The sequence below is a fragment of the Podarcis filfolensis genome (genome assembly GCF_964270895.1).
Source record: "Podarcis filfolensis genome assembly, chromosome: 2".
Taxonomy (NCBI): domain Eukaryota; kingdom Metazoa; phylum Chordata; class Lepidosauria; order Squamata; family Lacertidae; genus Podarcis; species Podarcis filfolensis.
Window position 1 is genome coordinate 69,618,338 of NC_139605.1, and position 72,089 is coordinate 69,690,426.

General features: G+C 43.3%; 1 protein-coding gene across 5 annotated transcripts; it reads right to left on the reverse strand.

The window, feature by feature from the left end:
- Positions 1 to 2,768: 2,768 nt before the first annotated feature.
- Positions 2,769 to 58,159, reverse strand: FGF1 (fibroblast growth factor 1). 5 transcript variants are annotated; one of them, XM_083600255.1, is made up of 5 exons: positions 57,639 to 58,159; positions 51,533 to 51,705; positions 17,073 to 17,274; positions 8,806 to 8,909; positions 2,769 to 7,280 (listed from the first exon to the last, which is right to left on the reverse strand). In XM_083600255.1, exons 3-5 carry the CDS (start codon positions 17,239 to 17,241, stop codon positions 7,086 to 7,088), a joined length of 468 nt encoding a protein of 155 aa, XP_083456381.1. In that variant the 5' UTR covers positions 17,242 to 17,274; positions 51,533 to 51,705; positions 57,639 to 58,159; the 3' UTR covers positions 2,769 to 7,085. The 5 variants fall into 5 exon arrangements, with proteins under 5 accessions (XP_083456381.1, XP_083456385.1, XP_083456382.1 ...); XM_083600259.1 differs by having other exon boundaries at positions 2,769 to 7,277; positions 57,639 to 57,729; XM_083600256.1 differs by lacking the exon at positions 57,639 to 58,159 and having other exon boundaries at positions 51,533 to 51,998.
- Positions 58,160 to 72,089: the final 13,930 nt, after the last annotated feature.

Sequence of the window (72,089 nt, forward strand, 5' to 3'; positions counted from 1 at the left end):
CTGTCATCGGCTGAGATGCAGCTATTATAATTGTACTTTATCGTGGCAAAATATGCGCTTAAAGGCATAAACTAGTTGGTAACCTGCTTGTGAAACCACAATTAGTTCAATATATGTTTACACATGTAAGGGATGAGCACACTCATGGATTGCCCCTTCATTATGAATGCACCCACCCATTCATGCTTTTTTACTCGTGTGAAAAGGGGCTTACGCATGTACACATGTTAGGCACTTTCACAAGAGCAGGAAGACCCATTACACATCCACATCAGTTCAAATACTTGGCTACCTAGGCATAGCATGTGAACGTAATTTAATTTTCCCATGTGCACATTCACTGAGTAGCCCTAGAGAGGTCACTCTGTGAGTTGCCAGCTGTTTTCTAAAATGGCTCCTGTGCCTTTAACAGGTACATGAGACACAGAACAATTCAGCTGCTACAGTCTCTAGTGCAGGGTGGGGGTGGGGGTGGCCGGGGAAGGGGGGTTCCGGTATTGGTTTTCTGTTTGCCAAGCAACTGCTAAAGGCATGGGAGCCCTGAAAGGAAAAAGTCAGCAACCCGTATCTTTCATTGCAACTGGTCCTCAAGGTAAGGTTACCAGATTTCTTTCAATTAATCTGGAAACACTTCATTGAAATAAGTTGGAATGATACGATTTTGTCAGCGGACTGATTTGTAAATCTGAGGACTGTGCCCGGGAAACAGGGACGTCTGGTAACCTTACCTCAAGGGCAGGTAAGGGAAACACACCCATTCCAAGCTTAGGGTTAATTTAACTCCTAAGGCTTAGCGGGAGAAAGAGAGGCCTCTTTTTTAATTGCCCCTAGATAGCCTCCCATATATAGGCTGAACAGCTATCTGGACCAGCTCCATTTATGTGGATGTTTTGTGTGCATCCAACTGCAGAAAGCTGACGTGTAAGAAACCCCACTCCCCCCATGCCAATCCGCTTGAAGTTCTCTGAGTATAGGACCCAGTAATTCTGTCTCTGTGTTCCTTTTCTACAGATTGTTTCTTCATCCTCATTATTCAGTTACCAGCTTGTCATGGGCTTTAGAGCTGCAATTTATATGTCCAGCCAGCGTTTTCTTTATTACACTGAGGGGCCCTCTCTATCCTGGGGCTGTGGGAGGATGTGTTAACCTCTCTGCAAGAGCTTTTACATTCCAAACATCCTGTGCTGCTGCAGCCTTGTTCAGTTTTTTCCCTTCAGGTGCTTGAAGATCCTCTACTCTCCAACACCCTCCTCCTGTGCCCCATTCATACAAAATATACTCACTTTCTTACTTTCCCCTTCAGCCCAGCAGCTAGAGAACTATCCTGCCCACCCCATCCCCATTTTCCATCATTAACAGATATTTAGTTCCGATAATCTATTAAATCAATTTTTTAAAAGGAAGATTTTGTCATCTTTCATCTCTTCATCTGAGCTGGAGGAGGGATAAACTCCTTAAAACCGTGTATGGCCATATTCCAGCGCAGATTTAAGCAGCCTTAAACCCATTGAAATTGATGGGCTTAGCCAGGCTTAAGTCCGTTTTGGATAATTTGTGGCCTATAGCTTTAGCTGGCAGCGCTGTTCTCTCCTGTTCATCCATCTGGAGCAATTACTGGGGATTATTTTTCAGGCAGGAGTGTTGACATTTCCCCCCAGTTGGGTGTCAAGTATACACGTGAGGTTAGCAATAGCCAGGCTTCAGATGTCTAATGAAAGGAATGCCCTGAGGTTAATGAGGTGCTGGGAAACAGCAGAACTAAATCCGATATTACCGTTTTCCAGCTTTCGGATTTAATTAGAAGTTCCAATCACCTGTGCACACAGACATTTCTGTTTGCACCCAATTGGCAACCTGGTTCTTTGAAAGAGGTGTGTGTGTGTGTGTGTGTGTGTGTGTGTGTGTGTGTGTGTGTGATGGTAGCAAAACCTGACTATATATGGTGGTTAGCTGTAGATGGCCCATAAACTAGTTCTAGCAGTTTCTCGTGCCATGTTCCAAATCTGTTAACCTCTGTACTACTACTGGATCTCCCTTTCATAAAGACTTCCTTGCACTTGCCTTTGCCTTTTCCCTGTGGCACCAAGAGTTCCATTTGCATTTTAGTGCACAGTTTTGGTCCTTTGCGAAAGTTGCTGCTGCTGTGTCCTTGCACTTCTTTTAATCCCATGGCTTCCAGCTATTATCCATCAAAATTAAGCTGTTCCGGCATCAGGTTAATGGACATGAACCTTACCAAGGTGAATGAATTATGGAGTTAAATGCTAAGTCGTTTATGTGAAGGTTGGCTCATATCCAAGAGGGCTAAGATATTTGGATACTTGCTTTCTAACTGCACTGCAGAACCGACAGGTGCATATTCATACAATCACAAGTGTCCTGATGTAAGTCTTCTAGCCAAAAAATAACTGCACTGTTGAATGAAGTGATCCATGTTTTTGCTGCTTAAGCATTTTCAAAACATGCCTAGAGTCTGCATACATGTATTGCTTTGATCTACTCAGAATAAAGTCTCAGCTCACGGAAGACACAGATCAGGTTGTAGGATGGATTCTGCACCATTTCAAACCTTGGGTTTTATTGACTATTCCTCTAAATAAACAAAGCAAAACTGGGCATACAGAAAAGTAGAGGTCAGGGGCAAGGGTTCTTATCCTGACAAACCATTTTCTTTGTTTAAGGATGTATTGTCACAGGGAAGTTTTCATCTGTGGCCAGAGGTTCCCCATCCTTTTATTGTATAATTATTGTATATATTTTTTGTATAATTATAGTACAACACTGTTTTATTGTATAATTATAGTACAACACTGTTGATTTGGGATTGCCATTTGTTCCAATCTATCGCAAAAGAGCAGGTTTTCCCGCGGAAAGGAGCAGGACAAGGAGAAAATGGCTCAGATCCGTGTTTTCTAGGCAGGCCACAAGTAGAAGCACGGACAAGCTCATGGTCAGTTCCTGTCCCAGCAGTTTGTATAAGACTGTATGGAGGAGCATAAACAGAGCAGAGAAGCTCCTCTTGGTTGGATTACATCAGATGAGAGTCTCCAGCAGGCCAGGTGGAGCAAATGCACATAGATAGAAAAGACAGCTGGGCATTTCAACAGAAACGCTTAATCCCCAGAGAGGATGATGACTGGGAACAGGGAGGGGGTCTTATAGAGAAGGAGTAAGCGAGAAGAAAATTTGGCAGGACTTTACAAACAGAAGAAAAACAGAATGGTGGGAAAGAAACACTGATCTCATTTGACAAACGAAGTGCTTGCTGCAATGTAGTACTGTTGAATTGTATCTTACAGCAGTAAAAAGAAAAGAAACCCTGCACGCACACACTGGAGAAAAGAAGTTTCCAGCAAATAAGAAAAGTGCCTTGTGAATCAGAGGCATATTTCTTGCAGACTCTGGTTCTGTGGAACTCTGTTCCTTTGCTGAGGAAAAGTTTCTATCTTGGGACAGGAACGGATTTCCTGAATTGTCCTCTGTCCAAGAAATAACAACATACCCTTCCTTTAGCTGCTATCCTGGAAATACCTCCCACATGCTAGGACTAGAGACAGGATGTTAGGTAAACTGGACTTGCACCCTGACACGTTTTGTTTTTTTCCTTTTGGAAATACTTGGTAGGTAGGCTTTGCTCAAGCTCAGGATAGGAACACAGGAACTGCCTTATGCTCAGTCAGACCCCTGACCCATCTTGTTCAGGGCTGTCTAAACCAGCCTTTCTCAACCTGTGGGTCCCCAGATGTTGTTGAACTACAACTCCCATCACCCCTAGCCAGCAAGGCCAGAGCTCAGGGATGATGGGAGTTGTAGTCCAACAACATCTGGGGACCCACAGGTTGAGAACTGGACTGGCAGAAGCTCTCCAGGGTTTAGGGCAGGGAATCTCTCCCAGCCCTACCTGGGGATTGAGCCTGGGACTTTCTGCATGCAGAGCAGATCACCACTGAGCCACGGCCCAGACTATGATCACCGTAGTCTGATCTGAAACCCTTCCTGTTCACAAATACCAGGCTAGTGATGCTGGGAAGCTTTTCCTTGTCGCATGCAGCTTAGCTCACAGCCTTGCGACATCTGGAGCTAGTGCTTGGAATGCGAGGGGCCCAGGACTGGGGCAATTATTCCAAGTTGTTTTGGGTGGGCTTATTGGCACAGGTGGCTGTCACTTTCCTCCCATTAAAAATGTGAGTATTGCAATGGAAGACGGTTCTCTGTTTTTTCTCCAACACCTTGGCACTGAATGTAGTGGTACCACTGAGGGCACAAGGAGAAGGGGACGACAGAGGACAAGATGGTTGGACAGTGTTCTCGAAGCTACCAGCATGAGTTTGACCAAACTGCGGGAGGCAGTGGAAGACAGAAGTGCCTGGCGTGCTCTGGTCCATGTGATCACGAAGAGTCGGACACAACTAAACGACTAAACAACAGCAAGCTGCTGAGGGATAGACCTGCCCTCTATGCATTTGCCTAAGCCAAATCTGCCTATCTCTCGCCACCCCTTGCACCTATGGTTGTTATAGGATCCCAGGCCTGTCCCAAACCAAAGCAAGAAAATAATGAGACACAAGAACGCATCCCTGCAAAAAGGCCACTATTTCATCTATTGAGGAATGTTATTAGCAAATGGGCCTAAAGGATTTCAGAAACCTGCAGTGATGGTTTAGGAGCAATGGTCCAATGGGTAACACAGCGTGCCTTATGTTTGGGTTTGTTCTGGAACCAAGTGTGACTTTTTGGAAACACTCAAGTAATGACATGAATAACCCTTACTGGTGTGAGATGTAGGAACTGACAGTGGGGAAGCACTGAGGGTGTCCTTTGGTAGTGCCAGATATGTTGAGGTACAACAGAAAACAGATTGCCAGCAAATTAGTGTATCACAAAAGCTTTGATCTGAGCACTTTTAGCCAATTGATTTTTGTTTTTTGATACACTTTAAATTTTCTATTGTATGCTTTTATAACTGCATGCCACTTTGAGATATGTTTGTAGTAAGCGACAATTAATGTAATTAGTAATGATAAAATAAAACTCGGGAAAGGCAGAATGTTTAATCAGAAGTTAATCTGCATGCTTTGCTGCTGTGGAAAACACACTGGGAAATCCGGAAATAAGAACAGCAAGATAGCATAGTTTACCTCCCTTGGAACTAAAAACTGTGGCATGCCAAATATATGGCTGATCAAGCAACTTTTGAAATTCAGTAAAATAATACAGATTACAGTACTAATACCTAGGGAAGAAAGTGATTCATCTGTCATTTTGCAACTGGTCAATTTGCAATTGTATTGCACTCTAGAATGTGCAGATGTTACATTCAGATGTTATGTTTATTAGTCTTGTCCTCTCCTTCAGCATAGAGCTTATGCCTGTATTGTAGGCAGATAAATAGGCTCTTTTGAGAAATGATGCTGAATGCATGTAGCTGGGAATGGGGGGGGGTTAGGTCAGGGCCAAAGTGCATTATTTTGCTCCCACTTTTGTGTGTTTAGTCAACATTGAATGCAGCATCTCTGCAGCCCCTATAATGATCTAGATTCTAGAGTAATGGCACGCAAACAGGCCAACCCTCCTTCAAAATCGTGGAAATCAATGGAATTTAAAGAGGTCGCGAAACCTGGGATATGACCTGCAAATCACAACAAGGTTCCATGTATCTTGCAAGGATAGAGAAAAGTGCAAGTTCTCTTAGAAGGTTATTGGAAATTCGGTTATTTAACCACACAGTCATTGTATACAGTTAAGCTGGTTGTTTTTATGTCTGCGGCAAGTAAATGAAATATGAAATATGTGGCAAAATATGACTACAGATGAACAATGAATTCCTATCACACTTCTCTAAGTCTGTTCCCTAGGGAAATCTGCTTTCTACCAGAGCTCCTTGCCCCCACCACTCCCCAAAAACATCAGGCAACCAGAGAGCACGTTGTTCATTGGCTCTGACATAGCTGATCATGTAACGGTGACTGGTGGAATAAAGCCCCATCAGCCTGGAGCACCAAGCCCAGCTGCAACACTCATCCTAACTGGGGCTCTTATGATGGCTGCACCTACCCATAAGCAGTGCTGGCCTTTATCACATGGCCTGTGGGCCTTGCCAGCTCCAGATCTCTGGTTTGCCTGGGGTTTTCTGGGGCTCAACAGACTGCACTGGTCTTGAGGGGTGGGGCTAAGTGTCACATCAGCACAGTGCAGATCACATCTTTAATGCCACATTGAAATCAGCAGGATTTTGGCTCATGGTTAAACTTTCATTGCTTCCAACTGGAGTTACATTTGTATATAAATGCTCCACTGTGTTTTTATATTTGTTCTGTGTTTGCTGATTTTCCTTGCCAAAGTATTCAAGATCTTGTCTTATGCAGTGCTTTTTTTCTAAAAAAAATGTTTAGGGGTATTTTCATTTTCTTACTCATATTGAAATACTGCCCCTCAACGAGGCCAAACTTAGATTCACAAAATGTTTAGGGGTATGCGTACCCCTGCGTCCTCCCCCAGAAAAAAAGCACTGGTCTTATGTAATATACACAATATTGATTGTCTACAGTTAAAATGGCCTAACAATGTAGATTGTATACAGTCTTATTAATAAATAAATATATATTACAGAAATATTACCAAGAACCAGAGCAATGTTACTTTTTAAGAAGCAAGGATCCTGGTACTATAAGCACACAGTTAAATTTGTTTTAAATAATAGGATAGCTTTAGCATTGTTGGTTATGATTCCATGTGATACACAAGGATTATGAAAAAGCTGTCTGGAAGTTAGATCATATTGTTTAAATGCGGGTTTCAGAAAAAGGGGAGCTTTGCTACATATATGACTGTAGAAGCTGAACACCAAGGTACGCTCTGTTGTATGACTATTAAGTGACCTGGTTCATTTTGGAGGCAGTGCGTCTGAGATGCCTGTGCACTCTGCTTGTATACATGCATGTTTTATGGAATTGCTTTGCATTTTTCCCCATCTCCCACATCTTTTTCATGTTCCCCAGCAGGAGGGAGAATCGAAGGAAAGGAAAGGGAAAAGTCTACTGGCTGCTTCAGTCTAAGGAACATATTTTGCTACGTGGGGAAACTATCTAATCGGGTGAAACTGGCAGGGGGAGGAAGAGGATTGCCTTTTGGCCATAATGAGTCCGCGGTCCCAGTTTGCTTTTCCCATTCTTCTTCAAGCCGACGAACCAGTTTTTATCTGCGTGCATCTTTGATGTGTAGGTATTGTAATGGTTTTCTTCCATTCTCTCCAGGAACAAACACTCTTCCGTTGGCAACTGCTGAAGAAAAGAGAAAGAGAGGGGTGCATTCATAATGGGAAGCAAATGAAGCAGCTGAGTTCTCCATCAGCAGTGAAGGATGGTGCTGGCTTCTGTATCAAGCAAGTGCTATCTCACACTTTTCGGTGCATTTCCCCATCACTTTTTTCAATGGGAAAAGTCTGGTCTTTGGGGGAAACAGGTGTGTTAATTGTGCAGCCTACATTTGCTGCAGTGTGACTGAATCCCACCCAGAGATAGTGATAGTCTGGAAGTGCCCTTCTGAGTCAACAGTGTGGTGCAGCAGCAAAAGAAGCTAATGCTATTCTAGGCTGCATCAACAGAAGTATAGTGTCCTAATCAAGGGAAGTAATAGTACCGCTCTATTCTGTCTTGGTCAGATCACACCTGGAATACTGTGTCCAGTTCTGGGCACTGCAATTTAATAAGGAAGTTGACAAGCTGGAACATGTGCAGAGGAGGGCAACCAAGATAATCAAGGGTCTGGAAACTAAGCCTTATGAGGCGAGCTTGAAGGAGCTGGGAATGTTTCTCCTGGAAAAGAGGAGACTGAGAGGAGGCATGACAGCCATATTCAGATATCTAACGGGTTGTCATATGGAAGAGGGAACAAGCTTGTTTTCTCCTGCTCCAGAGGGTAGCATCCAAACCAGTCACTTCAAGTTGCAAGAAAGGAGATTCCAACTAAACTTTCTGATGGTAAGAGCAGTCCAACAGCAGGACAGACTCCCTCAGAATGTTGCAGACTCTCCTTCCTTTGAGGTTTCTAAGCATAGATTGGATGGCCATCTGTCATGGATGCTTTAGCTGAGATTCCTGCATCGCAGGGGGTTGGACTAGATGACCCTCAGGGTCCCTTCCAACTCTACAATTCTCTGATTCTGTGTTGATCCATGTGATTGGGAAACCTGGATGGAACATATGAAGCTGCCTTATAGGAAGTCAGACCATTGGTCCATCTAGCTCAGCGTTGGTCCATCTACGCTGACTGGCAGTGGTGCTCCAAGATTTTGTCAGCCTAGCCCTAACTGGAGATGCTGAGATTGAACCTTGAACCTTCTGCCTGCCACTATGATGCTCTGCCACTGAGCAACAGCCAAGATGGCAGCACTAACTTTTTGGCTCCACCTGTCTGTTGTTCTGCAGGGTTGTTTCTTTTCAGCCCCTTCTCTATCCTTCCACCACTCCAGCCTGCTGAGTGAACAGCACATACAGCATCTCTGACGCTTGTTTATCCTAGGGTTAAATTTGGCTCAGTGTCCCTAATGGCATCACCCTCTGTGATTTGGCAGCTGGCGGAAGAAGAAGCATTGCTCCTTCCAAATACGAAATCCAATATCTGGAAGTATTTTGGAACATCGCTTCTCATTATTTTATTTATTTTTCCAGAAATAAAGCTGGGCAAAATGTGGCAACCCAGCTGCAAAAACAACAAACAATGTCTATTTGCTGCTCGTGGGCTACAATATATCTGCAAACCTCAAAACCTCCCCCAGTCCCAGACCCACAGAAACCTCATACTTACCGAGCCATATAAACGGCCATTGGCATCCATGGCCAAGTAGTGCCCAGACTCTGTGCTCTTTATGTACACCTCACCCAAATTTTCCGCACTTAGCAGCAGTTGAACTGCAATAGAAAATAATAATAAGAACAGCAGCAGTAAGGTAAAACAGTGGTCCAAAGATGTAGGAAAGGATGTGCTAGCTTCTCTAAGCTCCTTGGAGGAAAAAAAGAATGTGGCATGGGTGTAGCAATTGAGACCGGCAGCAAAATATTGCAGTGTGTGGACTGTTCCTTGCTCAGCTTTCCAGTCTTTTGTAAAGTCATTCATTACAAATATCTCTGTTTCCTTCTTCTCCATGGTTGCATAAAATCCAAATCTGAGGGGATCATTTAGTCTTTTGGTATGACTCCTTTCACATTTCTGGAGCAGTCATCAGCATTTAATGCCTCCCCTTAAATATGAACCATCTCACAGAAAAAAGTAAGTTAGAATGGCTAGCCCAATGTGCCAGGACAAAAGTTATGAAGGGGAATATGCATCTATGCCAGAGGTTCTTCCAGTGGCAGGGAATTATTTTGTTAAGTCACATTCAGATGACTCAATCAGATGAACCATTCCCTGGTGAAGGAGAACTTGACAACCCTCCAGGATCACTTGGGCTGCGCAGTAGCTCTGAATGCACAGCTACAAGTAGATGTGAAAATTGCAGCCAACAGCCATTTATGAAAACAAGAACTGCTTCCTATGGGAGGTTGGGGCAACGATTCTTAATTCATATTCATGTTGCTGTTGTTGTTTTAAGAAATGTGATCTTGCAAGATAAAAGATGGTGCTGAATCCTCTAATGACTTTGTCTTTGAGAAAAAGTTGGCTGCTCATGGACAACTCATAACAAACACCAAACAGAGAAAGAGAGAGGAAATTACATAATATAGTCAGGGGAAAACTGACTTTATTTATATTAAAATTATTAAACCAATCCTTTATTTTATATAATAAACTCCAGTGGGTAATTTGGGGTCAGTAACAATGAGGTGTGGTTTTTTTGCCATAGATATCCATTTGCCACCTTCTCTCTCTGTCTCCCACGATCTTCTTGCTTCCTTTCTCTTTCTCATTTTTTCTTTATTTTGCTTTAGAAGGGACACTTAGCAACAATCTGGCAGTGGTGCCACTGGTTCCAATCCACCACCCTGTACAGCAGCCCTGTTCATGTCTGCTCATTCAATTCAGCATGACTTTTTCTGAGGTAAGTGTGTTCAGGATTTGCATGTGTGCAAACACAGACATACAGAGGGAGAGAGAGAGAGTGCATGAGAGGAAGGGGTGAAAGAGAAGATTATATTTCCCCTAGAAGCAGCCCATGCCTCATTAAAGAAGACCTCTTCCTACTTTTGTGACTGTTTTGTGGTGTGAGTGAGAGGATGGACTGCTTATCACTAAAAGAAACGAGATTTCTGTTTGTACACATCCTTCCATGTAAATGGGCTCTGTTCACTTCAACAGAGTCAGGGCTCTGGCCCTGTACAAATGTCATTACAAAGATTAGTTCAATAGGTTGTGGAAAGAGAGGGCACCACCCAAGTTTACTTACGTCGTCAGCCCAAGACTTGTCCTCTGTAACTAGGGTTATTCCGCTGGCACATACCCGTTTAAGGAGTTTCCTCTGTAAATATTTTTTCATCAGGATGTCCAAGTTTAATAGCTCATTTACGCTAAGCTCATTTCTGGCACAGGCTAGCAAACATACACCCTTTAGAAAGCAACACTGGCTACACGCAACATTTTTCCGAGGGGGGGGGGAGAAATCATTGAGAAGGCTATAGTGCGCCAGTGATGCATGGAGGGAGGGGTGTGTGTGTGTGTGTTTTCACATGGAGCTAATGCTTTTCCTAGCTCATAGCTGTTCTTCCTCTTACAGCTTGCTGACCTATTAGGGAGTAGGAATCCATCCTTGTTACAACACAGCTGGACACTGGGAAGGCCTGGAAAATCTTTTGCTACCACAAAAATGAAGCAATGGCTACTGTGTTATATGGCCTTTTCAAAAGGATTAGACAAATTCATGGAGGAGAGGACCTCCAGCATCTGGTGGTGGTGGCTAACTGGGACCTCTGTGTACATAAGCAGCATCCCCCTCAATACCAGATGATCAGAATACACAATAGAGCAGGGAACCTTTGGCCCTCCAGATGTTGCGGAACTCCAGCTCCCATCAGCCCCAGCCAGCATGGCCAATGGTCAGAGCTGATTGGAGCTGAACATCTGTAGGACCACAAGTTTCTCACCACTGTAATAGAATAAGGCCCCACTTTTCTCCCCACTCCATTTTTAAAACAAAAAAAAATATTTGCCAATATAATAGAAAGCAAGAGAAAAATAAACACTGCTAGCTGACTCTATCTTCAGGGTCAGTTTCAGAGAACAGCATTGGGTGGTTGACTTTTGGCCCACCGGCAGTTGTGCTGTGAGGTATCATAGGGTATCTTCTGGTCCCCAATGCTGTTTAACATCTATATGAAGTTGGGAACAGTCATCAGGAGATTTAGAGCAAGGTGTTACGAGTATGCTGATGATACCCAACTCTCCTTCTCTTTAACATCTGAATCAGGAGAGGCTGTGCACGATTTAGTCTTGGCGGTGTGCTAGATGAGGACCAATAAACTGACTCTGAATCATGGCAAGACAGAGGCACTGTGGGTGGGTGGTTCCCAAGTCCAGATTATTTACCAATTGCTTGCTTTTCATAGGGTTGTATTTCCTCTGAAAAACAAAGTTTGTTGACTGGGGGTGCCTCTATATCCATCTTTGTTGCTAGAGACCCAAGTGATCTCAGTGGCTAGGAATGCCTTCTACCAGCTAGGGTACATAAGATAGGTAAAGCCATTTCTGGACCACAGTAGACTGACTATGGGCTGGTAGCTAATTGGACTACTGCAATGCACTCCATGTGTGGCTGCCCTTGTGGTTAGGTCAGGAAGCTCTAGCTAGTGGAAAATGCGGCGGCTGTACTACTCACTGGGACAGAATATTGTCAGCACCATGTTCTTAAAATCTAAGTGCAGGTCTTTTGCACCTGCTTCCACGGCAACTCTTGGAGTTCTTGTAAAACACATAAGCCTGGAGTGGATTCTGTTTTTCTTTGTTCTGAACAATGTTCTCTACACACACACACCAATCTGTGAAATCAATGCATCATGAGTGTGTGTTCCAGTGTATAAAAACAATATTGTTGTGAAGTGGGGAAGATCTCAGCTTAAAATATTTATCTATCTATGTGTGTATACTTGCCAACTCAGGATGGCATTCAATGCATCTGATGAAGTGAACTCTCAACATAAGAAATTTGACTAGCACTGCATCCCCTGTGGAGCCTGTTCTTGATATCTCTGCAATTAATGGTAGAGGAGTTCCTGCCAGATTCTTTATGTTCTGCTGTGAAAAGCAAACCTTTTCTGAGGTCCACAGAACTCCCTGAAGGCAGTGGGACTGACTGATGGCTTTACTTTGAACAACAAAACATATTTCCCCTGTGCCATGTAACTGCTTCTGAGTGCTAAGTTTGGAAGACATTATGCCCTTATGAAGACCATGTTCTGAGCAGGGAGTTGGAACTGGTTGACCTCAAGGATTCCCTGTGGGATGAGGGGGCTCTCTTTTCAAACAGTGCAAGCCCAGACCCCATACTGCATGCTGAGCTAGCTACACAGGGCTGACACCAAAGGTCAGCATCAGTGGACACCAGGCAGGGGCCGTTCAGTGATGATGGCAGTGCAGTGGGGCCACTCAGAAAGGGCATCTTGCCTGACGCCCCCTCCCAAAAAACATAGCTCTAGAGCTGGTGCTGCCTATGTATTACAGAAGAGAGAGGTGTTAGCAAATACACTTGTCGGTAGGGGTGGGCCTCTGTGTTTCAGAGCATGTCTCTCCTCCTGCATCTTGCCCAGCTTGTTCCTTGCAAACGGCAGGCAGGCTTGTGTGCCTTCTGCAGATTTCCCTCCTTGTTTGCTTTCCTACCTCCGTTGCTTGAACAGGGTTTCTGAAAGGTTGCATGCCAGTTTACTCTGGGTTAGAGACTTCCCGTCTGTCCTTTGCTATGTTTACTCAGGATGAGATCATCTTCGCTCAGTCCACTGTTGAGCGTGTGTGTGAGAGTGTGAGTGTGTAAATGGCATTTATAATTAAACCTCTGCCATAAACTGACTTCAGAAACAAACCAGAGAGCAAAGTTGGGGCAGGGGAGGGAAACCACATATTCCTGTGGCTTTCCTTTAAAAAAGAGGAAAAAAGAAGAAGGTGCTTTTCTTAGAATTTGGAGAGCGCGTCTGACTGCCTCCTGTCAGCACATCCTGCAGCAGGGAGCCCAGCTGTATTCCAGTAAGTGCACAGCAGCACAGAGTACACACACAGGGCAGGAAGAGGCTCCTCCTGTGAAATCAGTGCGTTGCAAGTGTGTGTTCCAGTGCACAGTGGAGCACGATGCATGTCAGAGCTGCTGGGCCATCACAACAGTTGAGCTTATTGTCCTGTCTCATCTTCCAGTATCAAGCTGCCAATCTCACCTGCCAGTTTCCTGGGACAAAGGAGTTCCACAAGCCTCCCAAGCATTTTGTGACTGTAATAGCATTGGAACTTCAAAGCACAGATTTGCATGGGTGGAGCCGTAAGCTATACATCTGTATGTATGATTTTGTAAAGAAAAGAGCCATAGATACAGGTAGAGTTCCACAGCTGCCTTAGATCGTAGAATTGTAGAGTTGGAAGGGACCCTGAGGGTCATCTAGTCCCGTGGTTCCCAACGTGGGGCACACGCCCCATAGGAGGGCAATTTGATTTTTAAGGGGGGCAATTCGAGAATGAGTCAGACCTTTTAGGCTTCCTCCATGTGAAAAGGATTTCACTTTTTGAGTAATAGGAATTATATGTCACGGAGTGGGGTGGGGCATCAGGATTTTAGAGATGCTTAGGTGGGGCATGGCCAAAAAAAGGTTGGGAACCACTGATCTAGTCCAACCCCATACAATGCAGGAATATGCAGCTGTCCCATACAGGGATTGTACCTGCAAATCACACTCTGAGCTACCCACACACACCTCTTCCCCAACCTGGCATCTGCCAGAGGATTTGGACTACAACTTCCATCAGTCCCAACCAGCACAGTGAGTGGTTGGCGGCTTTATTCATTCATTTATTACATTTCTATCCCATTTCTCCTCTGAGCAGCACAAGATGATGTACACAGTTCTCACCCCTCCCCAATTTTTATCCTCACAACAACCCTGTGAAGTAGCTTAAGCTGAGAGACTGTGACTGTCCCAAGGTCACCCAGTGACTCTGGAAGGATTTGAATCCTGGTCTGGCAGGTCCTAGTCCAGCATCTTCACCATGACAGACACACGTCTGAAGGGCGTTGTAGGTCAAAAGATCTGAAAGGCATCATGTTGAGCAGGGGTGCCCAACTAAGGCCCGCGGGCTGGATAAGGCCAGAGGGACTCGTTTATCTGGCCTGTGCTGCCTCCCACTGCGCTGCGCTGTGCGGCTGCCCACTTCCGGGTTGGAGGAGCACTGGAAATAGCTTGCGCGCATGCGCAAGTGTTATTTCCAGTGCACATCCGGGTCAGAGGAGGCCTGTGCACATGCACACAAGCTATTTCTGGTGCTCCTCCAACCCGGAAGTGCACCAGAAATAGCGTGTGTGCACGCGTATGGGCACGCGCTCCCCTGCCCTCTGGCCCACCGTGCAATCGGTGCTGGAGACACTGGTCCGAGGCGCAGTAAGTTTGCTGACCCCTGAAGCAGAGGAAGGATGCTAAACACCAGGCCATATTCATCAGGCAGCATGGGAAAACTGATTCACATTACAGGGCAACACCCAGTGCTTTTCTTCTAGGAAAAAAATGGTGCTGGCACTGTGTACCCTTGAGTACCCCCAGAAAAAAAAGCACTGGCAAGACCCATTTTTTTCCTGCTTTGCAGTGTTATGGGTAGGAAACAAGTACTTTATGAAATAGTCATGTGACACCATCCACGACGAAACTGGAAGCAATGCATTTGCTCCTAACGTTGTAGTTTGGACATGCATGAAAGGCAAAAGTTTGGGAAACTGCTGCTCTTAACTGATCAAGGATAAAGTCTCTCTTAAAGCCCCGTTTAGGACATTCTTCAGAACACACGGCGCAAGGAGCAAGCATTGAATCCCAGTAAGGGAATAAAGTGTTCTTGTCCTAAGGAGGAAACTATTGGCTCCCATGCATTCTTCGTCCTTCCCACTTCCTCTCTCCATCATGTTAAAGCACAGAATAAGCATTTCAGCAGATTCTGTTCCCTCAGGAATCCATTATGAAGTGCTGTGTAGGGGGAGAGGAAAATGGATCTTGTGTTGAGAACACATCCTATACAAAACAGCGATAAAACACATTCCTTATCCATAGGACCTTCAGTTACTGTAGGGTACTGCATACGGTCCCCAAACATGGAAAGTAAATTGATATGGTCAAGTAGGAAATATGGGCAGGTAGGATTTAAGTGTTTTATAATATTGTTGGCACCAGTGCCACGACTGCTGCTTTTCATCACTGTGCTTGACCCATCCTGAAGGTCATCAAATCATAGAATTGTAGAGTTGGAAGGGACCACAAGGAGTCACGTAATTGAACCTCTTGCAAAGCCAGTCAGCTGAAAACTGGGCAAGGGTGCTGGCTTCTATGCGTAAAGTAAAAGGTAAAGGTAAAGGACCCCTGACAGTTACGTCCAGTTGTGAACGACTCTAAAGTACTCCTCCGTAATTCTAAGAGTGTATATATTTAGTTTTGGGGGCTGGGGGAGAACGGGTTGAAGGCAGTCTGTACATGATCAGAGACACTTTTATTTATTCTTTCCCATATTCCATCACTCATGCTAATTAATGATTTTGAGCCTGATTTCCTCGGTGTTCTGGGATACAGGGCATCATTTTTTCCGAGGTTTAGAGCACCATATTCCCTGTGCTTTGGAATTTATATGTAATAATATACACAGGGCCAATGAGGGCAATTATTCAAAAGGTTTGATTAAAATGAGCAGGGATAAGGCTATACAATCAAGACCAACAGTACATGCAGGAGATTGCTATGGTAATGCTGCCGGCTGAAGCAGGCTAAGGGCTGAGCTCGACTTTATAAGGGACATATCGCTGCCATAGATCTGCACCTCGCCTAGTAAAATTTCTTGTAAAAGGCATGTTCAGTGTAACAGTATCCCGTCAAATTTTCTCCACTTGCAGTGGGTTGGGAAATGCTGAACAAGGAGATCTCACTCCACACATTTCTCTGACTAGATACTGTCTGGGAGAATGGAGGGGAGAGATGCTGAATGGTTGTTACAGAGCAACATGCAGGACACTAGCTTCTGACTGAGGTCTATGGAAAGAGCCAGGGGATGCCCTACAGACTGTGATGCACAATGCAGACATCCTCCTAACCAGCTGCAGTCTTTATCTTGTTGAATCTCAGGCATTCAGGCTGTGGGATCAGTGAACACACGTAAGGGAAATGCAGCAGGATGAAGCCTCTGCATATGTGGCTGGACCCACAGCGGCCTCTGTCTCCAAGTGCAAGATTCCCAATCGCCTGGAAGGGTCATTCTTTGCATTGCAGTGACTCTGTTCAGACGTCCTGCACACATGTCCGTTGATCACACAAATCGAACCATTATCTCCTGGCTTGCAGTTCCTTTTGGTTTTCAGCTACCTGTGTCTGTGGTTGCGGCTATGATTTGTGTTTTAGGGGTGGTGGTTTATATTTAACGGTTTAACTTACACATGCGTACATATTTAATGTTGAATTATCATAGACACACACATTAAAAAGACACGCATATAGATGGGAAGCCTTTGGTATGCTTTAAACATCAGTGCTTGCTACATTGTCATGTAGAGGAGAATGAGATTTGGTGTTCGGCATGTCCTAGGCTACACTCAGCTCTCATTGGTCAAGAAGAAACCCCCCACAACAGTGCACTCTAGAATGTGCCACCAGGATCCTTTGCCAAACAGCCAAGTTCCATGGCAAATGATCAAAGGTTCCATAGTGGAGAGGTCCAGTGCTGGATTTAGGGTGGTGTGAGTGGTTCCCCTGCACAGGGAACAAAGTCCAGGGGGTGCAAAACAGAGAAGATTCATAATTGAGAAGATACGTTTGGGGGCCTCGCTCAGGGCACCATATTACCAAAGACCACCCTAATAGGCCACCACAATAAGGGTTTCTTTCAGTTTGAGACCCACTGATAAAAAGCAAGTAAAAGCTTACTGTGTTGGTCATTTCGATCCATTGTACCATCCACTTTGCCATCAGGAAGTATCCTCAAGAAATGGCCCCCGTTGCTGCAGTAAAGGAGTTTGGGCTTCTTGTAATTCCCCATCGGGAGATCAAACTTCTCTGTCAGAGCTGTGAATGTCGTGATTTCCCCTTCAGCCATTTCTTGCACGGTCTGAGTGTCTGGGTTTCAGTCCTGAAAGAGAATTTCAACAGGCCCATAGATAATAGCAATAGTCCCTCCCCCCCCATTTTCTCCCTCTCCCTCTCAGCATTCCTCCATTGCTTCCACCCACCTTGCTCACCTGCATGAAATGAGAGACCAAGGGTCACAGGTTGCCCACCCCTGCCTTATGAGAAGATACCAGAAGCAGAGGGGACACGGGGAAATGTTTTCATTGCTGCTTCTGAGATACGCAGCAATGGTGGCCGGGGTGTGTGTGTGTGCGCTCTGCTGCCTGCTGTTTTGATGAGGTTTTTGAATAGCAGCACCTACTGCCAAAGCAATCACAAATCAAGGGGATGGTTAAAAGAAAGTGAGGGATGGGAATCCTTTTCATCTCTGAAGAATGAGCTGGGTTAGACACAAAGCTGTTTCTAAACAGAAGTTCTACTTTCAAGGTATAGGAAATGAACAGCTTGAGACAACCCAGAGGGTGTTCCTCAAGCCAAGCTCTGCTGAAAAACTACTCTGAATTTTTTTTGGGGGGGGAGGGGCACATGGAAGAGCAGCAGCCAGCGCTGCAGCCAACACTGGGTTTCAGTCTCCTTCTCACCCAGTGGATGAGATAGCCTCTTATGCTGCTGGGCTGGAGGCAGCTATCCAGCCGAAAGCCCACAATTCAACTGAGTAGCAAAACTGTTTAGTTTCTTTTTATTTATTTTCTTTCTGTCCCGAACCGCCTGATCTTAGGGACCTCTGCTGAATGGAGAGACACAAAAATATAAAACAAAAAGTAGGACAGATATTGACAGGTCCAGTTCCAGCTCTTGTATGACCCGTTTAAACTCTTGTGTCAAAGCAGACGGTCTACTGACTGCAGGTCATAGAAGATAACCTAGGAGGTGTCTCTCCAAGCACCTTGCAGCTTCTTTTCTAATATGCCATCGTCTAGTACAAATAAAATAGAAAACCAGCTCAGACCCATTTGTTTTATTTGTTAAAACAAGGAGGGCTTGACCATGATGCTTCCTTCCTGTATATACAGTGGTCTAAGGACCCAAGTGCTTCTCCAGATTGTTTTAGCAGAACAGCTCTATGAGACATTTGGAAATGATTTAGTTAATTCCACGTTGCTTCTCTCCTTTTAAGATTCGGCACTATTTTTAGAACCCATCCTTGCTTGCCAGCAGCCTTTGACTCCACAAGAGAAGTTGAATGAATACTATTTTCCACCCCCATTGTCCCGCTGTGCTAGACGTGAACGCTGTTCTCATACTTTTATGACCGTGTCGTTGGTATTCTGCACACAGCTCTCCTCATGGGCTCGCTATTATACTTTTGGCAGGGAGAGGTTGGGTTTTACGGGAATGAAAGTGTGTGTGTGCGCGCGCGCACGCAAGAGGGAGAGGAGACAAACCAAAGACAACATAAGGGGCCTGATTTTTCTGGTTAGAGGCCTAACCCGCTTAATGATTAAAAAGCTTGGAGAGGGCCAGGAGGCTTCGTCCAAGATGACATCTCCCTTCAGCACTTTGCAGCAAAGGGGGAATAGTCCAGACTAAGACACCCTGTAAGGAACAGCTTTTGGCCTTGGCTTGGCCAGGGAAGTAATGAATGGCAACACAAAAGCACATGCATCTCAGGCAATTTGGGAAGCAGTTTTGTCTACTGATTTTAGTCACTTGCACCCAGCTTCAGTTTTATTTATTTACTTGAAAAATAATTATATACTGTTATATCATTAAAAGAAAAAAGAAAAACCATCCAAGAGCTTTACAGCAATAATACATAAAACATGCCATAAAGCCATATAAAAAGTTTAAAGACAGACATCAATGAACCATTGTGGACTGTCTCATTTGTAGGTAGGCATTCAGCACAATGTTTACCTGGAAATAAATTGCACTGAGCTCAGTAGCCTTCAGTAGCTCAGTTCCACTGGAACTCTCCTTGGTTGGTTGACATCCCTTTGTCTTGGGAGACAATGGAAGGGTGTGCCTTTGGTGAACTCTCTACATGCCCTGAAATGATGCGCTTGTTTTCTCCTTGCTTCAAACAATGAGTGTGATGCCTTTGCACAGGAGTCAATGCTGTGTATTTAGAGGTAATTAGACTTGGGTATACCCCCATCAAGAGAAGCTGAGGTCTTCCAGCCAAAAAGATAGGGGAATTTCCCCATGGTGACTGATATGCATAATGAACTATGTAAATACAGGCCTAGTCCCCCGGAATCTCTGCCATATCTAGTGCAAATAGAAATCCTTATTTAGCATTAATTAATTCTTGACAGTTATCAAGGAGCAGTTTCCATCAAGCAACTTCTATCAACCCCAGGTAATTAGATTAAACCGAAATTTACATTTCCTGCAAAAGTCCTCCACCTTTTCCTGACTGACTAATCATTGCCTTCCATGGCAATGTCTTTCACGTGATAATCCTTCACATGATAAATGTCCTTTGCGTGATAATCCTTTGTTTCTGAGCCCAGGCCAGTCAGGAAGTCTCCTTCCTATAACTAGGCACCTGTCCCCAAAATGTTCATTCTCTTGGGTCTGACACTCACCAGCCTGATCCACATAACTTATTTCAAAGTTTGCCTCTACCTCATGGATACAGACAGGAGTAGGACATCTTTTTCTGAGCTGGCCGCTGTAACTTTGACTCCTGTTCCCATTTCCTTGCTTCTGTTTTTCTCTCTCTTTCTTTCAGGTTATTCAGGACCTTTGCAGGAAAGCCCTAGTCGATTCCCACAAGGAGAGCTCTTTCTATTTTCAGACTTTATTGGAGGTTTCTGGCCCTGGATGTGGCTAGCTGAATAAGCCTGAACCTCTAGGCAGAACTTGTCAGATTACAAAGAAGACCCCTTGTAGAAGGCATAGCTGAATTAATGTGCAGACTTAGGGCTTCTCCATACTAGGGAGAACCGCTCTTTAGTACTCAGTCAGAGCAAACAGCATACTTTGGATCTGACCCCCAATTTAATTTCAGTCCTTTGCTTTTGATTATTTAAATTACACGAATATAATTTATTATACAAGTGGATTATTTGTAACCATCTCAACATGCTGTACAGTAGTACCTCGGGTTACATATGCTTCAGGTTACATACGCTTCAGGTTACAGACTCCGCTAACCCAGAAATAGTGCTTCAGGTTAAGAACTTTTGCTTCAGGATGAGAATAGAAATCGTGCAGCGGCGGCACAGCAGGAGCCCCATTAGCTAAAGTGGTGCTTCAGGTTAAGAACAGTTTCAGGTTAAGAACGGACCTCCGGAATGAATTAAGTTCTTAACCCGAGGTACCACTGTACTGTGGATTTAAATATGTGTTTTTCTTGTTTGTTAGTTAAATAAATAGTATTTTAAAAACCACTGAGACTTGTTTCCTCATATTTATCTACAGTGAATTTCACTCTTCATCTGTTTTAAATCTTCTTTCGGGGGGGGGGGTGAGGTATAAACCTGAGGGAACTTTTAAAGCAATATTTTTCTTGTTCTTCCTTAAAAACAACGCCACCCCCTCACTCTCCCCCACTTTCAGTTGTCTTGTAAAAACAATACTTTTGCGTCTATCCTGCCCGTTACAGTAACATTTAAGTAATTGCTTATGTACAGACCCCTTGGTTTATGTGGTTGAGCGATTCCTCTTGCCAAGCAGAGAGCTGCCTCAGACATTCTGTCAGGTTATCAATATTTAATACAAAGGGATCATAAAATCTGATGGATTTCTTTGTACTCATCTCATTCTGCATCAAGAGAACACATCGGACAGAAATGAAAAGTACATTGTAAATCTAGTGGGCTGGAAGAACAAGCTAGGGACGGGGAGAAAATTTTGTCTATATGCTTTAATAGCAAATTATTTCATGCGCTTTAAATATATTGTAGTGCCTGTTTGGGAGGCTTGTCTGAGTTTCTTGCCCATATTTGTCTATTCCTTTTTTTTATAAGATTTTTATTAAGATTTTTACATTACAAAAAATAAAAACAAGCAGAAAAAGAAAAAAAAATCTTTCCATCACATTATTTTTCATTCACTTGTTTCTTGGACCTCCTCATACCTCTCTTTTTTGTATTCCAATTCAATTTATTAACTCAGCAATTTGTTTCCCTCTTTATTCTACCCAAATCTTTATTCTTAAATTGTTTTGTTCTTAATATTTTGCTTTTATAAACCCATTTTTTTCATATTCTTTTAACCCATTACAGCTAGAAACCTCTTAATTTTAATCCAACATTATTCTAAAATTCATTAATTTTACAATATCTCTGTAAATACTCTAAATTTCTTCCAATCTTCTTCCACTGACTCTTCCCCCTGGTCTCGGATCCTGCCGGTCATTTCCGCCAGTTCCATGTAGTCCATCACCTTCATCTGCCATTCTTCCAAAGTGGGTAAATCTTGTGTCTTCCAATATTTTGCAATAAGTATTCTTGCTGCTGTTGTGGCATACATAAAGAAAGTTCTGTCCTTCTTTAACACCAATTGGTCAACTATGCCCAGAAGAAAGGCCTCTGGTTTCTTCAAGACTTCCACCTAACTTGCTTCTTCTAGATCAGTGTTTCCCAACCTTTTTCCAACCATGGCCCCCTTCTGACCTCATTTCCTTCCTGTGGCCCTGCCCATAGGTGTAGCTGGGGGGGCAGGGGGGCAACTGCCCCCCCATAAGTAAAACTCAATACAAATCAATACAAATCAGAGCTTATGCCCCCTAACAAAAAGCCTGCCTACATCCATGCTCCCCGCCCCCCGTCCTACCAGTAGAAAGGTAGCTATTTAAGTGTTTTGTTTGTAAATGTTTTATTTATATTTTGTATAATTTGTACAAAATACATGGTTGGCCACTAGAGAGTCCAAGTTAACTCTCTCCCTTGCCTTGGGCCCAAACCAGATGTGAAGTGAATTAAACACTTTTAGAAAATGTAAATAGCAGCTGTAACCAGTAGTGGCACTACTACTGGCTTAAAAGAAAGGCCCAACTAGCTTTTCAGAAACCCTTCAATTGGATAACATTTTGAGGAAACACTTGAAGTAACTGATATTATGGTTTGACGTCTTGTTTATTCTGTTATATTTTACTCCAGGAAGACCCATTCATCCTAAATAGAACCCAATAAGGTTAACATGTATGTACAATTTTTTTTTAAGTGATCCCATTGAGATCCCAAGATGAAAAATTGCAGGAAGCTCTTAGAAATATAAAATAATCAATACATTTTTTTTTTGGAATTTTTAAAGCATATTAGTTTTTTTTAATCACTTATTTTTTTAAAAAAAATGTAAATTAACTTTAAGATTTAAAGTAAGTCCATCATGTGCCATATCATATTAGAGCCCATGAAGTTCTGAAGAGATTGGGGTTTTTTTAGTTCTGAAATATATTAATTCTGGTCTGAGCTTTTAAGGTTTTTGTGTAGTCTGTCAAGGGCAAAATTGTCAATTTTTTAAAATTTCAAACCTTCATAACTCAAAAACTGGATGAGATAAAAAATTAAAAACTGAGATTTGGGACCTTCTCTTACACTGAAGATGAAAGCAATATAAAATAGTAAGATAAAAGTCCCTGGATCACTTGACATGGAATTACCCTATCACAATATCTGTCTATAGTGCCCAGCTATACAACCAATGGCTTCCTTTGTAGTAAAATAGTTGACAGTAAGAACTTAAAACCACCTTCACCTTCCAGCTAAAAATGGGTGAGGGAGCACAGCCATCATCATTTATCTTGCAGCTTTTTATCTTTCTGCCTATTTAGTTTATGTTGTGATGCTTAGTCCCTCTTGGGGTGGAGTTAGGGGCAACAAAAATGAACCTAAGTATAATTGAAAAATAAATGGGCTTTCTGCCTGTTTGGTGATATCTTTGCAACAACTTGGTGAGCCAGTTCCATATGTTATTTGAATTCAGCTTCACGGTATTTACCTACAACTGGTTCGCTTAGTTTTGGCATGTCCCTTGAATACAACTGAAAATTGGCTTGCAAGAGTGACACCTGGTGGATACGTTTGGTGTGGCTGCACTCTCTTCCCTTGAAAAAACCTCCTACTTACTAAAGTGCCGCCCTTCAGATATTGCAAGACTCAATATCAACCCCAGGAGCCAGTTTGGCCCATGTCCAGGGGTAATCGGAGGTGTAGTATAGCAATGTCTGGAGGGTCAGAAGTTCCCCATCCCTGTGTTGAGGCCATGCCCTCCCTATTGAACAAAAGTGTCATAGGCCTTGGAGTTAAATTTTGATTTTGCCACATCTGGCTTTGAGGACAAAAAATAATTCTGAACAAGCTCATCATTGCACCACTTGGATTTAAGAAAATACCAAAGTTATATTTTTATGGGGGGGGGATTAAAAACTTCATTGCAGTGTCTTCTACTATTTATTATCATCTCAGATGCAATTTGAGGAAAAGTGCAACTTTTTAAAGGGCTGGAGCATCTCCCCTCAGAGGAAAAGCTACAATATTTGAGGCTTTTTCGTTTACAAAGAAAGGCAAAAAGAAGAGGCATGATAGAGGTGTTTGAAATTATGCGAGATATGGAGAAAGCTGGTAGAGAGGGATTACCCGCCCCCTCATAATATGAAAACTCAATGAAGCTGAATTTTGAAAGATTCTGGACAGACATAAGAAAGTATTTCTTCACATAGCACGTGACCCTTTGAAATCTGTGGACATAAGCAACTCCAGTTCATTGATTTTAACAGCTCTGCTCTGACTGTGTCTTGGATAACAATGGATATCGTTCATATCTCACAGCTATCACAAATATCAAACCATCACAAATGCAAAATCCCAGTACCAGAAACATCCCCTTCCCTATTAATAATTCCAAACTAAATTAAGTTCATCATAACACACTATATTATATATATAAAATCTCCTCTTCATGAACTTAGAAGAGAAAGCCATGTTTCAGCAACCTGTCGCACTTTTGCCCCAAAACACTATGAATTGCAAGTAAGGAAGAGAACTTTATTCAGGCTCATAACAGCATGAGCTCAGTACATGAGCAAGGCAAGAGATCAGGGGTGCCAACTTGAATAAAATATTGTGGAGGCCCAGGTAAGCCCTGCCCCACATAATCAATCACATGACACAACACACCATTTGAATAGGAATGCCCATCAACTTTGTGGGGTCCTGGCCCCCTCAAATATCTTATTGTGGGGGCCGAAGCCCCCACAGCCCCTAGGAGTTGGCTCCTCTGCAAGAGATGCAGGATTGAGTGCAAGCATCAGAGATGTCCCAACTGCCCCCGCTCCCAAGCTTTTAAAGATGAGCTGTGATGAGATTCTCTCAACATGCAAGATCGCTACGTATTCAAATGTGCACTGTGCTTGGGTAGGTGTGTCTGATCCCACCTACAGAAGTGACACCTGGTTCCTGGTGATGAGCCTGGGTCCTGCCCCTTTGATCCCTCCTCTCCCTGCTTAGCCCCTCCTACTATTGACTTGAAGTCTCTCCCCCCCCCACTCCCCAATGGACAAGGCTGGCCAAAGACATTTTGGTGCCTGAGGCAAACCACAAAATGACATCCTCCCTCAGTCAGGGAGGAAGGGATGAGGGAAGAGTTACATCAGGAAGAAGGGGGTGGGGAGGGGGATAAAGCTCTACATCAGGATGGCTTTAAAAGAGGATGAGACAAATTCATGGAGAATAAGGCTATCAGTGGCTACTAGTGGTTCCCTCACTGTAAAAGTGAAGCTACAGGGAACCAGGCAGAGGTCCTTCTTGGTAGTGGCGCTTGCCCTGTGGAATGCCCTCCCATCAGATGTCAAGGAAATAAACAACTATCCAACTTTTAGAAGACATCTGAAGGCAGCCCTGTTTAGGGAAGTTTTTAATGTTTAATGTTTTATTCTGTTTTTAATGTTCTGTTGAAAGCCGCCCAGAGTGGCTGGGGAAACCCAGCCAGATGGGCAGGGTAGAAATAATAAATTATTATTATAATATTATTATTATTATTACTAGTCCAATGCCTATGATCTACCTCCACTGTTAGAGTCATCAAGCGTCTGAATATCATTTGCTGGGAATCACAGGCCAATTGCTGCTGCACCCATGTCCAGCTTCCAGGCTTCCCACAGCATAGCTGTCAACTTTCAGATTTGAAAATAAGAGATCAGCAGCCTCACCTGTCCCAGGGACAGTCTATGGGATATCTAACAATCTGGGATAGCAGCGGGAAGCAGTGCTGGAATAAGGGAATTTCCCGCAAAAAAAGGGAAGGTTGACAGCTATGTCCCACAGGCATCTGGTTGGCCACTGTGAGAACAGGGTGCTGGATGAGATGGGCTTGTGGCCTGATCCAGCCAGGTTCTCCTTATGTTCTGAATTTCTTTTGCATGCATATTCAAATAAGAAAATTGTTCATTGCAGAGAGACAGTTCTGACATCTATACAGAGGAGAAATGTTTTGCATTAAAAACATACTTCTTGTTTTCTCTGCCTAAGGTGCTTTTCTAGCATTGCCAACATAGAATCATAGACTTGCAGAGCTGGAAGGGACAACGAGGTTTATCTAGCACAGCTCCCTGCAATGCAGGAATCTTTTGCCCACGGTGGGGCTCGAACCCTGACCCTGAGATTAAGAGTCTCATGACATAATCTATTTTGTTCATAGAAGAGGATATGAAATATTTCTTTTTTGCAATTAAAAATGTGTAATCTAACTACAATTACTGTTCTCTGATTAATCCCCAAACGGCTAGAAAGACTCTCATGATTAGAGGCAAAAATGCAAACCAATCCGTATTCAAACTATGTTTGAATTATACTCAAAAGGAAATCACAATACTTATGCCAAATACAGAGCGATTCTAAAACATCTGCATTAATGTTGCTTGCTCTTTATTGCAGTGCCAATACTCATCAAGTTAAAAATTTACTTATATTTCAAGCATGTAAAGGCTTCTTTCTTTCTTTTTTCCTGGACCGATCTTAAACCTTATATCAAGTGATGCAAATTGAATTGCCCCCCCAAGCCACATTTTCATAGCAGTGACTGTATCCTGGATCTTTTATTCAGGTTTATTAAGCATTTAACTTTTCAATAAAGTTTTGAAAATTAAAAATCTTTCCTTTTTTAGGTGAAATTGTTGCACTAGGGCAACGGAGTGCTTTAATCCACTTTAATTGTACAAATGCAATTTTCCAATATGCATCTGAAGTCCTCACACAGAATACTGACAATCTGAAGGCATCCTCCTTGGCACTGCTTCTGACAGCATCCTAAAGACCCCTCTGCTTGCTTTAGGATTTTGGCTGTAATATGTTGGCATTAACTGTCTGTGATAAACTAAGAAGGCCCTCAAGTTCTGCAGTGTCCTTGCTGACTTCCTTTATGTGTAAAATCAAAATAGATCAAACTGGATTACTTATGGCGTAAAGAGATGCAAAGAAGTGATGCGAGGTGACTAGTGTTTGGGTCTGAATAACCTAAGACATAAAAATAAAAAAATGACCAATGTATTTCCAGTGAAGGGATTTTTATAATAACCATCTTAAGAAACACTCCTTTAAAAAAAAAGTATCTAAGTTTAAAACAATTACAGAAGCTTTAAGATTACAAAGGAATTGTTGCCTAAAATGTATTCTCTATTATTGGAACCAGAATAGCATACTGGAAATAAATAAAAGGGAGGAAAGGGAAAGTGTTTCCACCCTTTGAAGCCTACCATTGTATCAGTCTTAAAGAAAACATTATAAAATTTTATATTGTTAGAATTTTATCCCATGGAAGATAAACAAGATTGCAAAAGTGAGACTGAGACATTTTACTGCTATGGTAGACAGGGGTTTCAGAATATTTGCTGCTCCTATCCTAAACTCCATCTATATTGGAAAATAAGAGTGCATGCACATTAAACTATTGATGGACAAGGAAGTTCTCTGCAACCCAACCAACATGGGATATGTAGATAGCTCTATGACAAAAGAACACAATACTTTGCATGTACCCCAAACTCTGAGAGGCAAGAGGGGTGCCAGAGTTTACCTAGGGTTCAGTTTCCTTGGAATGAAGGTCAAGGGAGACTTGGGTATCTTTAGGCTATATGGTTTTATTTACACTTCTATACAACTTGAACAGATGATGTAGAGCCTCAAAGCATCACCATCCCAACAGACCTTGTTTCCCCATTAAGGTTCCAGGGAAGCCCCAAGTCACAGCTTTGGGACCAGGTCAGAGCAGAGATGCCTTTGTCCTCCAGCTTCCAGCATCAGCCAAACTTCACTCTGACACACAGCTCCTTTCTTGGCCTATTGTTCACTATCCTAGGATGAGGTGGCATCTAGCCAGGTGAGGTGGTAAAAGACCCACCCATTTGTCTCTATGGAAATCTCTTTGGGCATGTAAATGGAAGTACTTAATTGGACAGCTGAGGCCATTACCTTAACAGAAAGGCTAGTCTGACTGGTTCAGCAAGCTTTCTTTCAGGGACTCTAGCCTCACATATACAGGATCACAGGTTTGGAAGGGATCCATAGGTATCATGTATCATCCAGACTGACCCCCGTGACCCATGTATGTGTGTGTGTGTGTGTGTGTGTGTGTGTGTGTATCCCTGCCTATTTAGAACAGGAATTGATGAATTTGTGTCCCTCCAGATATTGTTTAACTACAACTCCCATAATCCCAGGCCATTAGCCATGCTGACTAGGGCTGATGGGAGTCGGAATCCACAGGTTAGCCATCCCTGATTTAGAGCTAAGCAAAAGTACTTTGAAACAGTTTGCACATCTGTCTGCTTCAGGAATAATTCATATATCCCTAGCTTATTCCTTCCTTTGTTCCTAATGCTACCTTAAGAGAGTGCAGTCAAGAGAGCAGTTAATTCCATGTGCTTCTCTTCCTCTCTGCTATAAAAAGATGCAAATCTGTACAGGTAATTCATGCTGTGTTAATGATAATTGAGAACTAGCTTCTGTATTAGGAGTTAACTAAAATGTTCTTAGCCTTTGTTAGGTGAAAACATGTTATGAGTATTTCATCCACTATGATCTCCTTCTGTGGAATCAAACCAAAGAATCTATCCCACAAATCATGAAAAAATATTTGCTCACCTGGTGACAATGGTGTCCCAGAAAGAAATTGTCTGCTGGAGTTTAGCATTTTACAGGTGAGGCTCTCACAATCAACCTGCTGAGCTAGCAACCGTCATATGAATCTATTGATTCATTTGTTGATCAAGAGAAAACATCAGACCCAGCTACACCTTTTGCTCCAGAGTTCTGTCCGTATGCATCAGTGGGGCGTAACCATAAAGCTGCCTGACCATTTCCTTCTACGTGGACAACAAAAAGAAATCCTAAGGCAGGCCAACTGGTCTCTGTGGTGTTTGTGTTTGGTGAGTAACTTAATCATGATACAGTAACTGGGAACATTTAGTAGTTCTAGTGGAGAGAAGTTTACATTATCTGTAGACTCCAGAAGAAAAATAAATTACGGCTTATTAAGCAGAGGCAAAAGAATGTTGGCTTCGTTTCACTGTTTTCTGAGTAATCATGTGTCCACATCAAACAATATAATCTTTGCTTGAGTCTCTTTGGTTTAAAATGGAAAGTGTCATTAGTCATCGTGGTCAACAGAAGGCATCAAGCATGCAGGCAGAGGCCATATACCACAACAAAATTAATCACCCCATTCTTCTAACACCCACAAATACACACAAACACACACACTCAGCTTCTGCACCTGAGAACATGAAAAAGGTGTCACTTGGATTGTTATTGATCACTTTTGATCGTTCCAAAGAAAATTCAGAAATGTTGACACTCAAAGGAGCCAGCTTAAGCCAGCTCAAAGAGATAGTGCTTAGAAGGCTGGACTTAAATTGGGGAGAAAGAAAAGTGGGTGACTGTGACCTTAGGTTCATCACTATCCCTTAGACTTGCAGGGTTGTTGTGAGGAGACACACAATATATGCCATGCTGAGTTCTTTGGAGAAAGGGTGGGGAAGAAACCAAATAATTGGTTTCAACCATCCCACAACCTCAACCAACCACTACTGAAACAACACCCAAGTATGCATGGCTATATTATTTGCTCACATTCATCCCTTGTTCTCCATGCCACTTCTGTGCCTCTCCAGTCTTTGCAATGTGGTACCCTTGTATTGTATCTCCCCTGTAAAGTGTCCAGGGTATCTTCAACCACAGTCACAAAATGATCCCACTCAACCCCAATCAATGTAAAAATAATTAACATATCTTGCTTATCCTATGAATTCACCTGAGGGGATTGCGGCTGCTGAGGTGTGGTAATATCAGTTTACAGAATGCAGCCTCAAGTTGCCTCACATCACTGAATAGAGTTTGGCTAGGACTTCAGCTGTTTGTGTTGAGATTCACTGATCTTCCCAGCCAATGTGGTGTAATGGTTAAGAGCGGTAGATTTGTAATCTGGTGAACCGGGTTCGCGTCTCCGCTCCTCCACATGCAGCTGCTGGGTGACCTTGGGCTAGTCACACTTCTCTGAAGTCTCTCAGCCCCACTCACCTCACAGAGTGTTTGTTGTGGGGGAGGAAGGGAAAGGAGAATGTTAGCTGCTTTGAGACTCCTTAGGGTAGTGATAAAGCAGGATATCAAATCCAAACTCCTTCTCCTCCTCTTCTTCTTCTCTTTACTGCTTTGGTAGCAGAATAATGCATAATAACCTTCTCTTGCTAGGTTGTTTTTTTTTTAATGATACAGCAAATGCCACACAGAAGCTGTGTTAAAGTGATTTGGATACATTTTGAGATCCAGGTTTAACCATTGAGAAAGGTTGATATTTTTGAATAAAAACCATTGTAGAAAAACAAAATACTTTATTCCTTATTGACAACCTTGTGAGGTTAAATGGGGCCAGATATTCACCCCACCTTCCCCTTCCCCTTCTCCACCTCCTCATTCTTTTTTCTGTATGACACAGGCCTAAATGTCAGACCACAAAAACAATACAGCTGAGGTTTGTTTGGTGTCTTGCTGCAGGTGTGGCTTCCTTAGCAGAAAGATCCTGTCCCGAACCGCCTCCTACAGAGGTAGTTAGCCATTTCCTCCTCTGCATTTCAGAAAAACAGAGCAATCTCCCCTGGACTAAGGCGAGGCCTTTAATACGTTTATTTCACCATGCCATTTATAGACACCATTCTATCCCTTTTCCTCTGTCTCTTTATTTGTGTCTTTGGGGTCCGAAAATATAAATGGCCAGTTGTTTGTGGTCAGCAGGCCGGCCACTCACAGCTAGGCCCTGTCCGCTGACCCCAGGAGTTGACGTAATATGGGACATGCTCCGTCTTGTGGATTTTGCTGTCATGCGTGCACATATAGGCTCCATCCAAGGAGAAGGCGTTATGTTTCGTTTATTTATGGCATTTCTTTATCATAGAGTCCACTATGTCAGTTTATGGCATTAATGCCACAAAAACCAATCGATTCCAAAAAAGAAGAACAAAGAGAAAAACAGAAACAGACCAGCACAAAAAGCAGCATAAAGCCACCATAAAAACAACCTGAGAGATGACGCTATTTGTGTAATAGTCCAGATTTAGGCAACTGAAAACAATCGGTTTCCCTTGAACACTACCATGAGAGGCAAAGTCAAACTAATGCAGCATCCAGCGCTGGAGTCCATTTCTGACACAGATTTAGAAAAAAAGGGGGGGTCCTGGTACTGCATACCCTTGAATACCCCCAGAAAAAATGTGCTGGTTTTCACTGTAACCAGCAGGTCCACCTAATGGCTAGGGCCAGGCTTAGAGGCAGTGCCAACCCAAGACATTTTGCTGTTTGAGGCAAAGGACAAGACTGTATACACACACACCCAATTCTACATACAGAAGGCAATTGGACAGATAGTTGAATCTCACTTATATCCTCCACAGCACCTGAGAGCCACTCTGCTTGAAAGCATGCTGGTGGTTTTGCTTCCCCCCTCTAGACGCCTAAGCGACCCTCTTGGTCTTCCCTGATCCTCTTGACAAAAACAAAACAAAGCACAAAAAAATCCCACAAAAAAGCAAAGGAGTAAATGAAGGGTTTTCAGTGCTATAACACTGGACAAAATTATAAGCTTGAGTCGCCAGTACTTTTAGCCCAGGCCTTTTTGCAAAAAAATAAAATAAAAATAAAATAAAGTAGTCTGGGTGCTTTTGTAATTGAAACCTGTGAATAGATGCACTTTTTCAGTTGTGAAAGAAACTTTACTGGGAATAGAAATCTGCTCCCATGAGTACATACAGTGCTCTATTCCCTCATACCCAAGCTATCCTGCACAAACACACAGAGGGGTGTCAGAATGAGCAGTGGCGTAGCGTGGGGGGTGCAGGGGGGGCCGGCCGCACCGGGCGCAACATCTGGGGGTTAGGGCAAATCCACGGGTTAGGGGGCGCAAATTACTTGCCTTGCCCCGGGTGCTGACAACCCATGCTACGCCACTGAGAATGAGAAAAACAAAAACAGAAATATTTAGTAAGGAAAATATTAAGTACTCTTCCTGTGCCCTTTTTCTGTTTAGAATCTTCCCTCAAAGTATTTTTTCCCCTTTTAAAAGGGGATCTATTTATGTTTGCATGGAATATGTAGCAAGCCCATAAGTTTCTACTTACTAGTGGAAAGAAAGATACATGTTAAGCTACATGTGTGAAGCTATGTGAACTTGAAACCACAGACCGCCACGTCTTCTTTTACGGTGGCCAATATGATCACATTCAATTGCCCTTCTGTCTCTCTCCAGTGCAATATACCCTCTTCCTAAAGAAATCCAAGTTCTCCCGAGCCTTGCATTGTACAATTGTAGAATTGTCTCCATGAGCCTTTAGATTATTTGAGGGGAATCTGGAACATTTGAGAGCTTGTAAAACTGGGTCCTGGGAGACTCATCAGGGATATTTCAGAGCATAGCTGTCAACTTTTCCCTTTTCTTGCGAGGAATCCTATTCGGAATAAGGAAATTTCCCTTTAAAAAAGGGAAACGTTGACAGCTATGTTTCAGAGTTGACTATCAATTTAACTAAGAAACCCAGTGTGTTCTTCCTTTAGTATACTATAGCAATGGAAATGTCTGTATGTGCCAAACTCAAGCTATTTCATATATATATAAAGTAGCTGACTCAAAATATTACACTGCTCCAGTGTGCCATGCCTACTTATCTTAATCCCAGCAAAAGGTCACAATCAAGAGGGTTTTGTCAAGAAGCCAGATATACCAAACGATGTGGCAAACTCCTGGTGACTAAAATTGCCTATATGTATTTCTGAAAGCTCAGTCTCCCCATCCCTATCTGACTTGATTCATACCCCTGCCCTTCCCACAGCATTTAAGGGACAAGTCACACTTCAAATGTAAAAGGGACCCATTTTTAACTGGTAAGATATATATGCACAGTGAGCACCATCAACTGTGAATGGCTCATGAACATTTAAATGGCTGGATTTCACATGGAAATTAAACTTGATTGCTGCTCCTGTGTGTTTTGCAGCGAAACCTGCCCATTTATTTAAAATGCATGTGTTTCATGATTTTCCACCACTTCAATTTGTGTTTCTATGTGGTTTGATATGTTAATTTGAGTACATTTTGCACCTGATGTTAGTAAACATGGAAAACCGGCCCTAAGAGTTTCTTCCCTTATGATCAGTGCTTAAAACAATACATGGCACTTCTAGATGACCTGCTTATTGAGCTTTCATCCTAATTATGGCATTTGAAATTCACATTTTGCACCTGGCTATTGGCCACTTGAGTGAGGTCAGGTGATACAACAGCTTTGTCTGATCCGTGATTGCTCATTCGCACATGCAGGTCATCGCTCAATATTGCATTCTTCAAGCAATAAGCATGCATATCTGAATGAGTTCTTTATTTCACTTCATGTACACAGCATGGTATTCCCACCATATGCATAGCCAGCTTGACATCACATTGTTTGTGGATCAGAAAAGGTTGGATAGGCACTGAGCTAAACAGACACAACAAACAGCTTTAGTGAAATAATGTTTCTAAGCACATAGGCCAGCTGAGAAGTGGCAGAAGACAGAATGCTGAGACTGTATCATTCCAAAAAGAAGCATGGGCTTCGGTTGATTGACAGAAAATGAACAGCTCTCCAGCAGAGGGTGCTCGAGGTGAAGCTGAAGGAAAGGTTTGTTGGTATAACAGTTCCAAATACCCAGCTGCTCTGATAAGAATCCACCCAGCTTTTCACTGTGTTTAGGCACCATGGGAAGAAAGGATGAGGAACTGGCACTGGAATTTGCTGGAATTTACTGACTTTGGCACAGTCTGCCTGGAATGAGCAGTGACTGTGTTAAATAGTATCAGCTCTTAAATCAGAGTTTTCTTCATATCTTTCTTGGTAAACCCTTCAGTTCTTTGGATTCTTATTTTGTTTCAATTTGTTACTGAATGCATAAGCCACCTTTCCTCCAATAAAGCTCAAGACATCATACATACATGGTTCCCGTGCCTGCGTTTTGTCCCTATAACAACCCTGTGAGGTAAGCTTGGCTGAAAGAGTTACTGCTCCAAAGTCACCTTTATGGCTTGCCTGACATTTTCAGACAGCAGATGCTGGGAGGGATGGGGAACGAGACAGAGCAAACAGAGCTATGTGTGCCACATGGTCCACCTTGTTCTCTCTAAGGTAGCTCTCAGGTACTGTGGAAGGCACAAGTAAGAGCCAAGTATCTGTCTGGTTGGCATTTATATGCGGAATTGGTGGAAGTAACCATCTCATCCTTCACTTCATGTCGCAAAATGCGTGGGGGTGGGGAGCGCTGGCTCTGAACCTAGTCATGATGGTGCACCTGCCAGTTGCAGAAAAAACTCCAAAGGCTTGGCTTCAGAGCATCCATTCTATTTCCACCCGGGATAAGTAAGCACTGTGATTCACTTTCTCTCTGCCTCCTGTATTTTCCCACCCACCTCTAGCTCGCTTGAGGCAAGAACATGACTACTTTGCGTGTAACCACTTACCCTTCATGAATCTTTCACTTTCCCAGTAGTAAAAGTCAGACCTTAAGACTCTGTCTCATAGTCAGTGCTGGATTCCACCCCACCCCAACCCCCTCACAAAAGTAAGCAAGACTACCAAAGCCCATGCATCTACTTTTGTGCCCAATTGTCTCATGTAAAGACTCCAAGAGCAGTATGACCAATTTCCCAACACTAGCTTTTTCACCAGAACACATAAAAGATATGTGTTCATGAACAAGTGCGTAGAAACAACTAGCAAATTTGGAAACAGGAGGGCTATTGGGTGAGGGGCTCTTAATCGTTCCCTCCCCCACTTCTTGAGTGGGACCCCCTCTTCCATCTTCTTGCCACCATTGAGTGGGGACCACAGAGCAGATTGCCCCAGGTGCAAAATTTCAACACCCAGTACTGCCTTAATACAGCTTCCGTCGCTGGGCTCCATTGAAAACAGCTTCTCCATGAGAACCAGGAAGAGACCTCTCCAGACAACAGAATGACTCTTCTTTTCTTATCTTTGCAGCTGCAATCTCCTGGGTGACCTGGACGCTGTTAGGCAATTGAATGCGCATGTGTACTCTCTCTGTCTCTCCCACCCACCCTTCTGTTCAACTCTGGGTGCTGGCAACCCATGCTAGGCCATGGCCACCATTGCAATTTGCCTGTGCCCATTCACTTGCCTTTCTCTGAGCTTCACAGGCAACACCTCCCAAAGGGAGAGGACAGGGCAGAATGAGGTGAGTGATGCTTCTTTTTGCTCCTCTCTCTGTTCCCTTGGAGGGAGCAGATGAACAAGGTGACAGCAGCAAGTAGGGAGGACCATGGGGACAGGAGACACCCAGGATTGGCAGTGGGCCCCTACTGAGGCATGGGACTCAGCAGGTACCCAATGATGGCAACTCAGCAGAAGTGAGCCTCCAAATTCAGTCTTTCATCACAATTAAACTGACCTGAACAATGTGGTGGGGTAGGTGGAAATAAGCAAATCAAATGCCCGCTTGGGAACTCCAAGTTCTGTGCTTGGAATAAATCATGTAAATAAAAAAATAGGCACAAATGTTTGACCTGCATTATCTATTCCAGTTATAAACATTTGGGAAAGCTGGCAAGGCTAAGAACGCATGGGGTTGTTTTTTTATTTACTTATGTTTATTACAGAAAGTGCTGGCTAGTCCTAAGGGCCAGGGAGGGTTAGAAGGAATTATTTTGATAAGGCTCACCTAGATTTTTGAGATTCCAGAAACAGATTCTATGCTGAACGCACAGATGATGAATAACACTGACCACAAGGTTATCAAAATAAAAATGTCCTTTAAAACCCATAACCTACAATAGTCCTAGACGAGTATGCAGATGTAGGCATCAAGGGAACTGGTTTAATAATGTAAATCAGCAATTTCTCTGAGATGAGAAAACAGTTGGCAGAATGGGGTCAACAGCGTGTCAGAGAAGGGCTGCCCCCAAGCTATTTATATATTGAAAGGCTTATGTTGCTTCCCAGCAAGCTGCTGTTCCCAAGCAACTTCTCCAAGGCTGCCAGGGGAGGTTCAGATCTTCAGACCTAATTATCAGGCGCAGGACATACCAATCAAGGAAACTAATGAAGTCTCAAATGTCGCTCCTTCTGACATTCAGAAGGAGACGCTTTATGCCGTGCAATTGGAACTGTCTATCTCCTTGCCACCAGTTGACGAACCCTTTCCTATATGTTCCTATATCTAAAGGAAGAAGGTTCCAAGTAAACACAAATTGCCCTAAGATAATCATTTCTATGTAGGGATAGTTATTATGGTAGCTTACTACCAAGGAGCATTTAGCATAGCCTGTTGTTCTCTCTCTATGTGGGAATTTCTCACAACTACTTGCAGAACAGTAGATCAGTGGCAGAGAACACTTTGCGCATGCAGAAGGCCCAGGATCAATCCCTGGCCCTCCTGGTAGGACGGGGAAAGACCACGGCCTAAAACCAGAAGGAGCTTCTGTCAGTCAGTGTGGGCAATACTGAGCTCAATCAAGCAATGATCTAACTTGATGCAAAACAGCTTCCTTTGGTTCCTAAGAGCTTAATCCTTTAAATGTTTGTTCTTAAGTCTAACAGAGCTTAAGTATACACAGGCATGCAGCTTTTGTCTTCAAGGATGGCGATTCTACAACCCATTGTACACACTTACCTAGGAGTAAGCATCTCATCATCCCTGAATATTGACCACGCTGGCTGCAGCTGATGGGAGTTGGGGTCCATACAGATAGCACCACCCTGGCGTCCCTGCTATAACATATTCCCATGTTCACATGAACAGACCTGAACAGACCACTTGTGCAAATAATTAAATGTCCAGTAAGCCCAAAGTATTAATGCTTGCAACAGCTGTCAGAGACAGGCTTGCCTCTTGGCAGTTCTCACTCTCGGTTCTCACATACCTTCACACCGGAGTGCGCCTCTGAGTCTATGACACTATGCTAATATCTTTAAGGAGTAACATGAGAATCAGCCCACAGAAAGCCATTTGTTCCAGTGATGGTGCAGAGGTCAGGTCAAAAATGGTAACTAAACAAATCTATGCTACAAGCCAGAACTCTCAATGAACTAACACCCATCTGCCCTATAATGTGTGATGAAATCTTTATTGCCACAAAGAGTCAGGCCTCGGGGTGTATATCTCATCTATTTATGTCTCTTTAAGGAGTGGTTACATCTGGTATAAATGGACACTTGCTGAAAACCCTTCCCAGCACCCCTAAGATATCACAACGTATAGCAGGCCAGAGAAACAACAGACCCAGGAGATGTTTTTCCCCTCTTGATATGCTTGCTTCCCACCCAGTGGAAAGTATACTGTCATCACAGCTGCTACAACATGTATGTTCTCTGTGAATTTCTTCCACATAAAAATTACATTTTCTAAGTAATGATTTGTTTGATATTGTGATTTTGTAGGCTCCACAGTAGCCTCCACCATCCTGGTGCCCTCCAGATGTTTGGGGCTGCAACAGGGGCAGAAGGCAGTTGTAGCCCAAAAGAAATCAAGTTTCACCAAATAGGATAATCTTTCCAAAGGGGCCTTCATGTATCCAGAGACATATGGTGAAAGCTGCTGATCCTCACCACGCCCCCTTCTCCTTAGCACGTTCAATATATGAGTACACACATCTTCATGGCATGTCTCTGATATAGTTCATATTAGGGTATTGGGCTGCAACAGAAATCGCACCGCACAGCTTGACTGTAGTCAGCACTTCTCTCCCTGCAAGTGTGCATTCAATGAATCTGAGTGAGGGTAAGAAAATGGTGGATCTGATGATGTCACATTATGTGTTTCTTTTATTAAACATTACAGGTGCCTTTTCTGTGTGGTGGCTCTCCCCAGGGAGGCTCACCTGGTGCCTTTGTTGCATATATTCAGGCACCAGGCAAAAACATTCCTCTTCTCCCTGGTCTTTTTTTTTATGATATTTACTGGAATTTTCAAAATGTTACAAAATAAAATAAAGACCAAAAAAAATACAGATTCAAACAAATAGAAAAAAAGAAAAAAGAGAAAAAAATACAACAATACATCACAAACAATTAAAAGCATTTAAAAAACAAATTCATTATTTCCAAATCCTCAACTGTCATTACCTTCTTTCTTAGACCTCCTCCTCCTCCCTTTCTTTGTATCCTAGTTGTTAATTATCCCAGCAAATCCTTTCCATATTTCATAATATTCTATCATTACATTACCCTAAACTGTTTTAGTCTTATCTTTCTATAATAAGATAAATCTTAAAGCTTAAAACTTAAATCTTGTCCTTACCAGCTTCTCATAACCATAACATTCTTTCATAATTCTTTAAACATTTTTGCTAAAGCCAAGTAATTTCATTCCAATATTTTTCTAATGTTCATCAATTTTATAAAACAGTTCTAATGGTAAAAAAAAGAAATACAAACAAGTCCAATCTTGATCCAACGTCCCTTTCTCCTGGTTCCGGGTTTTGTCAGTCCTTATTATCACGTCAATCTAGCTCATTTAACCTGGCAACCTTATATCCGAGGCCCTCAGGTCTCTTCCATGTCCCTTCCGCAGCTCTTCCTCATATTTGTAGCTGTATTTTCCCTTGTCTCCTGCTCGTGATAGCTCCAGCTTGACAATATTTTTAGCCCTTCTTGACAGATCAGCCCCTTTTCCATATTCAACACTAAATTCCATATGGTATTTAACAGCATGTTTCAAAAACCCTCCAAGATTAGGAGCCCCCACAATCCCAAACATCTCACAGCCCATTGCCATATTTGAAAAGTCCAGGCATCTCAGCATAGTGGGGTCAATCCAGCCCCCCATTTCCAAGCCAAACCAAACTTTTTCTTTCCAGATGTGGCTTTTTCCAAGTTCATTTGTCAAGTCCGAAAACTCATATTCCTGTTGGGCCTGTTCTGTCAAGACACACTCCTGATTTAATTCCTGAGTGGGCTCCACATATTTTCCCACTGCCTGTTCAAAGTTTCCCACTGCCTGTTCCAAATTTCTAGCCGAGGTCGCCATCCAATTCACCTTTTCGTGTAATTGTTCCAGTAGGGCATTTGTTTTATAAAAGACACACAACAAGGTTTCTGAATACATTGTCCTGCAAGGTCAAATGTCTGTTCCCACGATTGTAATCTATAACAGCTGCCGACTCCCTGAAGTTGGTTACAGTTTCACAGTCTCCCTCTAGGGGGAAAACTTCTATTTGTTCTTGCAACAGAGTTTCCCCTTTTAAGATACTTTGTCAATATTTATTCCTTTCAAATGCGAAAAGGAACAGTGGAATCACTATGTTTCTCTTCTTTTCACTATCTGTCAAAAACACTTTTTTCTGGTCAGTGAACTTCAAACGTCGGTCCTGACACCCCCGCTCCAGTATCAGGACGGAGGAAAGTTACTTTACTTTAAACTCACTTTAAACAGTCTAAAAATGATCCTCCCCCTACTCCTGCTGTCAAAGGGGGGTTCCACAATTATAAATGATGGAATCCAGTCCTTTCAAGACGATTTTCTTAGCTCTAGTTTATGTTGTCTTTGCTTTATTCTGTTTACAAAAGAACGGAAGGCTGACTTCCTGTTTAGACCTTCCCGTTCCGTACCAAATTAAAATAGATATTTTAAGATCCAATTCTTTTCTGCTTGCTAGTCCTTATTTGATGTCCAATTGTTCAAAATCTAAGTACTCACGGGTGCTTGTTTTAAAGTCCAAATTGTCCCAGGAAAGAGGCAGCGCTCTCCGGCAACGGCTATGCGGCTTCGCTCCACGGAAATAGCCGTTGACTCTCAGCACCGCGCCACTTCCCCCTCTTCACTTCGGAGCCCGTTAGTGGGTTCCTTAGCGAGTTGGGGGGGGGCGCTAAAGGTGCCCGCCGAGTCCCATGTTCACTGGCTTCATCCGCCTGTGATTTTTGAAAGGGTCCCCGCTTCGCCGTAGCGGAGAAGACCCGTTTCCCGCGGAGCTATTCCCTCCAGTTCAGAGGGAGTCCGCCATTGCCGGTGGCGCCACCCCGGAAGTCCCTCTTCTCCCTGGTCTTTGGCTAATTAAAAAATTTATGGTCTTTTAAACTGTGGTAGGGTATTGTATTGTTTTGTTTGTTATTACATTATGTATTTTTGTGCTTTTATACTGTAAACCACTGTGTAATCCTCAGATGAAGTGCAGTTATTTTACCGGGTACCTAGCGTATATGTGAAACTGCATATATTGGGGAACACCATCTAAAAAGCCTGTCAACACCCTCTAAAACCCTTTAAAAACCCTTAAAAAAACCAGCAGCGCTTAACAGTCTGGCATGAATGGTGGCGACGGTGGCTCTCAGTCCAGCTCTCCACATTCCTCAAAGGTTGGCGCAAAGGCTCCCAGGATTGCTAGCTGATTTCCTGCTCTTTTCACACCATTTTTGCCCTTTCCACGCCTTTTTTGCAGTTTAAATAGATTTATTTAATTATGTCCCACCTCTCATTTGTTATAGTACGATACCCTAATGAATGTGGGTGGAAAGCCCTTTTGGCTCTGTGTGCTGGATCATTATCAGTAGTCTCATGGGCCAAATTCACCCGAAGTCCCAGTGACATCAGATGACTGGGCAAACTGACTTTAGGGCATCCAATCATGCATTGGTAGCTGCCCCTCTACCTGCCCCACACCTGATGTCACCTGGTGTTGTTTGTTTATTTATAAATTTATGTGCTATGTCAAAAATGTGCCATGCATGTGCATTTTACTGCTTCTCCCTTTAAGATGCATGTGAGAAAAAAGCTGATTCTTTCCCAGGACTGACTCACATATAGGGAAATGAAGAAGGAAGCCATAAAAAATAAATTTGCACAGTGAGTATGAGAAACCAATGAAGAGGACTGCACCTTTTTGGGAGGGGCCCAAACTCAATTATACACCCTACATTTTTTTGCATGATTCAATCTCATTCCCTTCCATTCCCAGTTAACATAATTTCCAGTAGTAGAGTTGGGATTTTACCTGAAATGCTGCTACTGCTGCAGTCAGAGTATATTGAGCCAGGCTATGTGAACCAGCATTTTGGCTCAGCAGCTTGTATGTGCTGTATCCTGTTGTGTTTATTCTATTTCTTAGTTGCCCAATAACAACTATTCTCTGGGTGACATATAAAAATAATGCAAATTCCAGAGAAAGAAATTTCTGCACAACAGCACTTAAAACATGGTAAAAGGAAACACAATTATTTTTAAAACAGGGAGTCTAAAAATCTTAGCAATCTCTAAAATATACAAAAAAACTTAAGAACTCCACAGAATTATAATGATCACAACATAATACTACATAAGGCAAGTACAGAGTTTAAAAGGCCTGAGCAGATCAAAGGTCTTTGGTGCAAAATAATAATAATAATAATAATAATAATAATAATAATAATAATAATAATACTAAAGTAGGTGCCAGGCAAGCCTTTCTGGGTAGAGCATTCAACAACCAAGGGCCAGTACAAGGAAGGTCCTTTCTCATTTGACCACCTGCTGTATCACAGCTTGCTGGGAAGCTCAGAGAAGGGCCTCTGATGATGCTCTTAGGACTTAGGTAAGTAGTATATGAAGAGGCAAAGTACAAAAACAGGCCTTATGAAGGAATGCTAAAGAAGAGTCTATATTTGCTTGAAATGCATGCCTACTATTCCAACGCTAATGATAGCCATCTTCAGATATCTGAAGGGCTGTCACATGGAAGATGGAACAAGCTTTTTTTATTTCTGCTTCAGAGGGTAGGACCTGAACCAATGGATTCAAATTACAAGAAAGGAGATTCCAACTAAACATTAGGAAGTTTGATCTAGAGTGTTCTTCTTATTACATAGGTGCAATTCACAAAACTCCTACCTTTGGAATTCATTTCAAGAGGGCCTATACAGGACCAGTTGTCAGTAGATTTCATTATTTGTTGGCACTAGTTTAACTAACAATTACCTAGGACAATCTCTGGAAGGTGAGGAAGAAGAGATGCCCCATGGTCTTTCCTGCAGTTTGGTGCACAGCTTGTTCACATTTCGAATCTGGGCCTTAAGTAGTGATGGGTGTTGACCTTTTTGGAAGTTTCCTGTTTCCATACTGTATTATATCATTGCAATATTGTACACCCAAATTACTTCAGACCCAGGGTGTTTTTCGCTGGTTGGTTAGCACTTGGATCTGGAGCTATTGCAGTAGACTAGGAAGTCAAGGTGTCGGTGTCTTACCTCAAGTGGTTGAAAATTCAGTGGAAAAGACATATTTGTAGAATTTTCCTAACCATGCAGAACACATTTTTTCTCCGTGCCCTTGCCTAAACTTGAACCAGTGAAATACCAAACTCATTCAGCTTATTGGACTTCTGAAAAGCGCCTAAAAGAGAGACTCAAACAATCTGCTGCTCCAGAGAGTGAGACCCTTAAGCGATGTAAATAGATGTGGCGCCATTTTTCACTGCTGGATAGAGAATGTAAATAAATGTAGGGCAGACTCTCAAACAAGATACCTGCTATTTCTAGCCAGACTATAAACAGGGCAAGAACAACTTCTTTGCTGTTTTGCCCTTCCTCATCTATTTGCAAAAGAGAACCCACAACTTAGTCAGGAGAAGCACCATGAAAATGAACAAAACGACCAGTATTTGGATTCTGCTTGTAGTATGTGTGTCCGGATGATTGCGTAAAAGAGAGAGAAAAGTGCACCTTTCATCATGCTTAGCAATAGCTAAGGCCGGGAACAACCCCCCACTTATTGGTCCCTTGATAACAGCAAGCCAGTTGATGACTTCTACGTGTGAATGGGCCATGGCAGGTATTTCTCCTCACACCTTAAACCCAATGCTTTTAAGTGAAGTCAGTTTGGACTTGGTCCAGACTTGGTCCACTTGGTTTGATGCTGGTCAAAAATCGTACAACAGACAAGTGGTGTACAGGCACTTTATCAACCAGCATAAGGAGAGCTTCAGCTTGTGTCAAAATTTGAACCGTGGGGCGACAGCACACATTTATATTTCTTACAAGAATATCATTTTATCGTTTTTTTATACTGTTGGAAAACTATGTTTGCACTGCCTCAAGTGATGAGTATATGACACCCTAAGAAAGTTATTTCCTTGTAGGAAACTATTCTGAATGAAGCATCTCTTCTGGTGAGTAGAGTGAGCTTGCACCAACATGTCCATTTGAGGAGACGTGCAATTGGGTTGCTTACATCCTAAAAGAAAAATTGCTCTGCTTTGAGATTTGCATCAAGGTTACTGTTCATTAAGGCACTGTATATGTGTGTGCATATATAAACTGTATAGAAGAAATTAGTTTTAAAGTCATCTACACACTCCGTAGTGCAAGGTGGGGAACCTGCGGTCTTCCACATGTTGGACTACAACTCCCATCAGCCCTCTCTGCCACATGGGAAGGAAGTTCTATACTTGTGCTACTGCTATGGAGGGCCTGGGCAGATTTAATTCTCTGAAAAACATTTTAACAATTATTACGGGATCAGGAACAGACTATGCATGTGTACACATGGAGCCATTTTTTCCACAGTGCACTTTGTACATAGCAGTTTGCAGTTGTACACACCTTCTCATGATAATGTCATTTAAAGTTGCAACTGCTATCCCTGTTGTCTGTATACACAGGTGGGCAAAATTTCAGACTAGTACACAGTCGTCTTCTCTGTTCCCTTCCCCTCAACTAGTGTTTCCATAGGTCTTTTTAAAAACTGTAGTCTTTCAAAAGAGGGGCTTGAAATGAGTGTGTGGATATACTGGTGTACAGAGGATATACAGTGGTACCTCGGGTTACATACGCTTCAGGTTACATATGCTTCAGGTTACAGACTCCACTAACCCAGAAATATTACCTCGGGTTAAGAACTTTGCTTCAGGATGAGAACAGAAATCGTGTGGTGGCGGCGCAGCAGCAGCAGGAGGCCCCATTAGCTAAAGTGGTGCTTCAGGTTAAGAACAGTTTCAGGTTAAGAACAGACCTCCAGAACGAATTAAGTACTTAACCTGAGGAACCACTGTAAATCAGTATACAGAGGCAGCTCAGTCACCTCCTATTTTGCCTATTTTATTCATAAACCATTTAAACATGGCGAGGCAGAGCACCACAGCCCTGCAATGTCAGGAGGTCTGCCCAATGGGAAGTGACCTGAGAAAGTGCCCTCTGTATACACATTAAACTTTTCAGAAGAATGCATTTTTAGATTGACAGATAGTGTGGGATGGGGGTGACATCATGTTTAGAGCACCACAAAAAGGCACCTGCCTTCAGCACGGAATGCATGCTATCATGCAGTGTGTACATGCCCTATGTACATTCCCTCCTCAAAGTTTCTCTGTTCTTGCACACAAATTTCCCTCACACTCTCCCTGCCTTTTAAAATTGGGTACCATTTTCACTGGCATTAATCTTAACCATGGTTAGCTCTAACCTTAAAACATAAAACTCTGGCTAGTGTTAGCCATTGTTCAGATGGGTGCCACTGGAATGCTGAACCATGATTGGGGCCACTTGGACAATACATGTATAAAAGACAGGAGGTGCTATAGGAAGGCAGCATGTGGGCCTGCAGTTGGGGCATGGCATTGGGAATAATGCACAGAGATGCGATCTGGCCCTACCATGTGAATGGCCAGTTCAAAATGGCTTTTTCCAGACCATCATGGAGAGTTGGTGGTCCCTTAGATATGTTGGATCAAAGGCTTTAAGGGATCTATGGCTTTCCTCCTCCTTCTTTTTCAAACTTTGAATTGTGCCAGGAAGACAATAGGAGACAATGCAGATGATGAAGTACTGACATAATAAGCTTCCAGTGACTCACTCCTATGGGGAGGCAGGCTGACGCATTCGTTGCTGGCCGAAACCTCTAAGCTATCATTAAGAGCAGTTCCACTTTAACACCTGCAAGGAGGCAAGGCATTCAACATGAAGCATGTTGGGCCAGATTCAAGCTCACAAATACAAGGTACTTAAGGGGAAATTCCTTGAATTGTCATGAAGTACAAAAAAGACTAATACCTACCCTTTCAACGTAGCTAATTCCAGGCTTGCAAAGAGATCAGATCAAACAATGGGTGCAGCTGTAATCAATGAATTTTACTATTTAAGCTAAAAAATAAGATGCTTATAATAAAGCAGGGACATGAACAGTTAGTTTTTCCACAATTTTTTAAACTGCACTTATTCACTCAGTGAGGTTGTGATCATATAACATTGGTTATTCACAAAATAAGATTAGCAGAGTCTCATGAGATTAGTAAACCAACCAATGGCTTAAGAAAATCAGTATATAAATTGCCTATTATTTTATGTTGGAAAAATTATGAGTCACATCAATACAAAATTGTTTGCATTGTTACTAACTTAAGCATCTATGAAATGACACACCTAGGTGAATGCCACACACATACAAGAAGCATCATTCCTTCACACATATTATTGAAGGCAATAATGTGCTCCCATCTGTACTTAGAGCTCAGTATTTGGACTGGTCCAATGAACAGGAGACTGGGCAGGCCCCTCCACCAGTGTTCTGGTCTCCATGTGCGACACATACAGATAACATTTTAGAAGCTAGCAGGCAGATGGCTCAGTTGGCAGAGCATGAGACTTTTAACCTCAGGGTCATGGGTTGTTTGAGCCTCACATTGAGCAAAAGATTCCTGCACTGGAGGGGTTTGGATTAGATGACCAGGGCTGGCTGGTTTTTTTGTCTTCTCCAGGGCTACATCCAGACATCTGCCCACAACATGCCTCATTTCTGCCCCTGCTGCACTAGAAGTGGAGGTTTCTGGCACTGTACAGTACTGTTGAGGCCCAGGCTCTGTCCATGGAGAGAAAGGTCCACAACATCTTGCAGCTCCTCAACCACCCTCCCTGGAAGAATCTTGGGGAAATATAATGAGCCATGCACGTAAAATGAGGAAACCTTTCCCCAAGACTATACTTACATACATATACCATAGATTTCAAGTTTGCAAATTAATTCCATGCTGTAATACAAACAACTTTTCAATCACCTGAGATTCTTATTACTTTTCCTTTCATGATTCAGCCAATATTGGCTCACTTCTATATACCCCATGTCCTGAATACTCCTCCAAATTTAGGCAATCTGTTCATTAGATCAACATATGGAATCTACATATCCATACATGGTCACTTCTCATGTGTTCTCCCCCCCCCCCATCCTGCCTTACCTCAAAGGAAGACTAATCTATGTGTCAGAGGGGTGCAGCATTACCTCATAATGCATGAATGGTAGCACGGACATTTCTCTGTGAGTCTATGTTAATAATCAGCCAGCTGCTCGCTTCCAGAAATAATTACTCACATGAACTTTCTACTCTCGTGAGCCGAGTAATGTGGAAGCAAACAACTCAAATGTGCTCTCCCCTGCACTTTTCTGAGCTTTCCCCCATTCACAGAAGGGACAAGGCAATCTCGTGCGTAAGTCTGCACCTGAAAGCCTTCTGGAGAAATCATCAGACCGCTCAAAATGGGCTCTGGAAACACAAAAGGTGATGAAGACGGTACCTTGCATATCAGGATGGGGGTGTGTGCCTGAAGCAGCTTTTGCCAGCCTGGTACCTCTAGCTATTTTGAGCTATAGTTCCCATCAGTCCAAGCCAGCAAGGCTGCTGCATCCACCCTGTGTTCCTTCCCCTACCTCACTGCTGCCTCCCCATGTTCCTGTCTCAATGAGCTCAGCGCTGCTGCTGTTGTGGAACAGACTGGGGACAGAGCGCTGCCGTGGCTGCTTAAATGCAGCTAACCCCACCCACCAGCCAGCCCTATTGGCCGGCTGAAGGGCTTGGTCCCGGCAACAGGGCAAATCAGGGGGAGAAGCTGCTTAAGTCCCCTGTGACTATTCCTTCCCAATCACACACACTCAAAATGGCTTCCCAGTTGCTTCTCCACCCACACAGAAACGATCCACCCATTTCCCCCAGGAGGTGGAAGAGAGAGCTTGATTTTGAGCAGGAAAGCAGATGGAGAAGAGAGGTTCTCGCAGCTGGTCCTTCCACTGTTTCTCTGCTCCTGGTTGCAGCTGAAATTGCTTTTCCTCTTAGAAAAAGAGTGAAGGAAGTGTATACATGTCTATCACGCTACATCTATTATGACTGCGCTTTTCAGTCCCTGTTGTCCTGCCTGACACATGTGTCAAAGAGCACTTCTTCACTGTGAACACAAGCACATTTCTCCACCTCACCAAAGAATCCTACGAACTATAGCTTAACCCGCACTGAGCTACAGTTCTCAGCACCCTCAACAAACTACAGTTCCCCAGGATTCTATAAGAGAGGAATGTGCTTTGAAGGATACAGTTTAAAGATCTAGTGTGTATGCAGTGTCTGGCAGCTCCCAGATGGGATGGATCCTGTAATCAAGCACCTTGAAGTGTTACCTAATGATACTCATTACTGGAAGTGCAGCAATGCCCATGGGGGCTTTAGCAATGTGATTTCAGCAGAGCTGGAAAGAGGGCTTGGTTTTGGCTGCATTGAGACACCCAAAACATTACTGCATTACTTCAGCAAGCAGTTTAACTCCCAGGGATTTCAAACAAAGATACAAATGTAGTCAGATGGCGGGGCGATAAATACACCCTCTTTCACACTGACAAATACCATTAGTGACAACTGAACTAATCCTTTAAAAATAGTGCTTTCAATGGCAAAAAATATTTATTGTGTCAGTAGTTCCTGAGCTTGTTTTCTATTGGGTGTTTATATCACGTATTTAGACTCTACTAAAATTGATAGATGCATCTGCCATTGTGAGTGAGCCTCCATCCATACACCCGGCAACTAGATCCATTCAGCAGAAACAACTAGAACTACAACAGGGCCCATGTCAAAGTTCAGGAAAAACCACCCAGTCCTTCAACTAAGTTTACTTGACATTAAGACATGAATGATGTCAAGCACCAAATAACTATTTACCTCAATATGTCCAAACTTAAGTATCTTCATGAGTCAGACAATCACCTAGAGAGGGCTTGGAAGACCCAGTTGGGGGCTCCCAAACACTTTCTAGTAGGAACTATCCCAATTGTTCTCTCAGTGATAACTAATTCATAGAGCAATTTGCCGTGAGGATTCATCACTGACAACCAAAAGGCCCAAGAAAATGTCATCACAATGGTACTGAAAATTATCCCCCTTCACATAGCTCTGTTACTTCGGAGAACGAGTTAGGAGAAATTAATATAAGGCCAAGTCTTATTCCCATAGGCTGTAGTTATTATTATGAATTTAAATTATTTTATTGCCCTTCATCAAGAGAGCACAGGGCAGTTTTCAGTTCTTGTTTCCATCCACATGTTCAGAACCTCACCAGGCCAATGAATGATTGCTTTCCCTGATAAGCCTGAATCAAGCACATCAGTGGTTTTTACCAAAATAGCAAAGCAATATATGGTATGGTTGTTCAAAAATTGGAATAAAAAGAGGAGACATGTCCATATTCAACACTTTAAATCTTGCTGTACATGTGACCATTTTTATTGGATCAGTTTGAAATCTTAAACATTTGTAGACCTCATCAAGTAGAACATGTTTGCCTAGCTATAAGTCACTAGCTCAACAGGTGTTATTTTTATAAACTACAAAAGGTTGAGGTGTATAGTGGCAGAAGATTTTAGAGACCGTACTGTGTTCCTTTACCTTGAACTCAATAGTACTGCTTGGTGTGTCAATTTCAATTTAATTAAATATTAGTTTTGGCATACCAATGGCATATTAAACGACATTCCATTTCAGGTAGCTTTCATTTCAATATCTAAGTAGGGAAATTCCAAATTGGGGTACTTGATCTCTGGGTTTGAATGATGTGTCTGAAATACGTTAATGTGTGAAAACGCACTAGCAAAACCTGCAGCAGTTCGTCTCTGCTATAGCACCATAAATCTGACTGAAAATTTATTGTTGTCAAATTGGATATTTGCTCAGAAGAGGGTTAATCTCTTTTAATAAAGACATCATCTGGAAGCACCCAGAGAGAGCTGAGTTTGGTCTCCGTAAACATCTCAGGGTGCTGGCTGCCTCCCTGAAGCAATGGACCTTGGCTGCCTGCTGGAATTTTTAACACAAGCCTCCACCTATGCTTGACCTGTGTGTTTGTAAAGAAGTGCAAATATTACGCAATGCCAATAGGCCTTCAGTGTCCTCCTTCCAAAGGAAACCAAAGCACCGCACCCTTAGAGCTTCTCTCTGTTGGTGAAGTGTGGTGAGCATCACAATAGGCATGTGACGGGATTGCAATATGAAGGCAAGAAAGGTCTATCAAAGATCATGACTGTAACAGTATAGTACTCTGTAGGTTGGAATGGTAGATATCTATCCCTCCACCCCCACCCCAAGTGTGTGTGAATGTGGGAAATTCACATCATGGAGCTATCATATCTCAAACAAGCAAAACAAACAAGCAGATGGAGAGACAGGCAGTCAGGCAAATATCTGCTTTCACATCCCTGTCCTATAGCCATTTGTATCTCATGTGGTCAGATGCAACAGAGCAGCAATGTTTTCCAGGCAATGGTCTTGGGGACAGAATTGTTCTTTGCTTTGCAAGCCAGCAAGCTAACAAGATGACAGGCACTATAATAAAATAGGCATCATTTCTGAAGTAAAGAGCTTTACACTTTGGAAGCACATACGGTACATTAGGTGGTATCATCGCCACCACCATCGTCACCATCCAAACAGCTGTAAGTCTTGGTTTTAAAAATGCCAACTGAGATTTAACATTAAAATGTTGGGTCTTCCTTCACAAACACACAACACCAGAAAGATCATTCTCTTTTCTATATATGTGTAAAGCTGTGAGCAAACATTTTACCACACAGCAATTAAAACATGAAGAGCCACCAGGGACCAGATAAAATCACTCCAGAATCTGCAATAAATAGTGCAGTAACAACAACCGCCCCCCCCATTCTTCACCTGTCCTATATTTCTTGTACAGCACTAGAGATGATTGTAAGGTAAAGGTAAAGGGACCCCTGACTATTAGGTCCAGTCGTGGCCGACTCTGGGGTTGCGGCGCTCATCTCGCTTTATTGGCCATGGGAGCCGGAGTACAGCTTCCGGGTCATGTGGCCAGCATGACTAAGCCGCTTCTGGCGAACCAGAGCAGCACACGAAAACGCCGTTTACCTTCCCGCCGGAGCGGTACCTATTTATCTACTTGCACTTTGACGTGCTTTCGAACTGCTAGGTTGGCAGGAGCAGGGAACGAGGAACGGGAGCTCACCCCGTCGCGGGGATTCGAACCACCGACCTTCTGATTGGCAAGTCTTACGCTCTGTGGTTTAACCCACAGCGCCACCCGCGTCCCTGTAGAGATGATTGTAGTTAAGTGCTATATAAATTGTGTAAGTAAGTAAGTAAGCAAGTAAGTAAATAAATAGACAATGCTTTAGGAGATATGTTGAGTACATAAACAGCACACGTAAGGCTCCTTTAGAGCCCCATCACTCAGGGTGCTTCCAGACCAGGGCTTAATATTGCAAAAGGGTCAAACAGATATCAGAAATGGGTCATTGGCAACAGGTTTGTTTGCTTTTTAACTTACCAGATTTTTCACAGAAAGGGTAAATCAATAGTTAAGGGGGGATATAGGCTGCCAATCATGCTTTCTGGGTGCTTAAAAAAATTGCATGTATGGGCAGCACCAATCCCACAATAAACACCCGTCTGGAAGCACTCTCAGATTGTGACATGTCACAAGCAGAAAGGAAAGAAGAGGCATGAATGATGGCGGGAGGCAGGTGGTGAAGACATCCCAGCCTCCTTCAGCTAAACTGTCGCTTCTATCCCACAGGGCCACCTACCACCAACTGACCCGTGGGAAAAAGAGGAGCAGGCTAAGGTAATGTTAGAAGTCTTCTTCTGCTTCCGCTGGACGATTCCCCATCCCCACCCCATCTCCATTCTCCATAGGGCCAACCAGTGGCATAGCGTGGGTTGTCAGCACCCGGGGCAAGGCAAGTAATTTGCGCCCCCTAACCCGTGGATTTGCGCCCCCTAACCTGTGGATTTGCGCCCCCTAACCTGTGGATTTGCGCCCCCTAACCCATGGATTTGCCCTAACCCCAGATGTTGCGCCCGGTGTGGCCGGCCCCCCCTGCACCCCCCACGCTACGCCACTGGGGCCAACTGACATCAACTGCCCTTTGGGAAGAAGCCGGATGGATTTTTATGTTTTGGTATTGTCTGCTCATTTTTTTAAATGTGTTTTGATTTCACTTGTAAGCTACCTTGGAAGAATCTGTATCCTTAAAAGTTAGAGTGATATGGGGGCAAAGGGAACTAAACAATGTATATTTATTAAATGCATTACTCAAATAAATTAAATAAATACACAACAAGGGAACTACATTGCTACTGCTGCTACGACGGAAAGCACTAAGCATACAATTAGCATCCAAGCTAAACTCATCCAGCAAGCCCTCTTTTTCTTGGGCAAACATACAGCGTACAGTTCCTCTCATTTCCACTGCCGCAACTGATGGTATGGGAAGGGGAGCCTTTCCTTCCTGGCCTCCGAAGACTCTTACTCCCTGATACCCTCCAACCTGTGGGCCATGCTATTTGCACATAAAAGTACACCGTAAGTCTTGCTCAGCCAAAAGCCCCAATTCACTGCCTTAATGTCAACATGCAGAACAATCTTGGCCACTGCTGTCTTTTCTAGAGCCAGGAAGCATCCTCTGCATTGCAAGAACCACAAACTCCTTCTGGAGTTGCCGCTTTCCCTCATTTATCTTCCCTCTCTCACTCAGTCCCTTCTTGGCTTGGATCCCTTATCCCGGGCTCACACCGGATGGTTTTCCTCTTACCTGCTGACGGCTGTGGGAGCTTTTGCCAGGAAGCAGAGTCCTTGCCTGTAGCAATCTGGACAACAGGGAGGGAGGTGTGCCAGCCCAGTATGCCTGCAGGTTTCGCTCTCCCACAGGATTCCTGTACAGTTTCTCTTGGGTGCTATATAGCTTTCCCCCTCTTCCCTCAGTGACTGCAGAGAACAGAAGTGACAGGTCACAGCATGCAGATCAGGTCATTGCAAGGCTTCCAAAAACGGCGTCCAGAACAGGGTGCTGCTACCAGAGAGGGGGGAAAGCTCTGTCTGTTCAGTGCTGGCTGCTGTCCGGCTCTCTCCAGCTGCCTCAGAGACCTTGTTTGATGGAGCGGTGGCAGACAAACCCCTTAAATCTAAAGCCACAAGTTGACACTGGCAGGAGAGGAGGGAGGGTGGAGGAAACCCGAGACAATCGTCTGACAGACAGCAGGACCGGTAAAGAAGAACAACAGGCTCATCTGATCCGCTAGCACAGTCATTGGCGGGCAGGAGGCACTGCAGCAGCGGCAGCGGCAGCAGCAACAACACAGCCCTTAAGTAAATCATGCTTCTAATGGGTTTCCTCTCTAGACAGATGATTAAACTAGATGGACCCACTCGACTGAGCCGGAGAGAGATCTGTATTTATTTTGAGGCTTCCATTGCTAAGGAAAGGGTGGACTGCACTAGAGCGGGATCGTAAAAATTTGCAAGCAGAAGGCAAATATTTTCCCCTCTTCTTTTTTCTTTTTCTTTTTCTTTTTTTACTTTTCACGGCATAAAGGCAAAACTGGACATGATGGTGACAGACCCATCTCTTGAAAACACCAAAGGCTGGACACACTCATGTAAAGTGGAGCATTGGTGTGGTGGCTGGTTTTGAAAAGGGTCACTTGATGGTGGGGGCGCACCGGATACCTCTTGCCACCTGCTGCCCTTCCTTCTCTTGAAGACACTCCCTACCTTACTTTGCCCACCAGGTGCTGCTATACTCAGCTGAGGAAAAAGTGAATTCAGTTTCTGGGGAGCCCCTTGTGGAAAATGCCCAGTGAGTCCCTCTCCACCACAACAACCTCTTTCATGCAGTCAGTCTTTCCCTCACATCCCAATCCCCATCTCCACATAGAGAGACAGGCCTGGCCTTCCACTTCCCTTCCCTCCCCTCTGCGCCCCAGGGCCAGAGAGGGTTACAAGAAGACATTGACAAATGAAAGCTGCAGCAAGGCCAATGGGTTCTGTGGGGCTGTAAGTTGGGGCCCTGAAGAGGTTTTGGACTTTGGCAGGTGCCTGGTGATGCTGATTTGGCCCTGTTAAAATGGAACCTGCCCATTATTGGAGCAGATCCTCATTTATAACAGGCAGGTTTTTCAGCTGTCTCATCCAGTTTATTTGCCTTTGCAAAATATTGAAAGCTACTTTTTGGAGTTATGTCCTCACAAAGCAGCTTACGAAAGAGTGAGAGACAAGGTACAACAGAAGAAAAGGAAAAAGAAATGCTTTCAGAATATATTGGGGTGGGGGGAGAAAAGTAGTCAGAGCAGAATTTGATGTAGGAATTAATATGAGATGGTGCCCTGGAAACACAAACTATTTATGGTGTCTGATAGAAGGAAGAGCCTCCAAAAAACCACAGTGCTTATTGTCCTATAAGTGCACCATAAACAAATCAAAACAAATGCTCAATAAAGAGTGGACTTAGTCTAACCACCACATATGTTTTGTGCAAGAAAATCAGAATGAATGCTCCATAAATGGGTCATCTGGAGCACCTATAGTACTAAATTGGAAGTTTGGAGAAAACATATTTCAAGGAAAAGAAATGGATTAGAATAATGATTTTCTGCAATGGCCATTGCTGCCTAACAGCCCCAAGACTGTAGGCCACATCTGGAATCACCAGGGATTATGGGTCAGGTGGAGGGACGAAGCAGCAAACCCAGCCAGGAGTAGAGGGAAAAGAAGAAGAACTGAAGGAGCAGTGGTGGCAGGGACTGGGAGTGGTTGCTGAGGATGAATGGAAATCTTGTTAGATAGGATATGGTGATTTGAGACTGCCAGTATCTTCTTCTATATATTTTGGAAAGTTGTTTGAACACCTTTTAACGTACCACAACCAAATTTTGCATTATAATTACTGAGAGCAAAGAGCAGCTTTTTGTCCATGTTTGGATACAATTGGGTGACATTTTGAATCAAGATGGTGGACTGAATCCTTCAAAACTTTACCGATGTTACCCAAAATTGGCACAATGGTTTCTGAGGTTTTTATCCATTTGGATACAGTTGGGCACCATTTTGAATCAAGAATGAAGCTTCCCTCAAGATGAAATGGCAATTCAAGGAGATTCCACTGAACTTGTGTCCCAGGATCTCCCTCTCCTTGTCCTGGTGTCCTTTCAACTCCACAGTTCATAACCCCATTCTGCCTTTTTATCAGGGAGAAGCCACAGGAATGTTTTCAGGTTAGCAAATGAAAAACCCTAGGTCCTTAAATGGCCTGATGAAAAATAAGATTTTAGGTTAATCTGTCCTGGAATACATTTTCCATTTATTCAGTAGCATGGATATCTTTTGCCAGTATGTGATATAAAGAGCTAGCTTTTCCCCCCTATCTTCCTTAAATGCAGTGCTTGGCCACATAGCAGACAGCATGGGCTGTTGCTTCCCAGTACATTGGCAGTGGTGTACAGCACTTCGGGAGTGGAGAACATGCTGAACAGACTTGCAAAAAGCAGCTGGCAATCAGAAATAAGGTGGCAAAAGCAGAAATGCTACTTCAATGCTTCCCAAATGAATGAATGTTCTCTATTCCATTCATCAGGGTCCTCACAGTAAGTTAGCCTTTGCTAACCTGGGGCCCTCTTCATGTTTTGGACTACAACTCCCATTAGCCTCAGTAAGCATGGCTGATGGGAGTTGTAGCCCCAAAGATCTGAGAGGCAACAAATTGGAGAAGGCTGCTGTAAGTGTTAGGAATGGGATTGGGGAGGAAGCGGAGGAATACAAGATTGTGCATGAGCATGCATCAGTGATATGGGGTGGTAGTTTTTACTAGGGCTTTATTTTTCCATGGAAAAATTTCCACGTCATAAGTTCATTGATAACAGTGAAAGAAGGCCAAGCACAAATGCATTATTGGTAAAGCTTGGGAAGTTTTAAACTTTCTAACACTTATTAAATGCAAGTAAAGTAACCATACTCTCTAGCATATGAGAATTTTTCTTTGATACAAACTGAAAATTTTCCAATGCAAATGAGCCTAGTTCAAAATTTCCCCATTTTTTTTAAAAAAAGGTTATTCTAGTTTGCTGTTAAGGGTGCAGACTTGGGATTTAATAGTCTTATTGGGCGGGGTTGCTCTTTGTTTACTTCAAAATGTGATAATCCAACCCTGCTGCATTTTGGAGCTCACCTGCCCCTTGTGACCCCTTGACGTCTGCTCCAAATTCCTGCCCCCACAGCACCACAGAGTTAGTTAACAAATCTAAAAGAAAAAAGAGTGCATTGATTCCCCCTCCACGCAACACTATTACTACATGATGAGTAGTAATGCAACCTCATGCATATCTACTCAGAAATAAGCCCCACTGACTTCAATGGGAACTAAAGGTAAAGGGACCCCTGGCCATTAGGTCCAGTCATGGCCGACTCTGGGGTTGCGGCGCTCATCTCACTTTGTTGGCCAAGGGAACTGGCGTACAGCTTCCGGGTCATGTAGCCAGCATGACTAAGCTGATTCTGGCAAACCAGAGCAGCACACGGAAACACCGTTTACCTTCCCGCCAGAGCGGTACCTATTTATCTACTTGCACTTTGACATGCTTTCAAACTGCTAGGTTGGCAGGAGCAGGGACCGAACAACGGGAGCTCACCCCGTTGCGAGGATTCGAACCGCCAACCTTCTGATCAGCAAGTCCTAGGCTCTGTGGTTTAACCCACTTCCAGGCTAATGTGCGTATGAGGAATAATACATCCTATATATGCATCTCACCATCCAGTAGTTCACTGGCTTCTGCTCTCAGCACTTTTACTACCATCTTCCCTTCTTAAGAGTCACAGGGTTCCTCCCACATAACTTTTGGTTCATTGTACTGCTCCGTAAGCTATTCTCAAGGTAAAAATTAAAGCCCAGGGAGGATTAGTAGCTGTTGTGTCTATTGATGAGTTACTAAAAATCTGGGTGCGGTTTGATGCCCCCTTCTGTCTGACTCACAAGTAGGTTCCAGTGTAAATATTTTCCCAGCATCACAAGGAGCTTGTAGGTGCTCTCCTGTGAATAAAAAGCTGTGATTGTGAAGCTACAGTAGATATCCCTGTATAGGCGTCTAAATGCCCTTCATTGTGTCAGTGGCTTTGGAAAGAATAAGGACTTTGGTTGCTGAGGGGGAACAACCCATCACTTTTCATCTTGTGGAAACCATGTGGAATAGGAATGTGAGCTACAGAGAGGCAAGGAGGCTAAAGGAAGCAGAACAGGGTCTTGGGATTCAAGTCCCATGAAATCTTTTTTGCTTTGGAATGGTGACTTCATTTTGAGAGAAGATAAATTTTCTCTTTGCTCAAATCGTAGGAGACAAAATCAGTCAAAGAACCTGAGCTTTTAGCTTTGCTGCCAAACCTTTGTGAGATTCTCACAGAATTCCGTGAATCCCTTCTCCCCCGTACCCTCCAACATTTCTCTGATGAAATTACGAATGTCCCATTCCATAATGATAATTTTACTACAGTGGTACCTCGCAAGATGAATGCCTCGGAAGATGAAAAACTTGCAAGACGAAAGAGTTTTTCGTTTTTGGAGTTGCTTCGCAAGACGATTTTCCCTATGGGCTTGCTTCGCAAGACGAAAACGTCTTGCGAGTTTGTTTCCTTTTTCTTAAAACCGCTTGAAGAGGTGCAGTTGCGACTGACCGTGCTTCGCAAGACGAAAAACATCGCAAGACGAAAAGACTCGCGGAACGAATTAATTTCGTCTTGCGAGGCACCACTGTATTTATACCACACACATCTTAGTGGGTTGCCCCAGCCACTCTGGGCAACTTCCAATATATATATAAAATAATAATAAAATATTAAACATTTTAAAACTTCCCTATACAGGATTGCCTTCAGACAGCTCAGGAATCAGATAACTCCATACCTTCCAACATTTCTCCAATGAAAATAGGGACATCCTAAGGTAAAGTGGGACATTCTGGGATCAAATCAGAAACAAAGATGGCTTCTCTAAATCAGGGACATCCCTGGAAGGTAGGGACATCTGGAGAGTCTGCTCTTCTCCCCAACTCTAATTTACATCCCAAATGAAAAAAATAAAAATAAAGATCAATATATATATATATTATAATTTTTAAAAAGGCCTGAAGTCCAGTTCTCAAAGCTTTCAAAAAGGAACTCACAGAGTTCTGTGCTCTCATTGCTCAGACTGTGTAATTAAGTTAAATTCCATCTGGTATCAAATAATCCAATATGAAGCAGAGCTATTGCCTTATAAAGATTAGGTTCCCCCCCCCCATTTTGCTGGAGGAAGTCTGCCTCAAAGCTTGACGCACATGGGTTAGAGAGAGAAGGCTGCCAAACACACCCGAGCTGAATCTGTATACCATGCTGTGATCTTTAATAACCACAGACATATTGCAGATCGTTTGGGATGGAGGTGGGGAAAACAAATGGAAAAGCCACTATGAGGCTTCCTTCAACTGCAGGAAGTCAAGAGGAAAAATTAGAAGAATTCCGCAAAATTTGAAAGACCACAGTGAAGAATAGAGAGGTGCAAAAGTTCCTCATTGTTTTAAACTCTGAGGAATTTGGAGGCTGGCTAGTCCATGCAAGAAAGGATGCCAGAAGTTCAGAAACTGAGATGGCGCTCCTGAAGGAAGGGACTTGCTTCAAACTGCTAAACAGGGAATTGATTTGTTGAGGGGTGGGTGTGTGGTTCATTCCTCTTTTCACATATTGGTGCAGTTAGAAACAGGAGAGTCTATGGAAAATAGAATGGGAAGTGGGGCAGATTCTTCCCCCCCAAAACTTTCTACATGATTTAAATCTAATAAATAATAAACTTAACACATCAAATAGAATAGAAGCCCTAGTAAAAATTCAGCATCACTTACCAGGATCAAAAGTTTGCAGGATGAGATGGAGACCTTGAAACAAACGTCTTTCTGAAAGCACAAGTCACTGCAATGACATCCGCTTTCAACGAGCTAAGAAAATAAGAGCAATCATTGGCATTTCTATCCCCCCACCTCTTGTTTTTGGATGTGGTACAAGAGATATTTTAAGGCTGGCCTGAAGCCCAGGTGAAAGGACAAAGATTTCATCTGGTTTGCCTCCTTCACATATACACAAGGAGTTCTTGAGAGTGATAAATGCCTGTCTTTGGATATGTAGCTGAAAAAGCTTGAGACAAGGCTTCCCTAATAAGTGTGGCCCAGCCTTTCACAGATTCCATTCCTCTTCATTATCTACCAATGGGCCATAAAACCCCTCTGTCCAAAATGCCTTGCTGAAGTTAGAGGTTTCATTTTGAACTTTTGCCGTTCTCACAACATTAGAGTAGGAGAGGCAAGCCATCCAGGCTTGTCAGTCACAGAGCATTTTGCTGTGCACACTCCCTCTTGTTTACATGGAAGAAGTGCAGCTGAACACATAATAACTAACCATGCTATGCTGTGAAAGAACCAGTCGTACAGTCAGGCAAATTTAGACTCAGGGATTACTATTACATTTAAATCCCACCTTTCCTCCAAGGTGCTCAAAGTGGCATATTTCCTCTCCCCATCTTAACCTCACAACAGCCCTGTGAGGTGGGTCAGGCTGAGAGATAGAGACTGGTCCAAGATAACCCAGTGAGCTTCATGACAATGTGGGGTCTCCAATATACTAACCACTGCCCCACACAGACTCCTACAATGGCCAACCAGTTGGGAAGCCCACAAGCAGGACATTTTACTGCCCATTCCCCCAGTTTGGCAAGATCCTTTTGGAGCTTTTAACAATCCCTTCTGGTTAAACCACCCTAAACAATCCAGTATCATCAGCAAACCCGGATTCCCCACTGCTCACTCCTAGCTCTAGATCAGGCTTCCTCAACCTCAGCCCTCCAGATGTTTTTTGAGACTACAATTCCCATCATCCCTGACCACTGGTCCTGCTAGCTAGGGATCATGGGAGTTGTAGGCCAAAAAACATCTGGAGGGCCGAGGTAGAGGAAGCCTGCTCTAGAATAGATCGTTTGTGAACAAGTTTTAAAGCACATGCTCCAATATTGATACTTGGGAGACTACACTTTCTCTCTGTTGGGAGAACTGTCCATTTGTCACTAGTCTCTGCTTCCTGTTTCTTCACCACTTACTTACTGATCCACAAGAGGAGCTTACCTCATCTTGCTTTAAGAAGCCTTTGCTCAGGGACTTTTGTCAAAAGCTTCTGGGAAGCCTAAGCACACAATGTCAACTGAATCACCTTGGCTTGTTGGCACTCTCAAAGAACTTGTACAGCTTGCTGAGACAAGCTATCCTGGTTCTGCTTTAAAATGACAGTCGTCTTTCTATATTCTTAGTAATTCTACCTTAAAAACACACACACTTTCCTTCAGTTTTCCCAGAACAGATGTTAAACTAACTGGCCTGTAATTTCCAGAATCTCCCCTGAATACATTTTTAATAACTGGTGTTATATTGGCCACTTTCCAGTGCTCGGTTTAGAATTCTCCAGTGGATGCTGTCCAGACCTATGGATTGGTCAGCTTCTTGTCACCATTGTTCGCCTCACTTCCTCAGACTCCCTGACTGTGAAAATTGGTTGAGGCACTGAGATGTGCCCTGTATCTTTCGCTGTGAAGAAGTCAAATGCAAATAATTCCTTCGGCTTCTCTGCAATATCCTTATCTTCCCTTCAGCACACCTTTGACTCCCTCTTTCCTTTTGCTCCTTATGTTTTTAGCAATGTGCTCCTCACCTTCTTTTTTAGCATCCTTTACTGTCTGCTTTTTTATTTTGCCAGAGTTTGTGTTCCCTCTTATCCTCATTTAGACAAGACTTCCACTTGCTAAAAGAAGCCCTCTTGCCTCTAATAGCTTCTTTGACTCTGCTTGTTAGACATACAGGCATCCTCCTTTGCCCTGACGGTACTCAGGAATCATAGAAATGTAGAGTTGGAAGGGACCCCGAGGGTTATCTAGTCCAGCCCCCTGCAATGCAGGAATCCTGCCTATGGCCGTCCCTGGGTGACCTCGAATCACAAACCTTCTGGTTAACAGCCAGACGCACAAGTGCATTGTGCCACGGGATACGGATTGCTCTTTGTGATCTACAGCATTATGGTCTCCTGGAATGGACCTTTAGATGGGAGGTGTGTGTTACTTCACTTACTGTAAAACATGGCAAGCCAACACTGCTGAGTTTGGGGAGGCCCCATGCTCATTTTGCTAAATTGAGCCTCAGGCCACTGCTCAGGCCAAATGGTAATGTTTCCGGCTGATTTCATGAAGTGTTCCTGCTTTCTAAAAGCAGAAGGACCAAGGTTTCATGCAGACCTTGTGTTTAGTCTGAGAGCCCTTGTCTTAGAACATAATCTCAGATTTGTTGTGGACGGTTATAGCTATTCAGCAACAAGGCAAAGGTGTTGTGTACATGAGCACAGATACTCTCTTTCATATATAAGAGCTCAGGCTCAGCCTTTGTTATAGGCACTTACCTGGCACTGACTGCTGCTGTTTCTGCAGACAGAAAACCTCTTTGGGTACACGGCACACTCTGAAACCCAAGTACTATTGTTCCTCAAATGCATCTTCTACTGAGTTTTAATTTCCTGATCTCACCAGAAAGTTACTATATTGATGGTGCCCTTGTTATGTTTGCTCCTACCCATTATAATAAAATCGGATACATTTTGATCTGTAAATATTGTGGTTTACTGCTCTTTTCTCTTGTTTCAGATTACATCAGTTCTCTAGCATATTCCAGAAAGTGCAAATGGACGTAAAAACAAGCTCTATGGGAAATGCAAGGTCCTACAAGGCCACAAGAAACTGCAAGGTGTCAAAAAGTGGTCAAATACTGGCACCTGCAGTCTGAAGGGCAGCATTACTTCATTCCCTGATACTATTTCCCAAACACTCTGCCCTGGGGAGAAAGTGGGTGGTAGTCAAGCCATTCTGATTTTGCTGCTTCAAAGCACAGCAACCAATTATGTTTTAAAATCAAAGTTCGCTTTTCTATTTTTGTATATCTATAAAACAATTAGTCCAGAACAGGAAGGTTCAAACAAGAAACAAACTCTAACAGGGGATCCACCCACACAACAAATTAAAATGCTTTGTGCCCCAACCATTGTTGTGGAAGCATTTGAATTAACTCAGGCTCATTTTTCTGCAGCTCAGACTAGCATACAGAGTAATACTTAGCAGTGAGACTGGCCCAATTTGCAAGTAATGCTAAACCATGTTATTAAATGATGGCTTCTTAAAGCACGGTTTAGCATTATGTGTGAAGCCAGGCCTACTCCTTAACTATGGTTAAGTAGCCAATGCCACTGGAAAGCTGCAAAGCAAATTCAGGTTGCACAATCAAAGCTGATTGGGTACTACCTGTCTCCCTCCAACCCCCCGATGAAATGCAATAAAGCGATAGGAAATGCACTTGAAACTGTGGGAAGAAGACTTGCTTGATACAATGTCATATAACTTTCCCACAAACAAATCAGGATGGTTGCTGGAAAAACCTGGGAGTGTTCTCAATGCAGGGAGGGGTCCAGGAAAGTCATGTTCATGTTTGGTCCTTATAATAATAGTTATATCCCGCACATCTGGCTGAGTTTCCCCAGCCACTCTGGGCAGCTCCCAATCGAGTGTTAAAAAAAATACAGCATTATAAAAACAATACAGCATTATGATCTGCATTTGGTGAATTTCCTAGTGTTATGCAACCTTGGACCCCCCAGATGTTGTTCAGATAGAACTCCCATCATTCTTGACCATTGGCTAAGCAGGCTGGAGGGGATGGGAGTTGTGGCAACGTATGGGGGAACCAGAGGTCAAAGATGGAACATGATTGCTTACAATACATGCACTCGCAATAACAGCCACAAGGGGGAGCGCTGACCATATCTGCAGCCTCTGATGAGCCAACTGGGCCAAGCTCCAGAAACAACTGGAACTGATTCGCCTCCCTTTAAATGAAACATTTGATGATGATATTTTTCGGCTTGAATTCACACTGGTGAAAGAACTCTGTCTTCTTAAAAGATTGGCTTTCACCACTGCACTCGAGACAGGACTTATTAGAATCAGGACTCTTGGCAGGATCATAATGCCAAGCATATGAGGAGCTAGAAGCCATCTAAAAAGTGCCTAGATGGCTGTGTCTTGCAAGTCTTTAGCCATTGGACAGAGCAGCCATTAGTTTCTTAGCATACTTAGGATACTACAGTGGTACCTCGGGTTACATACACTTCAGGTTACATACGCTTTGGGTTACAGACTCCGCTAACCCAGAAATAGTGCTTCAGGTTAAGAACTTTGCTTCAAGATGAGAACAGAAATCGTGCTCCGGTGGCGCAGCAGCAGCAGGAGGCCCCATTAGCTAAAGTGGTGCTTCAGGTTAAGAACAGTTTCAGGTTAAGTACGGACCTCCGGAACGAATTAAGTACTTAACCCGAGGTACCACTGTATATCTGTTAAGGGTGCTGAGAGTTACAGAGCTACAATTTCCAAAGTGGTTTAACAGTCAATCCCTCTTCCTGGGGAACTCTGGAAACTGTAGCTCTGTAAGGAGAATAGGGCTCTCTTTTCCAGGATTCTGGGGTGGGGTAGGGGGCCATGACTGTTTAAATTTGTATAATACTGCTTTAAATGTGTGGTGCAGATGGGACCTATGGTAAGTTTTACTGAGCCGGTTCCGAAGCCTGACTTCTTACACAATCCTTCTGTAGCAGTTTAATCAGTTCTTCAATAAAATCAATTAGAAGCCAGCTCTTCTGTCGTTTGGGTTTGCCTCCTCCTGCTATTTTACTATTTTTGTTTTGTTTTGTTCCATGAACATCTCAGTGCCCCCACCTTTTTTAAAAAAACAGCCAGATAATAATAAATAAAAGGTTAGGCCCTCCACATATTTGACATCTTGCCGTCAATCCCATTAATGCCATCTGATCCAATGAGATTTGCTGAAAAAGCCCCCGCCCCAAACACACAAACCCCGAGCAAAGGCAAAAATCGTAGACATCCCTGACCGGTCTTTGCAGTCAATACATAATTGCCTGGGATCTCGAAGCATTTCTTAGTTTGTCTTTTCTCAGTCCAGTGATTAGCACAAATGGTATCAGACAGGCCTGTTCACACAATGCCTGCCTGGTTTAATGTCATTCCCCTGGAACAGAGGCACGAGGAACCTAGACAAAGAAAACTCTGTCTCTATCTCTCTCTCTCTCTCGTATTCCATTGACATCCAGGCATTCAACCCAGAAAAATCGTCGCTTGCTTTTGTCTGTGGCATTTTTGAATGTGCCTTTGCAGAGAGTTCTGAGAGTCTTTTGCCAGTGTCAGCAGAATTTCATGATCTGTGCAGTACTGCAGCTCTGTGTTGAGATTTCCATTGACGTACAGTTCCTGTTAGGCTGTGGGTGTAAGCGTTCACTGAAGGTCAAATCATGACCACGGCGGAGGGGCAGTGGCAGTCTAGTGGCGCCCAGAAAGGGCTGTGTGCAATGGCTGGCAGCCATGAGATCAGGCGTTACGCTTAACTTGCTTGGAATTGAAGATGTTGCATCTGCCTTCCGTTCTGGGGAACTTGATTCAGCATTTTCATTGCATCAGCAGCAATGCAAAAAGAAAGGATTGCCGGCACAGCTTGAAAATAGTCTTGATGCACTCATGAAGAGTGCAAACTTATTTGGGGCTAATGGCACTGTGGGTTAAACCACAGAGCCTAGGACTTGCCTATCAGAAGGTCGGCGGTTCGAATCCCCGCGACAGGGTGAGCTCCCGTTGCTCGGTCCCTGCTCCTGCCAACCTAGCAGTTCGAAAGCACATCAAAGTGCAAGTAGATAAATAGGTACCGCTCCAGCGGGAAGGTAAATGGTGTTTCTGTGCACTGCTCTGGTTTGCCAGAAGCGGCTTAGTCATGCTGGCCACATGACCCGGAAGCTGTATGCCGGCTCCCTCAGCCAATAAAGCGAGATGAGCGCCACAACCCCAGAGTTGGTCATGACTGGACCTAATGGTCAGGGGTCCCTTTACCTTTACCTTAAGGCTATAGAGTGCTATAGTAAGACACCACAGAAGTTTCCAGGCCCCTGGTGCACCACAATGATGCCATTGCCTAACCTAACCCATGTACTAGAGATTGTTTCGGGAGTGGGTTAAATTGGGGGAGGCAAGACCCACCCTTTCCTAGCAAGAATGTTTGTGAATATTCCATTACACCACAGGAGTGCTGCCAGGGCCTGATTTAGATGAAGAGAGGCTCTAGGCTACTCCACTTGTGAGGCCCCTCCCCATCCCCACCCTCACGACTAGAAGAAAATGGAAGTGAAGCAAACAAAATTGAGTGAAGCCAAGGATGATGGCGGGTATTTAAAATTCTGCAATTCACAATTTCTCCTCTAAAGGACATAAGATTTTATTGTTAAATACCATGTTGATTTTAAAAAAATGCATAAAATTAACTTTTGCAATAGCTGAACTTTGTAAACATTTTGTGGAATAAGCATTATTTCTTAGGAAAATGAAGTTGTAATGTTATTCTTAAACATTCTTAAAATAAGGCCTGGGACTGTAGTTGTGTAAGAAGGCTAAGGGTCTCTAGGAGATAATTTTCAGTACCCTCAGCAATATGCAGTTTCAGAATTCTTTGGAGGAAGCCCTAGAACCAGTGCAAGATCAATGTGTCTCAGAGGGTACAGGAACGAAATATGTCTGTAGTTCCACTCAAATAGATGTTCCAAAGGCATATTAGGAACAAACATACAGTCCAAACATGGAGTTAAATGTACCTAAGTGTGATTGCTAGGGACGCGGGTAGTGCTGTGGTCTAAACCACTGTGTTGCTTGGGCTTGACGATTGAAAGTTCAGTGGTTTGAATCCCCGCGACGGGGTGAGCTCCCGTTGTTCGGTCTCAGCTCCTCCAACTTAGCAGTTCAAAAGCACGCAGTGCAAGTACATAAATAGGAACCATTGCGGTGGGAAGGTAAACGGCATTTCCGTTTGGTCTCACCAGAAGCAGTCTGGGCAGGCCGGGTCTTCCTGTTATATACCTGTTGGGAGTGACAAGGCATTTGACCCTCACCTGAATCTCATAGCTCTTCTGACAGGTGATTTGGTCTGCAGCCACAGTGTGGAAATAAAGGAGGAGATTGCCCACCAGATACCAGGCACTCTATTATTCAAATTAGGCCCCAAGTGTTTTTCTTACAATCCCCTTTTCAATTAATTAATCCATTTTAATCTAGCATGTAAATTCTCAAAACTTTCTTATTTGTTAATTTCAGCAACTACTGCTCTCACTTCATTACAAACAGTATTTCTTCCTGCAACACACTTCAGCAAACCTGCTCCTCTTCCTTTCACAGATACTTTGTTGCCATTTGCAACTGTAGCTGCCTCTGCCGAGTTATCATTAAACTCTTTGGGGGGGAGAATTAGCATCAGACTTCATGTGCATGGAAGTTGCCAAGCCAATTAACCAACTAGAAGGGTTACTGTTAATAGCACCAGTTTTCCTATAACTTGATATTGCTGGATAGTTCTGATGGACTGCAAAAGCATTTTTAGTTTGCTTTCTGTTGCCACCCTGGAACTTTTCTTTATTAGTGCCAGTTTGTTTTGTACGATTCCTTGCAAATGAAGGAAAACAACTTTTCTTCTTGTATATGTTGATAATATGATTTTGGTTACTGAGAACAAACAAGAGTGTACAGAAACAAGATTGGGTGCAGGCCTGGCCAGGACATAGGCATTTACTGGTGGTGCCCATTGTATGGCTCGCTCTTTCCAGACCTGCTCTCTTTTGGCCTGTATTTTGGAGCTTTATAATCTAGGAAGACTTTGGAATAACAGGTTGACAAGTCTTATCAGTTGCTGACATATGAGCGGATTTTATTTGCTCTTATTCTGGGTTCCTGGTGCACCAGGGTTTACACCAGCATAATAGAGTTGGCCAGGACGCCAGAAGGGATCTATGAGCTTTCTCCATTATCTGCACAGCAAGGGGTGTTCAGTCAAGAGTGTAAAGGCTGAGCTGAAGCGTTTCCTGCAGGTTACCTGCTTTCAGCAATAGGGGGCGCTGTTTGGTAGTACCCTGTAAGTTAGCTGTCAGATTCTAGAGCTCCCTATTGGTGGCTCTTAGGTAATTCCAAAAATACAGAGTCCATTAATAAAACACAGTGTTCATTCATAAAGCAGTAACATAAATCTCCATTGCTACATATTGGGTGTGTATTTCAGCTGTTGAACATACAGCTTTATGGCCATGCTGTAGTGTAGTGCTTATGCGACTGTGAATAAAACGTGGCTGGGCTCATTGTCCTGGGGTTTTGGGGGAGGTGACAAAACTGATTTCCAATAAGTGCCCCCCCTATTTCCATTACAAGTCCTTGAGTCTGTACTCGGAATAGTGACACCAGGGACCTAGAAGGTGCAGGGCTTGCCAGTCCAACCCCTGCACAGACTCATCAGGGCTGTCCTTAAGGCAATTGTAACAACTGGGCCAAATTGGGCCCTGCGAGCCGCTCCTAAGGGGGCCCCCATACCAGGGCAATCTAGATGGATTTTATTTATATCTATGAGATTTTGCAGACTTTGGCTGTGAACTGGGGTCCTACCAAAAAAACTAAAGTTGGGCCCCACTTCTTCAAATTGGGCCCCCACTGGCTAGCCCTGAGTCTCATAGTTGCTGGGCCTGAGTTTCCCTGCCCTTGCATGAAGTCTTGGGATTCCAATTTTGGGAGAGGGGAGACTGCGGCACTGGGGAGATGGCAGGCTGGCAAGGCCCCCTAGATTTAGAGGCCCTAGGATTCGGTCTACTTAGCCTATACATAAATCTGGCACTGGCTATATCCTATACAGGAGCAGGGCCATCTTAACCGTTGGCACTAGGGGTGCACGACACCAAGGCACTGGGCTCTCAGGGACAACAGGCCGAGAGTCCAGGGCTGAGCGCTGGAATCCAGGGAAGAGCCGCCGACAGTCAAACGGAGCAGAGCCTGTCGGAGTGCTGCAGGCTCTTCTGCTGCAGGCGGCTCTTCCCCAGACTCCAACACTTGCCCCTGAATTCGCACCGAGCTGCAGCAGCAGAAGAGCCCGCGGCACTCCAACGGACTCGGCTCCGCTTGGCTGTTGGCTCTTGCCCCAGCTGCATGGCAGCTAACTGTTTTGGCGCCACGCCCAGAGCGCCGTGTAACATTGTGGTGGGATTTGCCGCGCGCCGACAGCATGGAAGGCAGCAACAAAACCCGATGAATAGGCAGCCTCCTTTATTGCTAGAGTCCCTTATCTTTTTTTAAAAAAAATAATATTTATTACTTTTAAAGGTTACAGAAGAAGAAAAATGAAAAATAAAGACAAGAAAGAAAGAGAAAAAAAACAAAAAAGTGAAAAAACACCACAATACAGTATGCAAATATTATAATACCCAACCCAAGCCCATTAGATTAAACACATAAATTAAAACAAAAACGGTTTAAAATACATCTCTCCTTTTCCATATTCTATCCTTCATTTCCTTGTTTCCTCGACTTCCTCACACCTCCCTTTTTGTATTCCAGTTCTTCTAATTGTTTCAGCAAATCCTTTCCATCTTTCTCTGTTTTTTATCATCTTGTAAATAACATATTTTTTAACCTTATTTCCCTTTAAGACTAAATTACTTATCTATACTTAACTCCTTCTAACATTTCTACTAAATCCATATAATATCATTCCACGGTTTTTCTAACAGTCATTAATTTTACAAAATTTCTAAATATGAACTTTAACTTCCCAATCTTCTTCCACCCTCTCTTCTCCCTGGTTTCGGATTCTGCCAGTCCTTTCCGTCAGATCCATATAGTCCATCAACCTGGAGATCTTATATCCGAGGCTCTTAATTCTTTTCCAAGTCCCTTCTGCGGATCTTCTTCATATTCTTTAATACTCAGGAGCAAATCTCGGGGAAACTCCAACCAAACAAAACTTTTCTTCCTTCTGAACAGCTCAGCCAAGTTTCCATAATTGAAACTAAGGTCCATAGGGTATTTCAGGACGTATTTCAGGATTCCTCCAAATCCATAGGCCCCCAAAGCTTCAAGCTCCTCCAGGCCCAAACCCATGTCCCAAAAGTCAGTTGGTCCCTGAATAAAGGGATCTTTCCAACTTTCGTTCTTCAGTCCGAGCCAGGGTCCAATCCTCAAAATCTGGCTTTTGCTGGAATCAATCATGCAAGGCCTCAATTTATAATCCTCAATTTGCTCCTGTAGAACTGAGGATCCTGCTTGAACTACCTTAGGTTTCGCCACAGCATCTTTCTCCTTTTCCTCCACCATTTGTCCTACCAAGGTATATTCCTGTTCCAAGTCCTGAATTATTTCTGTATTGTTGCTTGCTTTTTGATTCAAATTGGTCACTTTCTGTTCCCGACTGTCAATTTTGGAAATCATATCATCTGCCTTTTTATGCAGCTGTTCAAGTGAATGGTTTATCTTGTATAATACAGTCACAATACCTTCTCCTATCAGCATTTTGAATAGTCCAAGGTCAATCTCTGATTCTCAGAAACTTTATCTTGCAGCTGGAGCTTACCCTGTTACACTCCTGTAACAGTTTCACATGCTCCCTCTAGAGGGAAACAGTCTCAACTTGTATCAATTCTTTCAAGCACAAAAACAGTTTCGATTTTCAGTTATTTTTTTCCTCCGTTTGATAAACTCAGAAGAGATCAATGGAAACAGTATCTTTCCAATTTTAAGTAACTGTCAAATCCGTTCTGTCAATGAACCTTCCCCAAACGTCACCAGGCAGACCGTTCCCAGGTTCAGAGCAGTGGTAGTTTGCTTTTCACTCTCTCCTGCAGGTTCTCACTAGGTTCACGACTTCCCCCCTCTTCTCCTGCTTCCAAGGGGGTTTTGTATTTTTAACCGATGGAATTTTAATCCTTTATCAAAAACTTTCAGAGACTTTAGTTTGTAACATCTTTGCTTCAGTCTGTTTACAAAAGCGGAAGGCGGACTTCCTGTTTAGAGCCTTCCCGCTTCGTTGCCAAATTAAAATATTTGAAGATCCAAATTTTCCAATCTACTCACGGGTAGTTGTTTAAGGTCCAATTGTCCACAGGAAAAAGTCAGCGCTCTCCGGCAGCAGCAATGCGGCTTCACTCCGTGAAAGAAGCAGTCGATTCAAAGCACCGCGCCACTCACCCCACGTCGCTCCGGATACCCAAAACAGGGTTTCCCTGCGAGTAGGGGAGGCGCAAAAGGTGCCAGCTGAATCCCAAGTTCACAGGCTTGCTAGAGTCCCTTACCTCCCCTCCTGATCACGTGCTGATCAGCTGCTCAGCGGCTTTGTTTCAACACCCCCTTCCCTCTTTCTAAAAAAAAAAAAAAAAAAGCAGAATCTGCTTTTTGCCCCTGGGCAATTTGGCTCCAGGGACCGCACATTCGCTCCATAAGATGCACAGACATTTCCCCTTACTTTTTAGGAGGAAAAAAGTGTATCTTATGGAGCGATAAATACAGTACTCATACAGTTTCCCATGCTTTCAGTTTGCTGCAGATTGAATTACAGTACAAGAAGACGGATAAAAGAATGAAATCATTTTGAAAATATGTCCAGTTTCTCCCAAAGAGCTCTCTGCACCATGTGTAAAATACAGCAAGAAAACTGTGGGGAAATGGCCAGAACGACAATTTAAATGTGAGACAAAAGAATACCATAGAAATCAACGCCCGATAACATAATGTTATGGAATTTGGCTGCCAAGATAACATTTGCCTTGACAATAGGATGTAGTATCCAATGAGCATGGGATATACAGAGCTGTTAAATTATTAATCTTCAGTAAGAATCCTGCTGGATCAGACCATAGGGCAGCATCCTTTTCTCACGGTGTCCAGCTTAGATGGGAGGAAACCCCGAAGCATGATCAGAGTGCAACAGCACCTTCTCCTCTTGTAATTCCCAACCACTGGTACTCAGAAGTATACCTTCTCTAATATCAGAGGTGTTACGCAGCCATCATAGTTACGAGCCATGCATAGCCTTGTCTAAGCTCCCTTTAAAGTCTTCCAGGTAAGTACATAATACTGTAAATAAGGGAATTAGTTAAAAGAAATAAGGTAATAAGATGGGTAGGAATTGAAGAAAAAGTTGATAAAGGCATAATCTCTGTTTAATGGGAAAGAAAAAAAATGAGAGTCCTAGAAAAGGCAATGTGTCCGCTGCACAAAAATGTTAGCGATTAATTGGAAAGTTAAAAGGGCATGTCCAAGAAATAGAAATGAGGGCAGGTCACTAAGGACAAGTACAAGTGAATAGTCCAGACTTGCAGAAACAGAGTCAGGAAAAGTGAGGCAATAAAATGGGCCTTTTCAGGCACTTTGGAAGAAAGGGGAAGAAGAAACAGAAGGCTTGCTGCTCAGTGAGGATGGTGAAAGGGAATCAGCTGCTCAGCTCCTGCTTCTGTCTTCTCCCAAAATAGGCACCATGCACAAGTTGTGCAGCACAACCTCATGTAAGTAGATGTAAGTAGAGAAACTGGTGGTGGGACAGTCAGGATTGCAGTTCATGACTGATAAACGGATGACCATTATTTAAGGACCATGATCTTAAATAAATCCAAGTCTTCAGGGCTGGATGAATGGCACATCAGAGTACTAAAGGAACTTGCTGTTGTACTCTCAGAACCACCTCTGAGAAATCCAAGAGAAAGGGTTGAGTTGCCACAGGACTGGAGGCTGTTCAACTGTCTGAACAGATTCAGCGTGTGCATCAGCTGGCTTACATGACAGGCAAAACAGCACGCTTAGCAAAAATAAAAATAAAAATTGCTTTTATTGACAAAGTAGTTTTATTTTGCTTCATCCCCCCCCCCCACCCCATGACTAAAATTCTGTTTCAGAATAAGATGGACAAATGACACAGAATGCACTCTGATTCTGAAAAGAAGTTGGGATATTTAAAACATCTGTAACAATGTCTAATGACATTTTGTTTAAGGTGGTTTGTCATGCCAGGTATAGGAGCTACATCTGCTGCAGTAAATGCTAAGTTATAGATTTTGTTTTAGATGGGGCCAAACAAGCCTTTCATGTGAAACCTACTTGAAATTGCTTTTATTTTGCAATTTAAATAAATTTGCTTTAAATAGCTATTATGGGGAATGCTATTTCTCTCTCTCTCTTTTGTTCATATGGAATTACTTATATCAACCAACTCCTGGAAAGTCTGCCCTCAGAAATGGAAACCGGGAAGAAGAACCAGCATATTAACAGAAAATAAAGACCTCTGTTCCAAATACAACACAGCCCACAACAGCCTTGCCCAATCTGGTGTCCTTTAGATTTTGTTGGACTACAATTCGCTTCACCCATGACCACACCAAGCTGGCTGGGGCTGATGGAAGTTGTAGTCCAATATATCTAGAGGGCAGCACCAGGTTGGGGGAGGTTGGCCTAGAACGGAACATGGCTTGCTGCGGGAGAACAATAGAGAGATCTAGGTAAATCCAGAAGACACTGAGTTAAAGTTATCCTCACAGATATTACAGAGTGGCTCCCAGCAAAAAATGGGGAGCTTTTCTAGCCATTCCAAACACCTGAAAACAATGGTCTGTGCTGATGCAAAGAAAACCACCTTGTTCATAAGGTGAGACACTGCCTAAGAGCAGCACTAGGTTTAGAGAGGAACAGCGGTCCCCCCCCACCCCGCCAGGGCACCGAGCCAGGGGGTGTGCAAAATACTAATACTGTTAAGTTGTGGGTGAACATATCAGATGACACATCGATTCTTCAAACAGCTCTTGTTTATTAACAGGCCAGAACAGAACTGGGCTGAAGGGTTCAGCCAGCCTGCTTATATAGAGCTCCACTAGAACGCAACAGTAACCATTTTCTGTAACTATCCAATCACTGAACGTCACCTTCAATCCCTTATTTGCATATGTGGACCTGAGTGAAATCTACAGTATCCCCCCTGCTGGCCCAGGGTGAGAACTTCAGTACATAACAAATACTAATACTAATAATGATGCCTCAGCCAGCGTGACCCTAGGATATGGAGACTGATGGGAGCATGTATGTGCTACCTAGGGCTGATACAATATGTAGTTCAAAACATCTAAAACACAAAATTGCAGAAGGTGAAGAGATGCAGATGGAGAGCTCCCATATACAGCTCCTCCTGGAGTGGTGAGAAAAGCTACACTTGCCAAGTTTTTTCTTTCATACTCTAATTAAAGGCACAAAACGGGCCCTGCCCTCCTTTGCCTCCGGCTTCCTCAAGGCTCACCCTTCAAGGAGCTTGAAATCCCTTGCATTTTGCAAATCTTTTACTGACTGTTCCTGTCATAATTAGATAATTTGCTACTCAAGGTGT

Coding starts and splice junctions, on each gene's coding strand:
- FGF1 (XM_083600255.1), bottom strand. CDS start 17,241: ATGGCTGAAGGGGAAATCACGACATTCACAGCTCTGACAGAGAAGTTT. Junction 8,910..17,072: donor GGATCGAAATGACCAACACA/GTAAGCTTTTAC, acceptor TTTCTATTGCAG/TTCAACTGCTGCTAAGTGCG. Junction 7,281..8,805: donor ATGGCCGTTTATATGGCTCG/GTAAGTATGAGG, acceptor TCTTTTCTTCAG/CAGTTGCCAACGGAAGAGTG.